The sequence below is a fragment of the Salmo salar genome, chromosome 10 (assembly GCF_965601325.2).
Source record: "Salmo salar chromosome 10, fSalSal1, whole genome shotgun sequence".
NCBI lineage: Eukaryota > Metazoa > Chordata > Actinopteri > Salmoniformes > Salmonidae > Salmo > Salmo salar.
The window spans coordinates 25,331,550-25,403,110 of NC_138300.1; the positions used below are offsets into that span (position 1 = coordinate 25,331,550).

The window sequence follows — 71,561 nt, forward strand, 5'->3', positions numbered from 1 at the left end:
AAGATCTCAGTAGCCATTGTGTTGTCACTCTCAACGGTTCATTAGAAATAGGGAGTCGTTGAAAGTCATTGCTATTGCAAAGCTCTTATTATTAAAGATGTAGTTTATGTATAACTCTGACTGGTGTGTGAAGTTTGTCTCTCCTCATTTGGTAATACAGAAATTAACCACCACAACCGGCAGGATAGAACAGCGGCGTCTGGTAAGACAAGGGGCGGAGGACTATGTATTTTTGTTAATAACAGCTGGTGCACGATATCTAAGGAAGTCTCGAGCTATTGCTCGCCTGAGGTAGATTATCTCATGATAAGCTGTAGACCACACTATCTACCTAGAGAGTTTTCATCTGTATTTTTTGTAGCTGTTTACATAGCACCACAATCAGAGGCTGGCACTAAGACAGCGTTGAATGAGCTGTTTTCCGCCATAAGCAAACAAGAAAACGCTCACCTAGAGGCGGCGTTCCTAGTGGCCGGGGACTTTAATGCAGGGAAACTTAAATCCATTTTACCAAATTTCTATCAGCATGTTAAATGTGCAACCAGAGGGAAAAAAACTCTGGACCACCTTTACTCCCCACACAGACACACATACAAAGCTCTCCCTCGCCCTCCATTTGGCAAATCTGACCATAATTCTAACCTCCTGATTCCTGCTTACAAGCAAAAATTAAAGCAGGAAGCACCAGTGACCAGATCAATAAAAAAAAGTGGTCAGATGAAGCAGATGTTAAACTACAGGACTGTTTTCTAGCACAGACTGGAATATGTTCCGGGATTCCTCCGATGGCATTGAGGGGTACACCACATCAGTCATTGGCTTCATCAATAAGTGCATCGATGAAGTCATCTCCACAGTGACCGTACGTACATACCCCTACCAGAAGCTATGGATTACAGGCAACATCCACACTGAGCTAAGGGCTAGAGCTGCCGCTTTCAAGGAGCGGGACTCTAACCCGGAAACTTATAAGAAATCCTGCTATGCCCTGCGATGAACCATCAATCAGGCAAAGCGTCAATACAGGACTAAGATCGAATCGTACTACACCGGCTCTGACACTCGTTGGATGTGTCAGGGCTTGCAAACCATTACAGACTACAAAGGGAAGCACAGCCGCGAGCTGCCCAGTGACAAGAGCCTACCAGACGAGCTAAACTACTTCTATAATCGCTTCGAGGCAAATAACACTGAAACATGCATGAGAGCACCAGCTGTTCCGAAAGACTGTGTGATCACACTCTCCACTGCCGATGTGAGTAAGACCTTTAAACAGGTCAACATTCACAAGGCCACAAGGCCAGACGGATTACCAGGACGTGTACTGCGAGCACGCGCTGACCACCTGGCAAGTGTCTTCACTGACGTTTTCAACCTCTCCCTGTCCGAGTCTGTAATACCAACATGTTTTAAGCAGACCACCATAGTGCCTGTGCCCAAGAACACTAAGGTAACCTGCCTAAATGACTACCGACCCGTAGCACACATGTCTGTAGCCATGAAGTGCTTTGAAAGGCTGGTCATGGCTCACATCAACAGCATTATCCCAGAAACCCTAGATCCACTCCAATTTGCATACCGCCCCAACAGATTCACAGATGATGCAATCTCTATTGCACTCCACACTGCCCTTTCCCACCTGGACAAAAGGAACGCCTATGTGAGAATGCTATTCATTAACTACAGCTCAGCGTTCAACACCATGGTGCCCTCAAAGCTTATCAATAAGCTAAGGACCCTGGGACTAAACACCTCCCTCTACAACTGGATCCTGGACTTCCTGACGGGCTGCCCCCAGGTGGTAAGGATATGTAACAACACATCCGCCACGCTGATCCTCAACACAGGGGCATCTCAGGGGCGCGTGCTCAGTCCTGCTCCTGTACTCCCTATTCACTCATGACTGCACGGCCAGGCACGACACCAACACCATCATTAAGTTTGCCGATGACACAACAGTGGTAGGCCTGATCACCGACAACGACCTGACAGCCAATTGGGAGGAGGTCAGAGACCTGGCTGAGTGGTGCCAGGACAACAACCTCTCCCTCAACGTTATCAAGACAAAGGAGATGATTGTGGACTACAGGAAAAAGAGGACCGAGCATGCCCCCATTCTCATCGACAGGGCTGCAGTGGAGCAGGTTGAGAACTTCAAGTTCCTTGGTGTCCACATCACCAACAAACTGACATGGCCCAAGCACACCAAGACAGTCAAGAAGAGGGCACGACAAAACCTATTCCCCCTCAGGAGACTGAAAATATTTGGCATGGGTCCTCAGATCCTCAAAAGGTACAGCGGCACCATCGAGAGCATCCTGGCTGGTTGCATCACTGCCTGGTATGGCAAGAATGTGCAAAGCTGTCATGAAGGCAAATGGTGGTTACTTTGAAGAATCCCAAGTATAAAATATATTTTGTTTAAACTACATGATTCCATATGTGTTATTTCATAGATTTGATGTCTTCACTATTATTCTACAATGTAGAAAATAGTAAAAATAAAGAAAAACCCTTGAATGACTAGGTGTGCCCAAACTTTTGACTGGTACTGTACGCATTACCATACCCGGTCTCAGGGATGGCTAACTCTGGAAATTCATTTGGTCTCTCCTGAGTTAGGTAAATCAGCTTTTAGTTTTCTTGCACCTTATTTGTGGAACAAACTGTTCTTAAATTTGGTGCCTCTAAGCAAATTCAGAAAGCTGATTGAGGACCCTATTACTGATGAATGTGTTTGTTTTTCATGACTGTTTTTCTTTCTGCTTGCGTTTTGTATTTATATTTTGACGTGTGTATTTTCTGTAATTTAGGTAATTCAGTGCTCATCTGTAAAAGAGACCTTGGTCTCAGTATGACTCCCTGATAAAAAAGGTTAAATAAAACCTGGCTCTTTGGCTCTTCACTGACAAGTAGAGATTCCCAGTGTTACTGTAAGTGCAGTGGGCCTCGGATCAGCACAGTGTAATCACGAGTATAGAGTATACTGCTGAGAGATGTGGGGCTCCTTGTCTTCAATAGCCTCCTCATTCTGGGTGAACATCAGCATACCCAGGAAGGCCCCAAGTTAAGCTCTGCTATGATGCAGGGCCTGAAATGTGTCAGTGGTGATGACTCATGCCAGGCCTCAGTAACCATCTGCAGATTTCCCCCAATCAGGAAGAGCCTAAAGCAGACATATCACAACCTCACCGAGGAAACACTAGTGTCATTATTTTCCATGACATCTATGAGATACAGAAACAGATGGATGATCATTTGATGATCTAGCTTTCTGTCTGGGCCAGGGGTTTCCAGAGGGAGAGAGGGTAAAGCACACAATGCTCAATGCATTTATTAACAATGCGCCATATTTATTCACTTTAATATGTTAATTTCAATGGTTGTACATGGGGAACGGGGGAATGTTTCTGTAGTAATTAAAGCACAGTACATGTCTGTAACAATAAGCATCTGAAAACAACAAACAATATTGTCCCTAACATTTGATAAAATGGTTTGCCTCTGAGGTCACACCATGACCAAAATGGTTCAAAATAGAAAATAGAAAATGTTGTTTACATATTTAGACCGTCAAATAAGACAGTATGTTTTATTAAAACAGTTTTGTTATGGTTTTTGTGAGATAGTAAATTATCAGTCAGTGTGCTGACACCCAGTTTTATAAGAGACTGAATGTTTGGTAACTTATGGCTCTGTCCCATACTGAGTTACTGTAGGCAAGGAAATAAAGGGTTAACTTCTCCTCCTCTTCTCACAAACTGACATAGCACTATTTCTTTAGCACCAACCTCAACAAAAGCACTTTATATTCAACAGAATGACAACAAATAACCACAATAATTAGCTAAGAAATAGCACCATTCCAAAGCACCATCAGGAGAGTAATAACAACCTAGTTACTCCAATAGAAATCAGAGCGGACATATTGCAACGGCTGGTTCTGGGTGTGAGCTCAGTAGATGGATGGATGTGTAAAAAGGCCTTCACTGTACATGCAGCATATTAAAAACCGAAGTGAACTGGTTGACCATTAAAGGCGCAGCAGGGCCATGCTATCAGACAGAAGGACCACTTAAGACCAGAGGACATGTGAGGGTCTCTGTTCCGATCGAATCGGTTGTTGGAAGTGGTTCACTCAGTGATGGACACTTTTCCACTCACTGTATATGTGACTAGTACAGAGACCCATGTAGCATTTTTCACATTGATGAGGCAACGGTGCATTTGCCTGTATCTAAATGTGTACAGTAAGGGCTACAGTATGAGAGATGTGTTGAGGTTAGCTGCTAGACGTGAACTGAACCGACCATTGACCAGCCCTTGCTGGGTCCCATAAAATGACAAGACAGTGGTGAGTAAACGGTTATGAACATAGACCGGACCGTGGATGGAGAACCTTAGTGTTAAGTAGAGTCGTCGAGACAAGTCCCAAATAACTAAACTAAACAACAGTATCCTTATGACTAGCCATACTTTGTGCAAATCAACCCCTTTTCAAAAAGCATAATATTAATAAGAATTCATAAAGATTTAGTTCTGAGACAAAGCATTGACAAGATAACATAGAAGACCACAGGAGTTGACAACAGCCACCAGATAACTAACATTTACATTTGGTAAGTGATAAAGTATCAGGTCAATTTCATTTGTACAGTGTAGATTGTGTACACATAGAACAACGTCTGTAAATATACAAGTAAAGGTCCGTATGGACAGTGTCTCAGGGTAAGATTGGGCCACTTAATAAAAAACAGAGAAACGTAACTAAGCTGAACAGAGTACTTTGGCCAGTCCTGTGGCCAGCATGGCAATGGTAGTAGCACCAAACACTAATAAGGATATAAGGACATAGAAACAGAGGTATCCCAGCAGCCCATCTGGTCTTCACAGCAGTGCCCCCACAGCTGGTATCAGTTAGGGCAATTTCAGAGTGGGGGATAAAAGCACAGTTCGCTCTCTCACCCTCCCCTGATGTCAGAGAGGCTGCTCTGCGGTGCGATGGCTTGTCAGTCCCTCCCCCTGTGGAATGTTGAGCTCAGGCGGTCTGGTCTGGTCCCGCTGGGGATGACTCTGAGTATGGGTCTGGTTCTCACTCACTGGATCAGGGGTCAGTGTCCTTGGCAGGTCTTACAGCACATCTGTCTAAAGTAGGGGCGGCTGCAGAACTTAAACCTGAGCACTAGGGGGCAGTACGCCACTGTGTTCACATCTTTACACTCTGGAAGGGAAAAAAATATATAAAAACATCTTAAATGGATATTAAGCTGGCAGGAAAATATACTGAGAAGGTAATTAATACAGAGTTGAACTTTGACCTTCAGGGTCACCCTCAGGGATGTCCATGGGTAGGCTGCTGAGGTCACATTTGCTCTTGCACTGCTGCATGGCTGCCGGGCGCAGGAGGTCTGGGCACTCATTGGACGGCTGGCCGGTGTGTACAAGACACTGCACAGAGCGCATCTCCTGACCCAGACCACAATTGGCTGAGCACTGACATAGAACAGAGAGAGGGAGAGAGAGAGAGAGAGAGACAGGTCACAAAACTAGGAGGACGTAGTAAAGACGGACAATAGAGCACTTACATTTATTTATTTATTACCCCTTTTTCTCCCCAATTTCGTGGTATCCAATTGGTAGTTACAGTCTTGTCCCATCGCTGCAACTCCCGTACAGACTTGGGAGAGGCGAAAGTCGAGAGCCTTGCGTCCCCCGAAACACAAACCAGCCAAGCCACACTGCTTCTTGACATAATGCCTGCTTAACCCAGCCACACCAACTTGTCGGAGAAAACATGGTACACCTGGCGACCATGTCAGCGTGCATTGCACTCGACCCACCACGTGATGGGACAAGTACATCCCTGCCGTCCAAACCCTCCCCTAACCCGGATGACACTGGGCCAATTGTGCGTCGCCCCATGGGTCTCCTAGTCGCAAACCAGGATCTCTAGCGTCACAGCTAGCACTGTGATGCAGTGCCTTAGACCACGGCGCCACTCAGGAGGTCTACTATACAAATCTAAACAGGAAAGATTAACATTGTCTCGTATTTCCTCTTCACTTCAATACATCAATCAGTCAAGGACCTACATAGACTACATGGCCAAAGGTATGTGGACACATGCATGTCGAACATCTCATTCCAAAATCATGGGCATTAATATGGAGTCGGTCCCCCCTTTGCTGCTATATCAGCCTCCACTCTTCCGGGAAGGCTTTCCACTAGATGTTGGAACATTGCTGTGGGGACTTGCTTCCATTCAGCCACAAGAGCGTTAGTGAGGTCGGGCACTGATGTTGGCAATTAGGCCTGGGTCACAGTCGGCGTTCCAATTCATCCAAAGGTGTTCAATGCTGTTGAGGTCAGGGCTCTGTGCAGGCCAGTCAAGTTCTTCCACACCAATCTCAGCAAACCATTTCCATATGGACCTCGCTTTGTGCACAGGGGCATTGTCATGCTGAAACAGGAAAGGGCCTTTCCCAAACTGTTGCCACAAAGTTGGAAGCACAGAATCGTATAGAATGTCATTGTATGCTGTAGCATTAAGATTTCTCTTCCCTGGAACTAAGGGGCCTAGCCCGAACCATGAAAAACAGCCCCAGACCATTATTCCTCCTCCACCAAACATTACAGTTGGCACTATGCATTAGGGCTGGTAGCAGTCTCCTGGTTTCCGCCAAATCCAGATTCGTCCAGTCGGACTACCAGATGGTGAAGCGTGAATCATCACTCCAGAGAATGCGTTTCCACTGCTCCAGAGTCCAATAGTGGCGAGCTTTACACCACTCCAACCGACGCTTGGCATTGCGCATGGTGATCTTAGGCTTGTGTGTAACAGCTTGGCCATGGAAACCCATTTCATGAAGCTCCCGACAAACAATTATTGTGCTGACGTTGCTTTCAAAAGGAAGTTTGGAACTCGGTAGTGAGTGTTGCAACCGAGGACAGACAATTTTTATGCGCTGTGCGCTTCAGCACTCAGCAGTCCCAATCTGTGAGCTTTTGTGGCCTACCACTTTGTGGCTGAGCCGTTGTTGGTCATAGACGTTCCCACTTCACAATAACAGTACTTACAGTTGACCAGGGCAGCTCTAGCAGGGCAGAAATTTGATGAACTGACTTGTTGGAAAGGTGGCATCCTATGACGGCGCCACTTTGAATGTCACTGAGCTCTTCAGTAAGGCCACTCTACTGCCAATGTCTATGTGCTCAACTTTATGCACCTGTGTGGCTGAAATAGCCGAATCCACAGTTATCTTTCTCTCTCGCTCGCTCAAATGTTAAAGCACCAGACATAATACATTTCCTACTACAGTCGGTCCTACTACTGCGACATTCAAATGTTAAAAAATGTATCTGAAATGCAGCCATACACATCAACAACCGTTGTTTCATATACAGTTGAAGTTGGAAGTTTATATACACTTATGTTGGAGTCATTAAAACTTGTTTTTCAACCACTCCACAAATTTCTTGTTAACAAACTATAGTTTTGGCAAGTCGGTTAGGACATCTACTTTGTGCATGACACAAGTCATTTTTCCAACAATTGTTTACAGACAGATTATTTCACTTATAATTCGCTGTATCACAAATCCAGTGGTTCAGAAGTTTACATACACAAAGTTGACTGTGCCTGGATACAGCTTGGAAAATTCCAGAAAATGATGTCATGGCTTTAGAAGCTTCTGATAGGCTAATTGACATAATTTGAGTCAATTGGCGGTGTACCTGTGGATGTATTTCAAGGCCTACATTCAAACTCAGTGCCTCATTGCTTGACATCATGGGAAAATGAAAAGAAATTAGCCAAGACCTCAGCAAAAAAATAGTAGACCTCCACAAGTCTTGTTCATCCTTGGGAGCAATTTCCAAACGCCTGAAGGTACCACGTTAATCTGTACAAACAATAGTACGCAAGTATAAACACCATGGGACCATGCAGCCGTCATACCGCTCAGGAAGGAGACGCGTTCTGTCTCCTAGAGATGAATGTACTTTGGTGCGAAAAGTGCGAATCAATCCCAGAACAACAGCAAAGGACCTTGTGAAGATGCTGGAGGAAACTGGTACAAAAGTATCTATATCCACAGTTAAACGAGTCCTATATCGACATAACCTGAAAGGCCGCTCAGCAAGGAAAAAGCCACTGCTCCAAAACCGCCATAAAAAAAGCCAGACTATGGTTTGCAACTGCACATGGGGACAAAAGGTCGTACTTTTTGGAGAAATGTCCTCTGGTCTGATGAAACAAAAATAGAACTGTTTGGCCATAATGACCATCATTATGTTTGGAGGAAAAAGGGGAAGACTTGCAAGCCGAAGAACACCATCCCAACCGTGAAGCACGGGGGTGGCAGCATCATGTTGTGGGGGTGCTTTTCTGCAGGAGGGACTGGGGGACTTCACAAAATAGATGGCATCATGAAGGAGGAAAATTGTGGATATATTGAAGCAACATCTCAAGACATTAGTCAGGAAGTTAAAGCTTGGTCGCAAATGGGTCTTCCAAATGGACAATGGCCCCAAGCATACTTCCAAACTTGTGGCAAAATGGCTTAAGGACAACAAAGTCAAGGTATTGGAGTGGCCATCATAAAGCCCTGACCTCAATCCTATAGAAAATGTGTGGGCAGAACTGAAAAAGCGTGTGCGAGCAAGGAGGCCTACATACCTGACTCAGTTACACCAGCTCTGTCAGGAGGAATGGGCCAAAATTCACCTAACTTATTGTGGGAAGCTTGTGGAAGGCTACCCAAAATGTTTGACCGAAGTTAAACAATTTAAAGGCAATGCTACCAAATACTAATTGAGTATATGTAAACTTCTGACCCACTGGGAATGTGATGAAAGAAATAAAAGCTGAAAGGAATAATTCTCTCTACTATTATCTCTACTATTCTGACATTTCACATTCTTAAAATAAAGTGGTGATCCTAAAACATTTTTACTTGGATTAAATGTCAGGAATTGTGAAAAACGGAGTTTAAATGTATTTGGCTAAGGTGTATGTAAACTTCTGACTTCAACTGTAGCTTAATAACACAAGATAGATATTGGTCTCCACTACGACATACAAGTGTATCCAAAATGCAGCCTCAGGCTACACCTAAACTATAGCCTACTGTAGTCTATCAAAACTAATTTCCTGTTAGAAATTATTACTTTTTTAATAACTAAATCCTGCTGCTAAAGGATTATTTTACTCCTGAGACAAAACTGGTGAAATTAATATCCTACACCTGTAAAAGGTCTAGTTGAATGAGAGCAGAGTTCAATACAGAGCAGAGCCCATGTTAACCCCAGCCTTACCTCTCCCCAGGGCCCTGTGACCCACATGGGGGGTGGGCAGCGCTGCAGGTTACAGCGCACCCTGGTGGTGGGACGTCCATACTTGGGACACTGGGACTCTGGCAGTGTGTCTCCACTCTCCCCCCTCTTACACAGAAGGACACGGTGCCTGAACCCTGGACCACAGCTGGGATTACACTGGTGGAGAGAGAGGGATGAGAGTGAGAGAGATGAGGGAGAGGTTATTCAAATCAGAGCTCCAGCCTCTATAGCCCCAGAGTACACCAGAGACCAGTACATAATCCAACCAGCAGGTGGCATTGGTTACACACAGAAATGTTGCATAGGTACAGAAAGTGTCGAGGTAAGCAACTTCTCTCTGTTTCTAAAAATCTCTAGATTCTGCTTGTTAGTTTAAAAAAAAGTTGGATAGGCTTATGGGGGTATTTTGGGTGTACCTCTGACCAGTTCAGGGCCAGCCACTCTGGGGGGCAGGTGTGGTTTTTGCAGGGCTCAGTGAGGGGTGGTCGTGGGGGGGTACAGGCGCCGTCGTCCTGCACCTTCTCCTCTGTAGGAGAGATCTTCCTCTTACAAAGCACCTCTCTGGTCCTCAGGCCCCCGTTACAGCTACGACTACACTCAGACCACTCCCCAGACCACCAGCTGTGGGAGACACAGACAGACAGGGCTTAGTTCAGCAGGATCTCATACTCTCACACTCCCACACACATGTGCATACACACATACACACATGATAGGTAAACACTTATTCTGCATATATAGTCATAAGGGCCCAATCAGAGGAGCTCCACACACGCAGTGGGACAGATACATTGACACTCACCTTGGGGAGCATGGCTCAGAGTTGCAGCCTCGCTTCTTGTCTTTGGGTTTGCTCTTCTTGTCACAGAAGTGGTTGTAGACCACAGAGTGATCAGCTTGCTTCTTACACACTACCTGCTGGATCTGAGCACCTGACAGAGAGAGAGAGAGAAACACATTATAAAACAGCGAAAACTCCTTTGATCATTCATCTGATGCAGCTCACGCTGTGTGGCTCAGGTAGTAGAGCACGGTGCTTGCAACGCCAAGGTTGTGGGTTCAAATCCCACAGTGGACCAGTATGAAAATGTATGCTTTCTACTGGATAAGAATGTCTGCTAAATTGTGTAGAACTTGTACAAGCACTTCTCCTCTCGCTTGTTTTGCTGACATTAGGGTCAAGGAAATGTGCTTTTAAGCAAAGTAAATGAGTTTATATCAAGCTAGTTACTTTGGATAATTTACCCGCAACAGAAAGAAAGCAAAAGAAAGAGTGTGTGTAACTTGAAAGTTGGCTTCAGCACGAACTCCTGCAGTTCCACAGTACCTCTGTTCATAAACATCCCATTCCCATGTTTCCCCAGGGTCAGTGTTACGTTAGGTTTCACCAACCCCACAGTACCTCTGTTCATAAACATCCCATTCCCATGTTTCCCCAGGGTCAGTGTTACGTTAGGTTTCACCAACCCCACAGTACCTCTGTTCATAAACATCCCATTCCCATGTTTCCCCAGGGTCAGTGTTACGTTAGGTTTCACCAACCCCACAGTACCTCTGTTCATAAACATCCCATTCCCATGTTTCCCCAGGGTCAGTGTTACGTTAGGTTTCACCAACCCCACAGTACCTCTGTTCATAAACATCCCATTCCCATGTTTCCCCAGGGTCAGTGTTACGTTAGGAAAACTCTCAAGCCAACAGGGGATATGCACTGTGAGTTTTTTATGTACCAGCGTGTGTTTGTGTGTGTGAGAGCGGGAATATGAGAAAGCCGTTGAGAAAGTGAGGGTATGCACTGTGTAAGTTTACTAGAGAGGTCAATAGACTGTCTATATAGAGGACCCAGCCCTGCCCAGCAGCTAAATGGATCAATAGTAAAACACAATGGGTGTGTCATGACGATCATGATGCTATTTTTAGCCTCAATAATATGAAATGAACATAGGATAAGAGATTGAACTACATGAATAAAAGGCTCTGTGTACATTTCTGAATCAAATAATATCAATCAATCAATCAATAAATCAATCAATCAATCAATGAGCAGTGATAGAGCCAGAGAAGAGTACAGTACAGAGTTATAGAGCCAGTAGTGGTGGTACCCCCAGCGCAGAGTGCAGAGCAGCGGGACCAGGATGTGTAGTGCCAGGCGTATCCAGTCAGAGGGTCTCTGTTGACTGGAGGGTTGAAGCGGTAGTGGATCCCTGGGTTCTCGTCCCTCACCAGCACCTACACACACACCAACACATACGTATGTCACGTATGGTGTTCCATAGAATAATTACTGTTACACACACAATAACACACACAGCTAGGCCATTACCATGACGATGAGGGTCATGTTGGTGGGCCCCAGGGCCTCCAGGGTCTCAGGCTCATCAGTGGGTCGGCGGTAGTGGAAGGTGGTCCCTGCGATGTCGAACCTACGAGGGGTGTCGATGGTCAGCTTCCCATTGATGAAGTACTGGTCCCCTTTACTCTTCAGCACTAGAGCAGAGAAGGAACGAGAGGATGTCTGACTGAAAACGTGTTATATGTTCTAATAGTTCTAATAACAGCATTACTGATGTGCCGATGCACTTACATTTTCATTTCAGTTTGAGTGTGAATGTACACTATAGAATCCAGCATGACAGAATAACACATTGTGTGAGACAGAAGAGACATGAACTCTCACCTAGGTAGTTGAGGGAGACGTTGAGCTCCTGAATATGAATGAAGGTAGATCCTTTGGGGATTCTGACCACCTCTTCATAACCTGGGATCACACACACACACACACACACACACACACACACACACACACACACACACACACACACACACACACACACACACACACACACACACACACACACACACACACACACACACACACACACACACACACACACACACACACACACACACACAGAGAGAAAGAAAGAAAGAAGAGAAAGGCAATGTGGAAGTTTTATTTACTGACATACTGGAGGGAGAATGATGTATAAATAGTGTTTTACTCTGTGGGACTTCAATGGAATAAACAGAGCCTTCGGATTCCAACCAAATTCCTGGGCAGCGTTCAGTAACCATGTTTGAAGCCAGGCTATGCTGTCCAGCCAGCCACCACAGCCCTGTAAATAACTTCAGTCTCACAAAAAAAATAATAATTTAATAATCCATTCCAATGGTGCGACCGCTGAGGAAAGGAGAGGCTTGACTTTTGACCTCTCTCTGGTGCAGCAGTCAGTGCAGTGAGTAAATTCAGTAACCCGGGTCTGTACTTGCGGTTCCTGGCAGCTGGAGAGGGAGAGGTTTTTCTGTTAATAATCAGGGGCCTATGTGGTAAAGAGAGAGCCAAAGAGCAATAAACCCCTGGCCCTCAACCCCTGAGTAACCCTCCACCACAGACAGACAAGACAGACAGACAGACAGACAGACAGACAGACAGACAGACAGACAGACAGACAGACAGACAGACAGACAGACAGACAGACAGACAGACAGACAGACAGACAGACAGACAGACAGACAGACAGACAGACAGACAGACAGACAGACAGACAGACAGACAGACAGACAATGAAAGAAAGAGGATAGACTCAACAGATGAAGAGAGGAGAAAAAGAGAGAACCTAGAAAGATAGATGAGAAAGCATCTCAGACCTCAGATGGGAGTAGTAAGGTTGCAGAGGCAGGGGAGAATATGGCACCATCATGACTCTTAGGTGTGAATCTCTAGATAGAACAACATGCTCAAAACACCAGCCCATCTGCTGTACTGCTTGGTTAGTGAATGACAACAAACCCCATTTAAACCCTCCTGGGAGTGAGGATTGGTCTGCACCTCAGAGACATAAAAAACCCTGTAGACATGACTGCTCTGTGGGTCGTAAATCAGCCAGGAGCCAGAGTGTAGGCCCAGGCTAAGGCTGTTGCTGAGCCGGCCAGTGTGGTCCCAGCCACCGAGCTGCGGCCACCCCAGGAGGGTGTGTCCACTCTGAGGGTTCCAGAAGGGGGAGGTAAAGGGGTGGAGGGAGAGGGCTTAGAATAAACCTGTCCGGCTTTGTAGGCATACCACTCACACAACCCACACCTAAAACTGCCTGCCACGTGCCCCCAAACGGGCACAAGAGAAACCCCTCACACTCCTTCCTCCCCACAGCCTTCCTCCCCACAGCCTTCCTCCCCACAGCCTTCCTCCCCACAGCCTTCCTCCCCACAGCCTTCCTCCCCACAGCCTTCCTCCCCACAGCCTTCCTCCCCACAGCCTTCCCGCCAGTGGAAAAGAAAGTCCAAGGTCTCCATATTGTGGTGGCAGAATTTCAAGGGAGCTGTTGTAACTTCTCAAGGGATATGTTCAGTGTTGGAATGTGATGTTATGCCTTCCATAGACTCCTGGAATGTCTGCACCCTGACACAGGGCAACTGTTCTGGAACTGTTGATGTGTTGAAAGAACTGTTGTTCAAACAATATGATAGTATGATCACCTTCCACTAAATAAGGGTGGACATGAAAATATTTATTCCTTGAGTTCTTCCTTGTGAAATCAGAGGTGGATCTCCCCTGTAGCTGCTTGTATTAAATGGTTTTCTATAATATCATTGAATAGTCTCTGCCTTAATCTTTGGATGGAATTTTCCACAACATTTGGTGCTGTGACCCGGATGAGAGTGACCTGACTTTTTGATCCGGTTCGCTCGGCTTGGACTCAAGACTTCCCTCTGGCCACAAAAATTAGTAAGAGACCTTATTTAAAAATCTCTGAGGGATTTTCCAGCCGAGCCTTAATGGTAAAAGATCTCGTCCTCCTCATCCACAAAATTTAGGGGTTCAATTTGGCAGAACTATTTTCCTATAGTAATGAATCTCACCGGTGGTAGGTAGAACCTAAGGAAACTGGTTCAGGGATCTAAGGAAATTGATCCATTGTATTACAATCACATGTAGAATCTATGGAAATTGGTTCAGTTGATCTAAGGAAACTTATCCATGGTTAATATTGATCAATAGTGGGTATTCGGAGTTTGACCGCACTTTAAAGTATTCTGAGTTTGACTATCCTTTAAAGCCCACATAATCACACGATAGCCTACAGGAAAAGTATTCGGAGTTTGACTGTACTTAAAAAGAAACAATATTATTCAAGTGTTTTGAGAAGGAATTAGGGTTAGTGCAGTATCATGTACCTGCAGGGTGACGTTACCCACGGCTCTCTAATAGGACAGAGGACCACAAGCCTTCCAACTGTCACTATGATGGAATGATGGAACCGAGACCTCTGGAGTGTCTATAGGCTGAGCCTACCACAAGCCCTCGACAACAGCTTGGTTTTCTTGGAGATGGTGATGGCTAATTCTTGTGCCTGGCGTCATCTGTAAGCCTGGCTGGGCTGTATCAGTTTTCCCCTGACATGTTTCCACAGAATTAATCACAAACCATTAATCAGGGCCAAAGTGTTTAGACTGAAATAGGTACTGAAATAAAAGGTCATTATGCACCTACAGGAGGGAGAGAGGGAGGGAGAGGGGTTGGCAGGGCAAGATGTTCACCAGTAACTCTATATGATTAACTGGTACAGTATGCAGATCATGCAACTAGAAAGCTTGCATGTGAACAGATAATTATACATTACTTTCAAAATGTCTGAGGTCCCCTAACTCACATTGCAAGGCAGTAGTCCAACACATATTTAGCTCTTGTCAGAATCCAAATGCATGCACACATTGTTTGAATTTCCATAAAACAATTTGGTTGCATAATCTCTCTCGATGGATGTCTCGAACTTAACTAAATCTCATTCTCAGAACGTTGCTGGAGCTCCCTGGTCCAAAACACAGGCCCTTTCTTCTTTCACATTTTATTTGTGTTTTTCTTTTTTATTCCCAAGGCTAATTGAGAGGTATGTGTTATTGGCCTGTTCTAGAAGTGGTGTTGGAGGGAGCAGAGAGTTTGAGGACAGAGAAACGCAGCAATCAGGGTCTTTTAAAGAGAGAGACATGTCCTGTTGCCAAGTCTTGGAACAGAACAGTCCCCCCAGTGTCTGTCTGTCCACGCCTGCCCGGCCTGAGAGAGGGGCCCACTGCCACCCTAACTGTAGAGACCATCATTGTGCAGTAAGCATCAAAGAATGGGGTTAAGATTCCTTCCTAGCAGTATTGTGGTGAATAGACTCCTGCTCTGTATACTAAACTGTACCTCCTTCAGGCAAGGAGTCATTGAAGACGCCCTCTATGGCCTCACAGTTGCTCCCGTCACCCCCGCAGATACGGCAGCGGTCCTCCCGCACATCCGAGCCCAGGATCCGGTCACAGCCCACGTGCTGCAGGGAGACAAGGGCCACAGATCAAAGGGTGCAGGCAGAGGCACACAGACACAGACACTAGCCTCTATGGAGAGCAAAGCAGAACGCACACTGTCCTTTCAGCAACAGAAGTGAGGCTGATTGAAATGTTTCCCAGGTGCCTAATGAAAATACTGACACCACAGGATGTCAACAACATACCCTCTCTACCTACAGGAAACATTCCTAAGACACAACCTGTACTAAGCTGTGACATACACACGTACCGCACCAGACATGCCACCAGGGGTCTTTTCACAGTTGCCAAATCCAGAACAAGCGTACAGTATTATATAGAGCCATTATTGCATGGAACTCCCTTCCATCTCATATTGCTCAAATGAACAGCAAACCTGGTTTGCCTCTCCCCTATTTGACCTAGATAGTTTGTGTGTATGTATTCATATGTAGGCTACGTGTGCCTTTTTAAAATTGATGTAGTTTTGTCCTTGAGCTGTTCAGGAAGAGTAGCTGCTGCTTCGGTAACAGCTAATGGGGATCCTAATAAAATACAGAAAATACCAAATAGCAACAGAAGGTTCAAGCCAACACAAATGTTGGTCTAAATTAACTCCTGCCCTGTACAGTAACTCTAACATGTGAATGGATGGATGGAGCAACCCTGGGGCACTTTAAACCCTGTTGACCCAGGCAAGTCCAGGTTCCATTAACTATCAATGTGGAAGCTATTTCCCCTTAGTAATAGCAGGACTTGTTCCAGGCCGGGCCCTGGCCCTTCAGTTCAGACTGGGCTCTGAGCCGTGTCCCCTGGTGAGCCTGGGCCAGGCCAGGCAGCCTGCTGCAGCCTGCGCATGTGTTTCCAAGCACACACACATCTTGCTCTCTGCTCCCGCTCTCTCTCCACTCACTCTCCCTCGCTCGCTTCAAATCAATCCCTTACTCTCTGGATCCTAACCACCATGAGGCTGCAAACAATACTTACATTTTTCTCCTCACTGTTTTCGCCTTTTTATATGCACCATAAATATAAGAGAGAGACTGGAGACGGGAGGAATGGGAAAGAACCTGGGAGATAGAAACTGTGAGAAATAATGAGAGAAGGAGAGTATGATAGGGAAAGAAACAGCGAGTTCTAGAAATTAAGAGATAAAGAGAGGGATGAGAAGGAAGAATGCCAGAATATGATAGACCGAGAGAGAGAAAGAGAGAGAGAAAGAGAGTGAGTAAGAAACAGAGAGTGAGTGGGAGAGGGGCTGAAGTGAATATGTTTAGCAGCCAGCAGTGCAGCCAGCTGAGCTGGAGGGTCACTGAGTTCCTGCTACACAGAACAGAACCAAGGAAGAGAGGAAAGGAGAATAGTTGATAAACAGGCTCCTCTCTCAGTCTGGACGAGCCCAGAGACTTCCACTCACAACCCCCTTCATGTGCCCAGGCCCTGAGACAGCTCCAAACAAAGCCCAAGAGAGGAGAGAGGGATGGCCGTTCAACTGCCTAATGAAATCTAGCTCTGCTCCACATAGCTGCAGGAAACCACAAAACAACAATTCAGATGTTTTGTGGTTTGGTGTCATTCAGCGAGAGTATTTCATTTTTCCCTCCTCCCCTCCCAGTCCAAAGCCACTCTGCTTCTTGACAGGCTCTGAAGCCATCCAAAAACAACAGAATGGGGGAACAGTCGGTATCGTTTGTGTGAGCAGTGAGCCACACCATCTGAAAGGCAATACTACTTTAAGAAGACAACCAGGAGGAGAGTTAAATGAGAGGAGAGGATAGAAAGGACGGAGCAGTCTCACCTTGCACTCTCCATTCACACAGACATCCAGAGAGTCGTCCCGACATGGGGTCCCGTCCACCACAGCCGGAGCACGCTCTGTGTAGAAGTTATATCCCTCCGCCAGGCAGTTCAGAGAGCAGGACTTCACTCCACCTGGACAACAGAGCAGCACAGAGAAGAGGAACATGAGACAATAGTTCAATACAAACACAAATAGATCCCGGATTAGGTTCTGCAGCAAATTTGGGGTGGGGGGGGGTAACCTAGAAGTACTTAAACCCACAATCCTACGTCTCTTGGTCTACACGTCTCTTGGTCTACACGTCTCTAGGTCTACACGTCTCTTGGTCTACAAGTCTCTAGGTCTACACGTCTCTAGGTCTACACGTCTCTAGGTCTACACGTCTCTAGGTCTACACGTCTCTTGGTCTACACGTCTCTAGGTCTACACGTCTCTTGGTCTACACGTCTCTAGGTCTACACGTCTCTTGGTCTACACGTCTCTTGGTCTACACGTCTCTAGGTCTACACGTCTCTAGGTCTACACGTCTCTTGGTCTACACGTCTCTTGGTCTACACGTCTCTAGGTCTACACGTCTCTTGGTCTACACGTCTCTAGGTCTACACGTCTCTTGGTCTACACATCTCTAGGTCTACACGTACGCCATTATACAAAGAGGTCTTGACTAGATCGCTGGTGTTTTGGCAAGGATCTGACAATATCATCATGTCAGTTTTTAAGGCTGGGTTTACACAGGCAGTCCAATTCTGATATTTTCCACTAATTGGTCTTTTGACCAATCAGATCAGCTCTTTTTCCAATAACTGGGCAAAAGATCAGAATTGGGCTGCCTGTGTAAACGCAAGCTAAGAGCTGTTGGTTTCACAAGTTGTTACCTAATACTCTTGGGTAAACAACAAATACCCAGACTTGACAATACCATCATGTCAGAGGTTTAGAAGGGCTGTGCATTGTTATTTTCATTCATTGTTTGTGATTCTCTTGGGTAAACAACAATATACACTCACCGGATAGGTACACCACCCCGTTCACGAAAATGGATCGCTCCTACAGACAGTGAGTCACGTGGCTTGTTATATAAAGCAGACAGACATCAAGGCATTCAGTTACTGTTCGATTGAACGTTAGAATGGGCAAAACGAGTGACCTAAGCAACTTTGAGTGTGGTATGATCGTCGGTGCCAGGCGCGCCGGATCCAGTATCTCAGAAACGACCACCCTCCAGGGATTTTCACGCACGACAGTGTCTATGATTTACCGACAATGGTGTGACAAACAGAAAACATCCAGTCAGCGGCAGTCCTGTGGGCAAAAACAGCTTGTTGATGAGAGAGGTCGAAGGAGAACGGAAAGAATTGTGCAAGCTAACAGGCGGGCCGCAAACAGGCAAATAACTACGCAGTACAAGGCGCAGTACAACAGTGGTGTGTAGAACGGCATCTCGGAACGCACAACTTGTCGGTCCTTGTCACGGATGGGCTACTGCAGCAGACGACCACACCGGCTTCTACTCCTATCAGCTAAAAACAAGAAGAAGTAGCTCCAGTGGGCATGCGATCACCAACACTGGACAATTGAGGAGTGGAAGAACATTGCCTGGTCTGACAAATCCTTGTTCCTGTTGCGTCATGCTGATGGCAGAGTCAGGATTTGGCTTAAGCAACATGAGTCCATGGAACCATCCTGTCTGGTATCAACAGTAAAGGCTGGTGGTGAGAGGAGCAGCTGTGAAGGTCCTCGATAGGATCCCATAGATGGCTGGTGTTTTGGCAAGGACATGACAATACCATCAGAAATAAGTCAGAGGTTATTGAGAGCTGTATGTTTCATTAGGTGGGTGTCATGTAATACTTTTGGTAAACAACACACACAGTAGCATGATTAAGAGCTAGATTGAGTTGACCAGAGAAGCAGCTGGTCCTCTATAGCAGGGGTGGGAAATTCCAGTCCTCGAGGGCCTGATTGGTGTCACAGTTTTGCCCCAGCTAACACACCTGACTCCAATCATGATCTTCAGTTTAGAATGCCATTTCAAATCAAATCAAAGTTTATTTGTCACGTGAGCCGAATACAACAGGTGTAGACCTTACAGTGAAATGCTTACTGACAGGCTCTAACCAATAGTGCAAAAAAAGGTATTAGGTGAACAATAGGTAGGTAAAGAAATAAAACAACAGAAAAAAGACAGGCTATATAGAGTAGCGAGGCTATAAAAGTAGCGAGGCTACATACAGACACCGGTTAGTCAGGCTGGTTGAGGTAGTATGTACATGTAGATATGGTTAAAGTGACTATGCATATATGATGAACAGAGAGTAGCAGTAGCGTGTAGCCGTAGTGTAAAAGAGGGGTTGGCGGGTGGCGGGACACAATGCAGATAGCCCGGTTAGATAGCCCAGATAGCGGGGCCACTGGTTGGTCGGGCCAATTGAGGTAGTATGTACATGAATGTATAGTTAAAGTGACTATGCATATATGATAAACAGAGAAGCAGAATTTGGTAAACAGATTAACAGAATTTGATTAATCAGCTGTGTTTGCTAGGGATGGAGAAAAAGTGTGACACCAGTCAGGTCCTGGAGGACTGGAGTTTCCCAGCCCTGGAGGACTGGAGTTTCCCAGCCCTGGAGGACTGGAGTTTCCCAGCCCTGGAGGACTGGTGTTTCCCAGCCCTGGAGGACTGGTGTTTCCCAGCCCTGGAGGACTGGAGTTTCCCAGCCCTGGAGGACTGGTGTTTCCCAGCCCTGGAGGACTGGAGTTACTCAGCCCTGGAGGACTGGTGTTTCCCAGCCCTGGAGGACTGGAGTTTCCCAGCCCTGGAGGACTGGTGTTTCCCAGCCCTGGAGGACTGGAGTTACCCAGCCCTGGAGGACTGGTGTTTCCCAGCCCTGGAGGACTGGAGTTTCCCAGCCCTGGAGGACTGGTGTTTCCCAGCCCTGGAGGACTGGAGTTACCCAGCCCTGGAGGACTGGTGTTTCCCAGCCCTGGAGGACTGGTGTTTCCCAGCCCTGGAGGACTGGAGTTACCCAGCCCTGGAGGACTGGTGTTTCCCAGCCCTGGAGGACTGGAGTTACCCAGCCCTGGAGGACTGGTGTTTCCCAGCCCTGGAGGACTGGAGTTTCCCAGCCCTGGAGGACTGGTGTTTCCCAGCCCTGGAGGACTGGAGTTTCCCAGCCCTGGAGGACTGAAGTTTCCCAGCCCTGGAGGACTGAAGTTTCCCAGCCCTGGAGGACTGGAGTTACCCAGCTGGAGGACTGGAGTTACCCAGCCCTGGAGGACTGGAGTTACCCAGCCCTGGAGGACTGGAGTTTCCCAGCCCTGGAGGACTGGAGTTACCCAGCCCTGGAGGACTGGAGTTTCCCAGCCCTGGAGGACTGGAGTTACCCAGCCCTGGAGGACTGGTGTTTCCCAGCCCTGGAGGACTGGAGTTTCCCAGCCCTGGAGGACTGGTGTTTCCCAGCCCTGGAGGACTGGAGTTTCCCAGCCCTGGAGGACTGGAGTTTCCCAGCCCTGGAGGACTGGAGTTTCCCAGCCCTGGAGGACTGGAGTTTCCCAGCCCTGGAGGACTGGTGTTTCCCAGCACTGGAGGACTGGTGTTTCCCAGCCCTGGAGGACTGGAGTTACCCAGCCCTGGAGGACTGGAGTTTCCCAGCCCTGGAGGACTGGAGTTTCCCAGCACTGGAGGACGGGAGTTTCCCAGCCCTGGAGGACTGGAGTTTCCCAGCCCTGGAGGACTGGAGTTTCCCAGCCCTGGAGGACTGGTGTTTCCCAGCCCTGGAGGACTGGTGTTTCCCAGCCCTGGAGGACTGGTGTTTCCCAGCCCTGGAGGACTGGAGTTTCCCAGCCCTGGAGGACTGGAGTTTCCCAGCCCTGGAGGACTGGAGTTTCCCAGCCCTGGAGGACTGGTGTTTCCCAGCCCTGGAGGACTGGTGTTTCCCAGCCCTGGAGGACTGGAGTTTCCCAGCCCTGGAGGACTGGTGTTTCCCAGCCCTGGAGGACTGGAGTTACTCAGCCCTGGAGGACTGGTGTTTCCCAGCCCTGGAGGACTGGAGTTTCCCAGCACTGGAGGACTGGAGTTTCCCAGCCCTGGAGGACTGGAGTTTCCCAGCCCTGGAGGACTGGAGTTACCCAGCCCTGGAGGACTGGAGTTACTCAGCCCTGGAGGACTGGAGTTTCCCAGCCCTGGAGGACTGGTGTTTCCCAGCCCTGGAGGACTGGTGTTTCCCAGCCCTGGAGGACTGGAGTTACCCAGCCCTGGAGGACTGGTGTTTCCCAGCCCTGGAGGACTGGTGTTTCCCAGCCCTGGAGGACTGGTGTTTCCCAGCCCTGGAGGACTGGAGTTTCCCAGCCCTGGAGGACTGGTGTTTCCCAGCCCTGGTCTATAGGATCCCATCTGCAGCAGCAAGCAGAGACAACACCACCAGATTCAGTCTTTTATATGGCATACACGCTGGCTTTCACACCATTTCATTGCTCAAACACATTTACGCAACGCGATTTTGAGCTGCTCTGCTGCTGTGTCGAGTTAACCACATTACACAACGTTATCACAAACACGAAAACAAATCGCTTCCACTTCGCTCTTTATTAGCACTTTCAGCCGTGAGGCCTCTTGTTGGGTGAAGACACAACACAATTACTCCAGCCATTCCCCTCCATTACTGAGAAAACCCCGGGCTGCTCTAACGTGTCTGATGTCCAGGCATGGTATTTTAATGGGCTTTTGGGTTTTAGGTTCGACACAGTTAGTTTGTTCTCCCACAGCTGTAAGGACTCGGGTGCCAAAGACATAGAGGAGAGTGGGGAGGTGGAGGGGCTATAGAGGGGAGAGAGCACAGTTTGGATTACTAACATCAAGAGAACAAGCAGCTGATTGTGATTAAGTCCCCCCTTCAATCCCTCTATCCACACACAGACACACAACCCTTTTGTCCCCTCGGCCCCCTCTTTGTCTGTGCCACCCCTCTACCACCTAAGGTCTGGGACTGATCAGGGCTGTGGGTTCTGAGGCTTTTGGTTTCGCTAACAGCATGGTGGGGTCAAACGCTCACAACAACAAAAACGAGAGGGCGCTAACAGAAACAGTGCAACTCTCAGCAAATTCCCTGGGAAACTGGAATGTGGAAATCCTGCAGACTTGCACAAAAACGGACAGGGGGAGAGGAAAGAGAGGGGGAGAGAGAGGGAGGGGAGAGAGGGAGGGGAGAGAGGGGGGAGGGTGTTATTTGTGCACTGACAGGTGCTCTCATTTATTCCATATTACTGAGCATGCCAGCGACCACACTGAGCTCTCTTACTGGCTGACAAGGCCAATCAATGTCTCAGCACAGAAACGCCAGCACATCTGCTCTATGGGCCGACCCAACACACAACACAAACACGTACACACAATGCAACACACATACAACACAACACAGCCATTGTCTCACTTTACTTACCACCACCCTCTGGTCAACCCAGTTTCCATGCTTTATAACCGGGCCAGGCTCGGTTCACGTGAGAGTTGAAATAAGTGTTAATTGGGCAAAATTCAGGACCAGGCAGGCAGCACAGTGGAACCAGCTGACAGTCAGGACCAGACAGGCAACACAGTGGAACCAGCTGACAGTCAGGACCAGGCAGGCAGCACAGTGGTACCAGCTGACAGTCAGGACCAGGCAGGCAGCACAGTAGAACCAGCTGACAGTCAGAACCAGGCAGGCAGCACAGTGGAACCAGCTGACAGTCAGGACCAGGCAGGCAGCACAGTAGAACCAGCTGACAGTCAGAACCAGGCAGGCAGCACAGTGGAACCAGCTGACAGTCAGGACCAGGCAGGCAGCACAGTAGAACCAGCTGACAGTCAGAACCAGGCAGGCAGCACAGTGGAACCAGCTGACAGTCAGAACCAGGCAGGCAGCACAGCGGAACCAGCTGACAGTCAGAACCAGACAGGCAGCACAGTGGAACCAGCTGACAGTCAGAACCAGACAGGCAGCACAGCGGAACCAGCTGACAGTCAGGACCAGACAGGCAACACAGTGGAACCAGCTGACAGTCAGGACCAGGCAGGCAGCAGAGTGACTTTCCACTGGCCTCCCGTGAAGCCTCTCTCTTAGCCAGGGTGCTCTGGCATCACAGCCCACAACCCCCCAGGCTGTTACCCCCCTGCGAGCTGGGAGAGCAGCCCATAGTCTAACATATCACTTTATGAGCTGTGACAAGTAATCTAATACTGCCACGGCTGTGTACAAGCCAAGTATACCCATTTCCAGGTAGTTCCACTGTTTGAAAAGTTGTTGAAACCCCTTTTGGGCTCTGTTTGTGCTGGCACCGCTGAACCAGGTACAGTATGTGCTGCCTGTGAGGCTTGCAGGTGACAAAGCTGTGGGATAATGGAAAACTCTAACTCCCATGGTGCTGTGCTTTGGCAGGCCTGCCTCCAGTCTGAAGCTAAGCAGGTTTGTAGGCTGGATGGATGGATGGGTGCTGACTGACTTGGGGGGCTTGCTGGAGGAAGGCAGCCTGCAAAAGTTGTTGGACCAAGTGCAACAATGTGGATGGCTTATGCCTCAGAAATGTTTTTATATGACTGCTAAAACACTTTTTTTAATGAACTATCCTTGGCTGTCTGAGCCGAGCCCGATGGTCTGCTAGAGGTGTCCGACTACAGGACAGACAGACAGAGAGAGAGAGAGGCAGCAGAGAGGAAAGAGCAAGAGAGAGGGGGAAAGAAAGCAGGATAGAGAGGGAGAAATAGGGAGGAATGTAGAAGGAGAGTGAAGAAGTGAGTGAGTGAGGGGAGAGAAGGGGGCTGGGATGTGTGATATGGCCCTAACGCAGGGCAGACTGTGGCACAGCTCGTATTTTAACAGCTGCAAGGGATTTCCATTGTAAAATCAGCTGACTTGATGAAAGGAGCACTTGTTGCCTGGAGTTGGAGAGGGCCCCTCTGTAAGGCATTATGTTATTGGACTGGTAGATTAAAGGCAGCTATGTCGTCGAAAGTATTTATATTTCGCATCCAGCGCAGCGCTCATCAAGCACAGGAATTCTAGCCAGACAGGAGATTGTCTGCAGCTTTCCCCTCGCCTTCTCTCTCCCCTTCTCCTCTCCTCTCTTCTTTTCTGCTCTCCCCTCTTCTCTTTCTGGGCCCACAGTCTGGCAGCACTCTCCTGCTCAGCCCTCCCCATGTGCTGCTGCACTATTCTCTCTCGGTGAACTCACAGGCAGATGTGTCAGCTTTCTCCATATCTGCAGACTGTCTACAGACGTTTTCAGCCTGAAATGACCACCGAGCAGACAGAGTGCAGTTCTCTAATGATGTATCCCAGTCTGCTGTGGAGGAGGGTGGGACACACACACTTACTGTACGCACCTCCTCTGTAGGGTTGCCAGGTGTAGAATTTCCCCCGGAAAGGAACGTTGTCAAAATCGGAGCACTGAATCTCCCGGAAATCCTGAGAGCCTGCAGGGCACTCCTGAGACAGACACACAGAGGAGCAGAGATCAGCTCTGTGTCAGTCAAATCTCAGGCTTCTCGACATCAGACATCCACTTTATCCCCTCCCCTGTCTCTTGTCCTCCCAGCAGTCATTTAAAGTAAGACTGAACTCATAGTAGCCTCTACACTCCACCAAACGCACACACGGACACACACATCCACACACACACACACACACACACACACACTGAGGGACTTAGTTCTGGGCTGGGCAGGCTGCTGTTAATTAGGTCAGTCTGAGAGCTGTAGAGTTGGGCCGGGCCAGGATGAGTATGGTGATGGTACTGTAGGCCTCTCAGAGGGAGCTACTTCTCCACTCTGCTCTGCTCCCCCACTCACATCAATATTGCACGATCTGAAGCGCTTCCTCTCTCCCAGACAATACTTTCCACCAATCGTTGGCCTGGAACCAGAAAAGCAGAGGCAAAACACATCTGAGTGCAATTGAACAATAACTCCCCAATCACACTGGGTTCTATTCTCCTCCTGCCTGGCTGGCCTCGCTCTACCACCCTGTTTCAATCTCTGACAGTCTGTCTTTTTATTACTCAGCTATCCAAGTCAATTAGACTAACTCCTCAGTAGAAACACCAGAGAAAAGTCAGTTTGCCACTGTCTATGTTGATATCCTTTAATACGGCTGTCATTGTTGCACGTGGGTGATTATAGTGGGATGTTAAAATGATTGGTGGTAGACTGGCATCTATCATCCTCCACAAACAAGTTAGGAAGAGCCAGCCAGATACAACCCAATGGCTTTACAGTTCTATGGTGGCTGTGAATTTACTGCCTACTGTCCATCCTATGGCCAGAGTTGAGATCCACATCCCCATCCATCTGCAGCACCACTCACCTGGGGCTGTCACAGTGGCGGATAGAGGAGGACACTCCTCCCCCACAGGTACGGCTGCACTCCTCCCAGGGGGTCCAGAGACCCCACCCGCCGTCCACCCCCTCTGGCCGGGTCCCGTAGGCCACACACACCCTCTTATAGCACCACTGTAACACACACAGAAGACTAATGAAATAAAAACTACCCCCCCCCCCCCATTTCTGTTGATCATGGAACATTCCAGTGCTTACCCCTTTCTCTATGGTATTGGTTTGACAGATGGTTCCTTCCGCAGCGGGTATACTGCTGGTGATGCAGCGGTTGCTCTTGCTCATGCACCACAGCTCACTGCAGACTTCCTGCAGACACAGGGAGAGCTGTCAGAGTCTGTCAATTTCAGACCATATAGAGACAACAGGCCCTGATGTGCCCAGCCAAGAGGGCCCACTGACCCGGAGCAGACGGCACCAGCGGTTGGTTCAACTACTTCTGGGCTCTGTGGTGCTAATGTATTTAAGGCTTTTACAATGGCAATAACATATGGCACTGTATTTTATTGTACTGACTGCATAGTATCAATGATAATGACACTATAAAGTACTATTTTGTGCCAGATGTCTGTTCACTCAGCTGTCGGGCCAATAAAATAGACATCTAATAAAAAGATGTTATACAATAAAGGTAGCACAAGACTTGTTCAACATGGGGCCAGAAACCAACGGGACTGGTTAAAAAGAACATGTCAACTCTAGCTAGGAGACAAATAAATAGCAGTAGTGGCCAGAGATATGCCAGAGAGGAGAGGAGACTGGCCTACAAACGGTGGAGAGGAGAAACGCATGTCTGCTCTGGAATAGGGGAAGGCGGGAGAGGACATACGGCGCACATGGTACTGATGGATCAGAAGATTTGTGTCAGTATAATTTCTACATGGTCACACACATAGTACTGAATGGATCTGTCAGCTAAAAATGACCATCCAGCCTTATCAGGTGAGTTAGAAGAGGAGGTGAGTAGGTACCCCGTATTTACACTGCCGAGACTTCACTCCGTACTGGAAGCGGCACTGCTCGTCTGCATCGTAGGCCTGGCCGGGGGCCGTGGTGGGGTACACAAACTCCTGCTTCGGGGGGACGTTGTTGAGGCATGAACCCATACCTGAGCTGTAGGGAAACAAACAGGAGAAGAGAATGAAAACGGGCCCAACAAACATGGACCTCACCCACAATGTACCTAGCTAGTTAATCTATCCACTGTCCACACATAACAAACCCTGCAACTCCCTTTAATATCCTGTGTATTGGAGGTGAGTGTCAGACTCACTCCAGGAAGTTGGTGATGTAGTCTCGGCTGCAGGCGGACCAGACGAAGGGGTTGGTCTTCATGGTGATGTGTGCAGCCATCAGCTTGGCTGTGTCCTGACTGCGGGAGCCACAGGCGTTGCCCACTCCGTCATGGTTCATCCCAAACCTGCAGGGAGAGACAGATGGTACTGCGTTGATATATCTCCTGGGTGACTGAGCATGAGTGAAACAGTTATTGGGGGTATTGGTGATGTATCGAGTAAAAGGACATTTTTTGCTCAAACATCCTCTCCCTGATAAAATCATATTAACACCATGAGTGCGGAACTGGGCCTGTGCAGATTTAACAGACAGCAAAGTGTCTCGGTGCTCTGTTCTCTCTGACACAGACTTCCATGTGCACTGTAAAAGACAAGGCCCACCGTCTAGACAGCCCCAGGGTACAAGCACCCCATCCAGTTCAAAGGTACCTGGACTAGCCATTAGGGGGGAGCACCAATGGGTTTGCCACCTGTGAAAATACCTCTGAGGCCTGTGTCCACACGTAGGTGAACGGCACACTCAATTACTTAGCAAAAATAGTGGACTTTCAAAAATGATACCAAGTCATTGCTTTTGAAAGTAAAATATCAGAGTAAATTTAACAGAATCCTCTTTCATGGCAGGGTATGAAGAGGTTTGGAAATGACAAGCATGTCCAGTGGAGCATGTCCGATGTTACTCAGGCATACGCCTAGATAAATATGTATGCATGAGTAAGTGAGGCAGATCGGCTGGTATGCCAGGCCAGCAAGTAAAACAAAGTGTCTTGGAGGGAAGGCACAAAGACATGCCTACTGCCAGGCCCGGAGGTAGGTCCAGAATGATCTACGGTACCAGCCACACTCGTAACTTGTTCCACTTGTTATAAATATGACAAAGAAAATATAAAGCTATTAACAAGTTGTGTATTGATGGAAATGACTCATGGAGGTAGTTTTGTTAGTTCTCCCTCTGGTACAGCTCTAATCTAACAGCAATCTCACACTGAGGCGGGGCCAGTTTAGCCCAGGTCAGCGCAGGGGTGGGGGGTCTGGGCGAGTTGGGTGAGAGGCAGGGGCAGAAGCCAGGATAGGGGCAGGGTTTCCTATGAGGGGTCACAGGTAACACCAATGAAAGAGTGGTTTATTGAAACAGCCTAGGTCCATAAAGCAGAAGCTGAGCCTAAAGACCAAAGGGTTTGTCAAAGGTGATGAAGGCTAAAACGGTTACTGGGGTCCTGATTGTGTTCCTGGTCAGGGACAACTCAGTGATGAGGGACATTAGGGTGATATCGGTGACGTGGGTGAGCGTCTTACGTGTGTCCTATCTCGTGGGCGATGGTGAAGGCTGTGGCCAGCCCGATATCCTCATTGATACTGCAGCTCCTCTCTGGCTCACACATCCCCCCCACGGGAGCTAGACCTGGGAAAGAGAGACACACAATACTGTCTCTAACATAGCCATACATGTCAATTCACATTCATGCATGCTGAAGCACATACAGAGGTGATACAAGTAAAAATACATACAGTTACATGCTTAACTAAAACCTACAATTCTGCATCTACGTGTCATTTTAAGACTGTGCTAGTCAGTCATGCTGGTCAGTCAGCTGCAGCAGAGATATGGTAGGTAGGTACTTAATAGTGAGGGAGTGCAAAGTCAAAATGAGGGCAGTTTCCTGAGTCACATCCCTCCCCTGGCTGCTCTAGATTATATACAGTCTGACACTGAAGCTCAGTGCTTCCCAACAAGCGGCCTGTGTGTGTGCAGTGTGTGCCCAGGGTTAGCCCTCTCCTGGGCTGTGCAGGCAGGTTTAACCAAAGGTCCTACCTAGGGTTCCACATGGCTTGTTCTTGTAGATGCAGATGTCGTACCTGGGAACAGGAAGGAAAATAAACTGTTTACTAAAATGAATACTCTGGCAGTCAGTGCGTCCACACCCTGACACACACTCACACTGAAACATACACTCAGCAAAAAGCACTCAAACATGTCATCACACACACGAAGACTCTCACACATATACACACTCTCCTCTCTCGCTGTCGCTTTCTCCCTCCCCCCGCTCTCTCTCCCCTTCTCTCTCTCTCAGTGACACTAAGCCCTATGGACACATAGCAGACCTGATAAGTAACTGATACGGTCTGAACAATGGCAGGAAATAAAAGGACGGTTACTAAAAGGATGGTTACTTAATTTTCCATCCCTCTTTGATAAAAGTCTTCATATAAAGAACCTGTTCTCACAGACCAAACATCCCAAGATACTCCAAGCTACTAGGAACAGGGGCCCATGCATGGGCAGAGGAGTGTTTTTCAGTGAGTAGTGCTCAGTTGTATCTCTCTGCATGCAGTATTGTGTTTCCACTGCTGTTTCCCCCCTAAATAGAGTGCCTCACTAAACTGCACTTTGCTTCCTTGGCCCGGCTCAGGGCTGTCAGATTCAAGGCAGCTGTGCTCTGATTCCTTCTCTCTCTCTCTCTCTCTCTCTCGTTCTGTCTCCCTCTCTACATCGCTCTCTCTCCAGATGCTCAGTTGAGCATAACAGCCTAGGTTTCGTCACTCCAGACAGGACCAGACACTAACGCACACTTGGCGAAAATGACAGGCCATGAGGCAAGGAAGGTGTCAGTGAACTCAGAGGCATCTACAGGGCAGAATATGGAGTCAGTTCTTACTAAAACCGTAATCCAAATAAGAATTTGAGCACAATATATTCTGTTTGTCCAATAGACTCAGTGGTGGATCATTAAGGAATTAGGCTAAAGAAGTTTCATTATGTGCATTGTTATCCTCCACATACAACACCCGTTCCTCCAGTCACACTCTGTTAAAGGGACCCAATCCACACACACATCCCTGGGTCGCTCCTCTTTTCAATTCGCTGCAGCTAGTGACTGGAACGAGCTGCAACAAACACTCAAACTGGACAATCTACTCATTCAAAGACTCATGTACACTCTTACTGACAGTTGTGGCTGCTTTGCGTGATGTATTGTTGTCTCTACCTTCTTTCCTTTTGTTCTGTTGTCTGTGCCCAATAATGTTTGTACCCTGTTTTGTGCTGCTACCATGTTGTGCTGCTGCCATGTTGTGTTGCTACCATGTTGTTGTCATGTCGTGTTGCTGCCATGCAGTGTTGTCATGTGTTGCTGCCATGCTATGTTGTGATCTTAGGTCTCTCTTATGTAGTGTTGTGTTGTCTCTCTTGTTGTGATGTGTGTTTTGTCCTATATTATAATTTAATTTATTTTTATTTTTAATCCCAGCCCCTGTCCGTGTCCCTGCAGAGGGTGCCTTTCAGTACTTAGATCAGTATTCTGTCTTGAGATCTGTGCACTTGTCTCAAATTTTCACAAAATTTTCCCATTGGCCTCAATTAATGCTTTACGCGAAAGTCAAGAGTTGTGAACACTGAATCACTGAGAATGTTCCGGTGCTTCGAGTGCTGACCTGGTGATGAGCACGGCAGTGTCGTGGTGAGCAATGCCGTTGTCTGGGATGGCGTTCCCATTGCCATTCCGGTTCTGGATGGATTTCTGCCACTTACAGAAGCTGTCCAGGGACTTCCCTGCATGGTGGTTGATCTCTAGAGTTGGCTGACAGACAGAGAGGGAATACTGAAATCAACATACTCAGGAACAGAGTACAGTGAAATAATCAAATTACTGTACAATCACTTTTAGGTTTTCATAGATATGCCACTTGTACTATCTGCCACCACCTGACAATCATTTCTAAGCCAGAGGGAGTAATGAGACAGACATTCCCCAGGTGGTCCAATAATGAATTTCCCCTACATAAACAGAATTTATCAGTACAACCATAGCTGTGCAATGAGCCTAGTATTAGGCAGCCCAGCCCTCTGCCACGAGGCTATTGAACTGGACTGATGAGGACAGGAACTTCTACTGCTTTGCTCTCCCTCTGCCATTAGCCGCCCTGGCAGGGGGAGGGAATACTCTCCTGGCTACAGCTGAGTATGCTCGTAACACAGGAATGCACATGGTGATGACATAACTAGTAATTGTCACATCCCACAATCCATCTCTGGGCTCAGTGGGCTGGCTGGCCTGTTTTGTTTTCCAGGGGCAGTTTTCAGCTGGAGGTCTCTGCTCTGGGAGACAACTTTTGGTCTTACCCCAACCTCAACAGACCGAAAGGCAAGAATAATACTAATACTACTGATAATAATCATAACATTTATTTATTTGTCAAATGACATACTGTATGCCCGGGGCAAATTTCAGGGGCTTATTTGCAGCTATCTGGTATGAATCATACAGGTTGTTAACCCCTTAAACTTGTGGAAATGGGCCTAATAGGGCCTAATTGAAATGTTTCTTACAGAAGAAATATTAAAACCATATGCATGACCATGGTAGCAATTGGTGAAATTATCAGACCAAAAGGTGAGGACACAACAGTTCACCTGACAAGACTGAATCCAAACATTACACTGTTGATTTGATGTGCCTTTTACATTTACTGTACTTTTCACAGCATTTGTCAATAATGAAATCTGAAAATACTCTGGAAACATTCAGTAAACATAATAAGAATATTAATATACATTTTGTACTAGGTAAGAAAAAACAATTACCAGGGTTTGAGTGAGAGGTCTCACTGGTGTCTCCACGTGGACACACACCTCTCCAAACTGCACAGTTCCTAAGTCATTCCATTGCACTTTTATGGCTCAAGGAAAGAGCCTTCCACTATATGGCTCTTTATTTTTAGCTCTCCTAGCTTTACTATTGAGGAACTAAAGCAAGCACACTTATAGATTTTTGTTTGGAACACAGACCTGCGTCCCCACCATCACTCAATTATTGTTGTTTACACAATCCAAACATTTTCATTATACTATAAATCGCAGTCTGGGTCAGGTGGGCATCATTTGAAAGCTTATTCTATTACCAACGTGGCTATCTGAGTAATAAAATACAACCTTACAGTGTTAGGCTTTCAAAAGGCACTTCAGACAAACAGATTGTAATTCTGGTGCGCATAGAAAGGAGTCATGAGTGCATTTAGGTGTGTGTTCCGCCTCAAATTTTCTTCACAATACGACAAAAACAAACTTTTATACAACAGGTGGTTCTAATCCTGAATGCTGATTGGTTAAATGCGCATTCCAGCCGGTGTCTATTCCACAAGTTACCACCACTATGATGTTAAAATGCCTATTTACTCTGTTCCATCTGGCTGTGCAATCCACTGTCTCATCAGCCCAGCCAGGCAATTTATAAACTTGATCTCCACTATAAAAAGCATCTAGACATTATCTCACATTTCTTTTCAGTGGAGATTTGTATAAACCTTGCTGTCAGTCTCGCCGACATTTGCAACATTGTTTCAATATTCAAATTCGATCTCCTCTCCCATAGTAATGAATGCGTAGGGGTCAGGGTTCGGGAAGAGACAGAAAGGCAGGCAGCGTTTCTCAGCCAGTTGAAATCATGAATCAGCTGGCATCATTTTTATGGATATATACAAAGAAATGTCAATTGAAAAAAATGTACAATGAAACGCAGTGCAGCTAGTTTGCAGTGTTTCCAGCTTCAGTTTGAAAAGATTGTGTTAGATGTGTTGTTGGCTTGCTCCTCTGAACAACAGTATGACGAGAGAACACATTTTCTATGCCAGGCGAAATCGTGCCTCATTACCTCATTGTTATGGATGTGTCAGCTTAAACAAATGCAGCTACTGTTGTTATTCTGGCTGCACTGTTTGACGTGACTGTAAATTAGCCATAGTTGGCTGGTTAGCTAGCATGCAAGGGATAAGAACGTTGCCAGCCAGTATTTATTATTTAACTAGGCAAGTCAGTTAAGAACAAATTCTTATTTACAATGACAGCCAACAATGGCCAAACTCAGAGACGCTGGGCCAATTGTGTGCTGCCCTATGGGACTCCCAATCACAGCCGGTTGTGATACAGTCTGGATTTGAACCAGGTTGTCTGTAGTGATGCCTCTAGCTGAGATGCAGTACCTTAGACCACTGTGCCACTTGGGAGCCCAAATGGTAATGGAACGGTTTGCCGGCCCTCGACCTTGTCTCGGGGCTAACAACACCCGTACCAGCAGTTCCCCCAAAAAATTTACTAAATAAACTAAAGTAAAAAAATATATAAAATACATCTCTGTGAAGCGGAGAAACTGAGCTCTGAACACAGCCACTGTGTTCCAATTAAGGTGCTAATCAATGACTAAATCTATCAATTTCAACCTGGGCATATACGGGATGACAGGAGCTGTCAACCTGGGCATATACGGGATGACAGGAGCTGTCAACCTGGGCATATACGGGATGACAGGGCCTGTCAACCTGGGCATATACGGGATGACAGGTGATGTCAACCTGGGCATATACGGGATGACAGGGGGTGTCAACCGGGGCATATACGGGATGACAGGAGCTGTCAACCTGGGCATATACGGGATGACAGGCGGTGTCAACCTGGGCATATACGGGATGACAAGGGGCTGTGAGTTGGAAAAGGGTTATTAGACTGCCACAGTACCTTCACTGCAAACCCACTAGTAATACCCTTTCTAATACCCTTTGAAGCTTATAATGTCCACATTACGCCAGAGAGTGTAACCCTGTCCTGGCACTCAGTCTGACCGCGTGCCGTTAACAGCACAGTGCCGTGGCTTGGCTGGCTGGCCTGCTGGACTGGACAGGGACCAAGAACATGACGTGACATTCATGTCAATCACCAGGCAGCAGGTGGACAGAACACTAGGCCACAGTGACGCCCGCCTGCATCGGCTTCATATTTAGCTTTTTATATGCACTTTTCTAGGGCACTAATGTACGTCATAGCAACAGCCCGAGAGGTCACCAGCAACAACAAGTGCAGTCATGGCTGGACTTGCCTGGCAGGTTGCTCTCTCTCCACCACCGCAAATGGCTCCACTTACAAGACATTTTCTGCTGGGAGCAGGGGAGGAAGGACACTTAAGCCAATAATTTGACACAAACAAGGAGCTCATAGATGCTGGCCTAGACAACAGTCTGGACTGGACTAGGAGTGAGATGCAGAGAGGAGGCAGGGTGGATGGATGCAGACCCCATTGAAAGGCGGAGGTTTTTCCGGGATGGGTCTAGAAGAGAATACCTGGTCCTCCATGAGCAGGATGAGGCGGGTCACCACGATGTTCACTGCGTTCCCCAGGCTAGAATCCTGGAACAGTTTGGCAACCTGACCTCCAGGGAAACAAGAAAAGACCAGTCTTAAAAAGAGCTGACATCATTCATCACTACTACTTACAACCTAGAAACTAGTGTAATTTGGGTTACTTTACAGTACACTCCTGTAGTTTAATTCTTCTGTTGGGGATTTTGTGACAGGATGGATGCAACCTGGTGTGGAACAGTAAAATAAGGCCAACCATTCATTAAATACATTCCATTCATGAGTTTATGCTTAGCCATCTGATGGACAGGGTGTGAAGTGATATCCTGTGAAGGAATACTACTACACATTACGACCTCGACTACACTATCTGTAGAACCATTCAATACAGTAACAACAATCCTAGACTCAATCCTAAACACAGACAAAGTGGATAGGACAAGTATTTTCCAAGTTTTCCACCCTGCCAGTTGTAGTGATCTGACTCGATGTGAAACTTACAATATTCATGACAGCCAGGATGTACTGCTCGATGTCCCGGCGGCCGTGGTACCCCACCATCATCTTGTCGGCCACCACCAGTGTTTCTACGTAGCGCTCTCTGCTCACAGACCTCTTCAGGGGCAGCTGGCCTCGGCCGATGGGGTTGGGAGGTGTCTTCAGAGTCCTCTGCCACCAGGCCATGCCTTTCCCTGGCTTCTCATCTGAGGAACAGTCACAAAGAGGGGTTAATGGCATTGAGAGAGGAGAGGGTACACTACCTGATAAGAGTGGCATTAATGTGCATGTATTAAAACCAGGTTATTATGTCCTGTAAACTGAGACTGCTGTACAGCAGATATCATAAACGACTGTTTGCTGATCTAATCGTAACCTGTGAAACATGAGAGTTTAAAGGGGCATGTTGTACCCAGAACACAGCTCTACCTACCAATGACCCCACAGGATTGGTCCATGTACTGATGGCGAAGAGATGACCTCTTGTAGACCACATGGGGGCGGCTCTCCCCTCTCTCCGCCCTCGTGAGGTTTTCGGCCGGGGTCAGAGGCTCGATGATATACTCCTCACCCCCTGCCACGATCACCCCCTGCTGGAAAAGTCAGGGAAGCAGAGGTGAGCCAGGGTCCCTCTGAAGGCTGGTGGTGACAGGACAAGGACTGACATCTCTGGTGCCCGTCAGGCCCATTACAGTAGCATACTGGAGGTCTCTGTCTGTCTACAGCCAGTCTCTAACATCTCCCCTCCCCTCAGTGGATACAGTACAGTACATAACTATCCCTGGCCTGGATGATAATCATATCAGTCTCTCATCAACCTGGGCCTAAACAAGTACAGGCCCTCACCTCTCCCAGACATGTCTGGAGGTCAGATACATAGGGAGAGTGATCCTATCTGAGTCTTTCCACAGAGAGGAGACAGGGAGACACTTCCCCTGATTAGATCTCTTGGCTGCAGCCTCTGAGGTCACAGTGAGTGTTTCCCCCCTGGCCCTCTCTAGTCGCTACAATAGCAGCGCACTTTCACAGTGCACCTAATCCTGTAATGTGTTTAGTGATGCTCTCGTGGACACACAGCGGATTCCCTGCTGAATTAAGTTATGCTAGTCTGACCACAAGTAATTATGTGTAGGGCTTATTAACACTTTGTGAGCAGATTTAATCCTTGGTTGCATTTAGCCCTGTTATTATGGGCCCAATTAGTTATTAGCTGTAAAGGGATCACAATAATAGATGGATAAGGAGAATGCTTTCATGTGTCAAAAGGCAGATTGGAATTGTGTCATTTGACTGATTTTATTATTTCAAAAGGGTCTGCTGTGGGTGGAGGTGCTAGCTGGTTACTGAATGGTCTGGACGTCCAGCTGTGAACATGCCTTAGTGACGTTATGAGTTGTGACCAGCAGGGGAAGTCTGGTGATAACAATGGGCTTTGGTAATCCCTTGTTTACACAGGTGCATTACTGCTCCAGAATAGCATGTGGTCCAGACAGGTGCCCTGGTCTAGTCCAGGATCCAGGATCAGAGCTATCCTAGTACACAGAATCATAATGTTACACTCAGAGGGAGAGGATTCCTCTGGAGCTCCATTAGCCCTGGGTCCTCTGAGGCCAAGGACAGCAGAACTAGCCAACAGGGCAACAAGACAACAGGACAACAGGCCAATAGGACAACAGGACAATAGGACAACAGGACAACAGGCCAATAGGACAACAGGCCAATAGGACAACAGGCCAATAGGACAACAGGACAACAGGCCAATAGGACAACAGGCCAATAGGACAACAGGCCAATAGGACAACAGGACAACAGGCCAATAGGACAACAGGCCAATAGGACAACAGGCCAATAGGACAACAGGACAATAGGACAACAGGACAATAGGCCAATAGGACAACAGGCCAATAGGACAACAGGCCAATAGGACAACAGGACAATAGGACAACAGGACAATAGGACAACAGGCCAATAGGACAACAGGCCAATAGGACAACAGGACAATAGGACAACAGGACAACAGGCCAATAGGACAACAGGACAACAGGACAATAGGACAACAGGACAATAGGACAACAGGCCAATAGGACAACAGGACAACAGGCCAATAGGACAACAGGACAACAGGCCAATAGGACAACAGGCCAGTGGTGCTAGCAGTACTAGATGGGTCAGGTTCTTACCAGGCCATTACAGTTGCTGAGAGCCACCTTGCTAGAGTGGGGCTGATCCTGCAGATGGCCTACATAGAGACACTGAAGTGCGTAAGGGTGGCTCCAGGCCAGACGCCCCCTCCTCCAGTACTCTACACGGAACTGACGGGACAGTAGACCCCCCTGCAGGGTCAGGTTGAGGAGAAAGTTGGTTGTGGGGGTAGAGAGCTGGTAGTACAGCTGGGACAGGTCCTGTTGTTGCTGGTCCTCAGCACTGCGGCGGCTCCGCCGATGGTGGTTGGGGCTGTCTGCACCCCCATCCTCTGTGTGCAGGGTCTCGCCCTGCGGCCCCACGCGAACCGGGATGGCAATCTCATACTGGCCCAGGCTAGACAGGAACGTAGCTGGAGAGAGACAGAGAGAGGAGACAGAGCACAAACACTCACAGTCAATGACATTTCAAATAAACTTTGGTAGAATATACAGTATGTGCATTATCGTCACGGCTTAAAGCTGATGAGGACAGGCCTTAGTCAGTAGTGACTAGTGGGATTCTTGAGGACTTCTCAGTCCACGCTATCCCTCCCAAGGCTGTCTCCATAGCAATCCTGAAATCCTATACTTCCTGTCTCTGGCTGCGGCCCCGGAGATTTATTGTCCAAACACGGCGCTCCAAACACTGCACTAACAGGGGAAAGGTCAACAGAAATTAGCCCAGTTTTCATCAAGGCCTTTTGCCTTGTTTTGTGGAGAAACAGCCCTCCCCACTGAGAGTAAACAGGCAGGGATTAGTGTCTGTAGCGTGAGTCCGGACCCAGCCTCTCTGTTTATGTGGCCAGGCCAGCTTAAATAAACAGCAAGCACCATTAGAGGCCCCCAGCCCCCTCCAAACCCCTCCAACCCCATTTCACATCCTTCAGCACATTCTGCAACAGTCAGTTATATGAGCTTTGAATTCCTCTACTACAACATTTCAGACAATTGCCCCACATAAAAAGTGGTATTTTCATGGTATTTTCACAGGGTCAAAAGTATCTGGCCCAGGAAAGCCTCCCGGAGGACTGGAGGGGACCCGGAGGGCAGCGGTCAGATAAAGTAGACCAGTCAAATATTTGGAAGGACTTAATGAGGCATAGTTTCAAAAGTGTACTGTACCCCTACTCTCCCCTCCTCCATCCCTCCGTGGTTCCACAGCTATACAGCTGCTCCTCGTGCCCTCCCTGCTCTGGGCAATAGCTCTCTCTCTCTGCAGCGCAGCAGTAATCTGTCCAGCAACCTGATAAGCCTGTCTAATTAATGAGTGAGGCAGCTAGTGGCCTGACTGGGCTCCACCACTGCTTTCATAAGGCTACCATTCTGCTGCCAGCCCCCTCCCAACGCACTGTGCCCACATGTACAGGGTACTTCAAAGGGGAAATATGGCTGGTACAATGGAAAATAGGGGAGCGAAGTTGGCTAAATAGAGTATAAGCGTACAGTAGGTCCTAGTCTGGTCTGAAGGGTCGCGTGGCGTCTGATCCTCTCCCAGGTCCCCTACAACTGATGGAAAGCTGCTCCCAGCTCTGTAGCACCACAGGGCGAACCACTTCTCCAATTCTTTTGATCTATTATCTAATCACTAGGAGGAGGAGGAAACTATTATTACTCACCAATAAACCCAAGTGGTAACAGAGAGAGGCCCATAAAAGAATAAAGGTCTGCAGAGTGCTCACCTTTTGTAAAATAAACTGTCATAAAGCACTACCCAGGGTTCGGTTTATTTTAGCTTTCAGAAGAAAGGAACCTTTAATTAGCCTCTTTAAAAAAAGAGAAGGAAATGAGAACAGTGGCCTTTTTACTGTAGCGTTCCCAGAGAGGAGCTTCTCTCTCTCTCATCCATGCCTGGCTGAAAAAGCCAATCTCTGCCTCCGTCACCATAGGGCCCTGTCAGCAGTTCCTCTGCTCATAACTCTGCTCTCAGCTCTGCCTGCCTGTCTTTCTCTCTCCCTGTCTCCCTGTCGGCCTGTCTGTGTCTCCCTCCATGTCTCTCTCATTGTCTCTCTCCCTGTCGGCCTATCTCCCTTCCTGTCTCCCTCCATGTCTCCCTCCATGTCACCCTGTCTGACTGTCTGTCTGTCTATCCCTCCTCTATGTCTCCCTCTCTATTGCCCTGTCTGTCTCCCACCATGTCTACCTTCCTGTCTGTCTGCATGTCTGTCTGTCAGCCTGTCTGTCTGTCTATATGCCTGTCGGTGACGCCTCTGCCTGGGACAGTTGACTGGCTGAGTTATGAGGTCGCGTTGCGGAGCCTCAGTCTCAGTCTGAGAGAAAGGTTATATATACACTCCATGCAATGGTTTAATAACACTAAACTAAATGACTTAATGCCACTACCACGATGGCTTACCTCATTATTCGCTTATTTCAAAGAAATAGGGAAATAACTTTTTTTCTGAAAAAGCCCAACTCTCCAACTACGCCATGTCTGCATATTTGTCCTCTCCTTCTTTTAAATAAACACAAAGACTAGCCAAATATACTCTGCAGCTTGTCATGAAGTGCAGCAGCAAATACAGACAGATTTCGTGCCCCCCATTTTCAAATGTTCTGTTTTCGTTTAAGGTTTTAATCTAGAATGACTTAAAGGGGTGACCATTCTCAGTTAGATAACAACTAACTCTTGACCAGAAGTCAATATCCATTGTAGGAGAAGTGACTAGCGTGGAGGACTCTAATAGTGGTGCTGAAATGTATAACACCAGACATACTGTACTCAACAGCCTGTCCTGTTTGAATTTCACAGCCTTAACAAATTAAGCATTGACCTACTTGTTGCATTTTCTAGTAAATACTTGTGACAAATGATAACTCATAAAAGTGATTACTGTCCATCATCAATGGAACTGGTTTCAGTTTTGGGTTAGAAAGGTGTTCTTCTAGAGCTTTGTTTAAACAGAGGAGATGAATGAATGGTCCTGTGGTGGTTATCAAGGAAGCAGTGTAGCAGACTATTGGAAACAGATGACTTGCAGGGTGCAGAGGTTAAGCATAAGAAATACACAATCAGTGCCTTGTTCTGTAATGGACACTCTGGGTATTTATGTCCGAGCCTAAAGGGGATTGGTCTGGCTGAGGAGAGGTGAGGGGGGCGCGTGGCTCTCCATCTCTGGAGTTGATTTGTGAGAGCAGGGTTCAAGTTCAGCAGGGCCACTGCCCTGGAGTGTTGCTCAGCTCAGAGGAGGCCCTCAACACTGTATGGAAGACTTCACTGAACAGGTCCGTTACCTCTGTTCAACTGTCTAGGTGATTGGAAATGTTGAACCACTTTCACAGTCCAAAAAAGGGAATAATACCAATTCCCCAATGAATATGACAGTAATAATAACATAATCATACTGTGTATTCATGACAAACATTGACACAGTTAAACATTTCCATTTATGTCAAACAAAAGAGAAGAAAGTAGTCGGCCCGATCTCTGCTCACCGTGTGACTGGGTGAACTTTTCAGCAGTCTGACTTTCTGCGACCTCGGTGGCAACCATGACGATGATGACAACAATGCAGGCCAAGTTCCTCCATACCGTGTCCATGGTTACTACAGCAAGCTTCAGTGCAGTCCCCAGGCCTCTGTCCCAACATGTCTTCTGCCCTCTGATGCCCCTCGCTCACCAGTGGGACGCAGCGAACTCACGGGCCATAGCAGCAGGATAGACCTCTAGAGACTGGACTGGAGATCTCTGGACACACAGCCTCTCTGCTTCTCTCTCTGGTAGGACCAAAGTCAAAGGAAGATGGAGAGACTGCCTCTGAGTGTAGCAGCAGCAACAGCAGAGTCTATAATGTACTGTGGCCTCCCTGTGGAAGAGAAACAGGTTAGTATGAGGGGAGATTGGGGGAAGGAGAGAGAGAGAGAGAGAGAGAGAGCATGAGATCTCCCTGACCCAAATGGTCCCCATCTGACAACACAAACATATCTAGTCTTTAGTCAGTGCCTCACGAACAGCCACCTCTCGCTGCGTCTTCAGTTGATCAATCACTCCAGGAAAACACTGGCTGACAATCTGAGGACCAGTGTAAACAAGTCTCGACCTGGGTGCCTTGTGTCTCTTTTAGTCGTCTGCTCACAGGAAAGAGAAAGGAAGGCATTGATCTTTTAAAACGCTGTGCTTAGGCTGAGAGGAGCTGGAAGTGGGTGTTATGTCAGTGGCTGTGGGGGAAAATTACCCAATTTGAGACAAGCAGTGGGTTACTTCCACACTCACTGTTGGCCTCATGTGGCCTGGCCACATCACAGGGAAGAGGCAGTCACACACAGCGAGAATAGGCCATTAGCCATAGATCAGGCTTTTTTGGGAGATCAAAACTAGCCTTTAAAAAAGCAACATTGGTTATTATTACATCACAACACTAAAGATGTCCCATCCCCCATCACACTTTGAAGTGTACAGAGGAGTTAAAAGCCTGGATGAGGAGTCCTATTTACAGTAACATTGTGACTTTTGTTCCTAAGCCTTTTTGGCACTGTCATTGAGAGGCCCAAACCCAATCTTTGATAACCTTTCCTTAAGCCACACTGCCTACCCTGCTCCCTGCCTCTATCATTCTTTCAGTGTGTCTGGGCAGAGAACAGAGAAGATGCCACACTGGCCCAGATGGCTGGCGGCAAACCAACTGCAGGCAAAGGTAACCGGAAGCAGATGGGAAACGATTTGGCGACGAAAGTGAGGAAACAAGTTGCCTCCTGACAAAACAAATATGAAAAAGGGAGTGCAAAGCTCAAGGGGCTGTAAGAGAGACGGAGAGAGCTGGGATAGCCATTCTTAAATACTACGTGTGTGTGGAGAGACAGAGAGAGAGAGCGAGAGAGAGAGATAGATAGAAGCAGAAATAAACAAGAATCTTTGCACCTTCTTAAAAAATGTAAGCTTTCCCTGTGCCTGGATTAAGGTTCACCTCTCTCTGACTGCTTTCTGAGTTCTGTCGATCATTGCACATATCCAGTTCCAGAGACAGCCTGGCCTGAATCTTTACCATGTTGTGTCTTCCTACACCATATATTCATTCATCTAGCTAATGAACAATGATCCATTTGTTCAAGCACAAGTGAGACACAACTGACCCGGCCCATTTGAAAATGAGCAGCTGAAGCATTTCACACTTATAGTCTGCTCATAATCAGATAATGCTGACTACCATACAATCTACACACGTAGCTGACAGAGAGAGGTGAGTGGGATAGAAGGAGGCTTAATGTGCCTCTGGTTTCCCTGCAGTGCAGCGGTTCACAGTACAGTACCGTACGGAATGGGGTCCTAAAACAGTGAGGCGGCTTTGTGTTCCCACTTCCCTTAAATGTGGAGCAACTGTAAGCCCCTCTCCTCTCCATCTCCACAGCCCTCACGCTTTTTGCCCTTTCTGCCCCCTCCCTCAAGGCTTTTTTCAGTAATTTCCTGCTCGGCCAAACTCTCCTATATTTTCATTACTTCTTGTTGGAGTCTCATTTTATTGTGGGGTTATTAGACTTGCAGCAAGATATCAAATGTTTTCATTAAAACTCTTCTTCATCTTGTTTATTTAAATAAAGCCCACATAATCGGCCCCCCTATCATTGCCTTTGTGTTTTTAAGGCTGCTTAAAAGCATTACTGACTGTCTTCAAGTTCTCTCTACACTCATTAAATCATTGTACACTCACTAAATCATTGCTCAATTAAGAAACATGACAAAAATCTGGTAATTTGTGAATTTGTACTATCTCTTGAAAGGGATTTTGTCATTTGTCTTTGTGGGTCTATTTTGTAACAGTTTTCCTTTGGGAAAAAACTCATGTGTTTGTTATTCGGCCAATACAACCATAATCCTGTAAGTACTGTTGGCATTTTATAATATACATGTAATATATTCCACTTAGCAGACGCTTTTATCATGTCCTTAGATGAGTACCTCTGATCAATTTGAATGCCTAATTGTGGCAATAGTGAGTTCAGAAATTGGAATGGGCTGTATACAGCTCAATTATAATGTGGTCAAAGTGCTTTTTAAAAGCAAGACAAGGAGGTATTTGTGGATAACAGTAGAAGAGACATTAGACAGGGGATTGTAAATTGCAATTTCAGGGTGGGCCAAAGTCATAATGTAGTCTGGACCATAAGCTTATCTACTGGATTGGAGAAGGCAGTAAAAAGTATGTTTTTACAGACTATGTATAGTGACCCTGCCAGGAACTGTACAGACAGGCAGAATAGACCACACTAATCAAACCCATATGACTCGCTCAATGTAAAGGCTCTCTCTAGGAAATGCTGTTCAGTCCCCTGCTCAGCTCCTAACACCACCCTCTTTGCGCTCCTCTGAAGAAACCACAATGATTGTCTACTCTTCCTGTCACTCCTCTCTGATATTAGACTTACTCTTTTGATGTCTCATTTGTCATTCCTATTTGAGTAGGGGAGTGTGGCCTCTTTACTGTACTGTAAACACATCAGCACTAAGTGAAAGCTGGGAACTCATGCAGCACATGGCTAGATACTTGTATCCCCCGGACAGCAGTCACTCCCTCAGAAGTGGCGTAGAAAAGAAAGCTCAACTTACATGACTCCCCCATGTTAAGCCTTGCACAACAAACAAGAGATGAGGTGATACAAATAATATGGAGAATAAAGGGAGGGATCTCCGTCTAAACATTCTGTCTTTGGTGGAGAGGCATTCCTCTTTCAGTTTCTCCCAAAGAGATGAAAAGTGGTAACATAAACAACTAGGCTTGTCAGACAGCCAAGGATGCGCACTCTGAAAATTAGCTTTAGTCGAAGACAATATTTTGTGAGAGCTGGCTTGGACTCGCTGAGTCAGCCAGCAACTCTAAAGAGTGTACAAAATAACATAGGCAGTTTAAGTCTTGAGTTTCACATTTCTCATACGACACACACACAAACAACGACAGACCACAGATTTGTCCATTCGCCTCAGCCAGTTTAGAGACCTAGGAACCTCACATGCTGATCAAACACTGCCCAGCCCTACCATGGTGAAACTATTGGATATGAAGGGCATTCACAATATGAACAAAACGTCAATCATTTTAGTGACAGATTCATACGTTTTTTGAATTAACCCAGCAATACCAACATTTGAGTTTTGTTACAAAAGAGATCACTAGCCTAATCAGCAACAGGTCACTTCTGGGTCAGTGTCATAAATCTGTTTATTGGTTGAGGAAGAGGAAGTGTTGGGCACTGATCTGCAAGGGAAAAGTACAGTATGGACTACTGTACCAGATATACAGGAAACACCAACATTAAGTATCTTAATAGAGCAATGGGCCGCCATGAACCAGAACAGCCTCAATCCACCTTGGCATAGATTCTACAAGTATCTGGAACTCTACTGGAGGGATGCGACACCATTCTTCCACCAGAAATTCCATCATTGGTGTTTTGTTGATGGTGGTGGAGAACGCTGTCTCAGTCGCTGATCCAGAATCTCCTATAAGTGTTCAATTGGGTTGAGGTCCGGTGACTGAGATGGCCGTGGGCATATGGTTGACATTGTTTTCATGCTCATCAAACCATTCAGTGACCACTCGTGCCCTGTGGGAGCATAGCCATGATAGCCAAAATAATGGCCTGCCCAGCATGGTGTGTGATGGAGAGAGAGAGAGACAGACAGACAGACAGACAGACAGACAGATACACATCACCCAAGCACACAAATATTATTCAAACACTGAGAGTGCAGTGGTTTGCTTATGTCCTGAAGAATCCCCTTCTGCCTATTCATTGCCCAACTTTTGCTGGAGCAATGCTTTCTCCCCACCCAGCAAAAACCCTCAGAACTATGGGGATTAACTGCTGCTGCTGCCTAGAATCAACCAAGCAAGATCCCTCATCGCCCACATGGGTTCAGCTTAACAAATAACGGTCCTCACTTCACTTCACTTAACTGAATCTAACAAATGGGGGAAAATATCTGGATCCTTGACAGTTTCTTCATTATAACCTCAATGCAATTAAACAAGGAAATATCCCCCAACAATGTTGTAAATTCTAAAGTTTTACTTTACTGAGAAATCAACACCATGACAAAATGCCATGGTCTGACTACCTGATAATTCCATGCAAATGTTCGAGTTGTGCAAAATTACATTAAATAGCTGGAAAATCGATATGTAAAACTTCGAATGAAGACGTCAACCATTTTTACGTAATCGACTGTACTCTCATAACATAGACAAAAGTGCACACTAGGTTTATGAAATATGAGTTAAAACGAAGTTTCAAATTAGGGTCCAGTACCTTTTCCTTCTCCCTGTCCAAATTCACTATGGTCAGCTTTCAGGGTTTGCGGTGTCTTTCTCTTGGTTTACTTCAAGACGTGTCAGTTACCTTGAAAAGATATGTCTGTATTGAGCGGATGATCGTACAGTGAGCGGACCTCTCTTGCTCCCAGGGTCTCACTGCCACAGATACGCTCTGGATGCTTGCGCGCTCGCTCTCACTGCTGCGTACTAAACCAGGAAGTAAAAATGGTAATAGGAGCGTCTGTACGCTACGCACAGAGGAGCTACACCAAAGATTTTTGCCTATACTGTGCTTCAGCAAACGAAGGGCCCCAAGAAGGGGATGTTTTAAAACACAACTATAACCAAGTTCTGCAACAACATATACATACATTAATTTTATTCTTAATGGTCGACTTATTTTACAATATACCAGTTCGATTAAAAAGTTTAGGCTACATGCTTTCTTCTCAAGAAATGCGACTTCCCTAATAGTAATAGCCTAATAACGAAGTTTACAGCTGGCTCTTAGATGGGACTCTAATCAAAATAAACGTTCTATAACAGCGACCATGTTATTTTTTGAGGACTGCCAATTGATTAGGAGTTCGGTAATGAAAAAGTTAGTAAAACCTAAATAGTATTTCAAATATGCATAGCTAGCATATAGTTGAAGTCAGAAGTTTACATACACCTTAGCCAAATACATTTAAACTCCGTTTTTTCCACAATTCCTGACATTTAATCCTAGTAAAAATTCCTTGTCTTAGGTCAGTTAGGATCACCACTTTATTTTAAGAATGTGAAATGTCAGAATAATTGTAGAGAGAATGATTTATTTCAGCTTTTATTTCTTTCATCACATTCCCAGTGGGTCAGAAGTTTACATACACTCAATTAGTATTTGGTAGCATTGCCTTTAAATTGTTTAACTTTGGTCAAACGTTTCGGGTAGCCTTCCACAAGCTACCCACAAAAAGTTGGGTGAATTTTGCCCATTCCTCCTGACAGAGCTGGTGTAACTGAGTCAGGTTTGTAGGCCTCCTTGCTCGCACACACTTTTTGAGTTCTGCCCACAAATTTTCTATGGGATTGAGGTCAGGGCTTTGTGATGGCCACTCCAATACTTCAATACCTTGACTTTGTTTTGCCACAACTTTGGAAGTATGCTTGGGGTCATTGTCCATTTGGAAGACCCATTTGCGACCAAGCTTTAACTTCCTGACTGATGTCTAGAGATGTTGCTTCAATATATCCACATCATTTTCTTTCTTCATGATGCCATCTATTTTGTGAAGTGCACCAGTCCCTCCTGCAGCAAAGCACCCCCACAACAGGATGCTGCTACCCCCGTGCTTCACGGTTGGGATGGTGTTCTTCGGCTTGCAAGCCTCCCCTTTTTCCTCCTATCATAATGATGGTCATTATAGCCAAACAGTTCTATTTTTGTTTCATCAGACCAGAGGACATTTCTCCAAAAACTACGATCTTTGTCCCCATGTGCAGTTCAAACTGTAGTCTGGCTTTTTTATGGCGGTTTTGGAGTGGCTTCTTCCTTGCTGAGTGCCCTTTCAGGTTATGTCGATATAGTTTACTGTGGATATATATACTTTTGTACCTGTTTCCTCCAGCATCTTCACAAGGTCCTTTGCTGTTGTTCTGGGATTGATTTGCACTTTTTGCACCAAAGTACGTTCATCTCTAGGAGACAGAACACGTCTCCTTCCTGAGCGGTATGACCGCTGCATGGTCCCATGGTGTTTATACTTGCATAATATTGTTTGTACAGATGAACGTGGTACCTTCAGGCATTTGGAAATTGCTCCCAAGGATAAACCAGACTTGTGGAGGTCTACAATTTCTTTTTCTGGGGTCTTGGCCAGTTTTCTTTTGATTTTCCCATGATGTCAAGCAAAGAGGCACCAAGTCTGAAGGTAGGCCTTGAAATACATCCACAGGTACACATCCAATTGACTCAAATGATGTCAATTAGCCTATCAGAAGCTTCTAAAGCCATGACCCACTGGAATTGTGATAGTGAATTATAAGTGAAATAATCTATCTGTAAACAATTGTTGGAAAAATTACTTGTGTCATGCACAAAGTAGATGTCCTAACCGACTTGCCAAAACTATAGTTTGTTAACAAGAAATTTGTGGAGTGGTTGAAAAACAAGTTTTAATGACTCCAATCTAAGTGTATGTAAACTTCCGACTTCAACTGTATGTGTCTGAAAGTGGGCTTTGCGAAATAGGTAGGTGTATGGAAATCTATAACAGCTAATTGGGCAGATTGGTTGCCACTCAAGACCGTTTTAGAAGTGGCTGCTTGCTGCTTCCTTATAGCATTTTACCTAACCCTAACTAACCTTTTTCCTAACCTTAACTGCATTGTCCTAACCTGCTAGGTTAGTTCTCCTAACCTGCCATGTTAATTATCTTAACCTGCTACGCTAACCTGCTACGTTAGTCCTAACCTGCCCCGTTAATTCTCCTAACCTGCCCAATTAATTCTCCTAACCTGCCACATTACTTATCCTAACCGTCCACATTAATTCTCCTAACCTGCCTAACTGGCTTAGCTAAGAGCCAATTTATGCTTGATCTGAAAATGTGGTCAGAGACTCCTTATGGAGGGTGTTGATGCAATTGCGGAGACTCCAGAGGCACGCAGAGGCCAAATTGAGCTCTGCACCGCATCGCTTTGCGCCTCCCAAATTTTTTAACAATGCGGAGGGCTCCGTATAGCTCCGCATTAACATGATTGTTTGACGGTAGGTGGGGGCGGGAGGTCCTGTATAAACACAAACTCACTTCCTTGATAAATTCCTTCACAACAGCTCTGCTCAACAGCGCTGCGCTGCTCAGCAATGCCCTGACTCCTGCAGAGGCCCTGACTCCTGCAGAGGCCCTGACTCCTGCAGAGGCCCTGACTTCTGCAGAGGCCCTGACTTCTGCAGAGGCCGTATCACCATAAATGCTGCACGGCCAATGCAGACAACGGATTGACCATGCAGCGCCTTTAAGATGTTAAGCAGTACTCCCTAAAACACCCCACTTCGATACAGCTATGACTTTTCTTAGCAGGTTTGGCATATGATTAAGGTTAGCGAAAATGTTCTCCAAACATGCTAGGAAAAGTCAATTGTATCGAAGTGGCCTGTTTTTAGGGAGTCCTGATGTTAAAGCAGCATGTCCTATTAATTTGAAAGATAATGAAATAAATAAGTATTTTAATCGGAGTATTCATCGATTATGACCTTACTCCGATTAAGATAATCAGAGTAAGGTGTTTACATTACTAATACCATACATGTAAACCTTGAATGTGGTTGAAACGCACTGCCTAGGTTCGGCTGCCTAATGTAGGCCTGGTGGGGATATTCTTATTCTTCAGATTAGATGCTGTCTGGTGGTGATGGTTGCTGTAGGTGCTAATATGGCCTATTAGTAACATGCTTCATAAACAACAGGTGTAGATTAACAGTGAAATGCTGACTTACGGGCCCTTCCCAGCACAGAAAGAAATAATAGAAAAGTAAAACACGTAATAATATATACCCTGTGTATCAGTACAGAGTCGATATGCAGGGGTACGAGGTAAATGAGGTAGATATGTACATATAACTATAAATAAAGTGATAATGAACAGTAGCATCAGTGTATGTGATGAGTCAAAAAGTTAGTCCAAAAAGGGTTAATGCAGATAGTCCAGGTAGCAATTTTATTAACTATTTAACTAACTATTTAGCAGTCTTGTACGGGGCAGAACGCATTACCCTTTGTAGCGCCTCGCGGTAGAGTGCCAAGCAGTCATCATACCTAGCGGGGATGCAGCAAGTCAAGATGCTCTCAATAGTGCAGCTGTAGAACTTTTTGAAGAAATTAGGTCCATGACAAATCTTTTCAGCCTCCTGAGAGGGAAGAGGCATTGTCATGCCCTGTTTACGACTGTGTTGGTTTGTTTGGACCATGATAGATCCTTAGTCATGTGGACACTGAGGAACCCGCTCCACTACAGCCCTGTTAATGTGAATGGGGACCTGCTTGGCCCTCCGTTTCCTGTAATCTACCATCAGCTCCTTTGTCTTGCTGACGTTGAGGGAGAGGTTGTTGTCCTGGCACCATACTGCAAGGTCTCTGACCTCCTCCCTATAGGCTGTCTCATCGTCGTCGGTGATAAGGCTTACCACCGTCGTGTCGTCGGCACGCAGTCGTGGGTGAAGAGGGAGTACAGGAGGGGACTAAGCACGCACCCCTGAGGGGCCCCTGTGTCGAGGATCAGCGTGGTGGGTGGCCCGTCAAGAAGTCCAGGATCCAGTTGCAGAGGGAGATGTTCAGTCCCAGGGTCCTTACCTTAGTGATGAGCTAGCTTTGTGGGCACTATGGTGTTGAACGCTGAGCTGTAGTAAATGAACAGCATTCTCACATAAGTGTTTGTCTTGTCCAGGTGGGAAAGGGCCATGAGGGATGCAATAGAACTTGCGTCATCTTTGGATCTGTTGGGGAGGTATGTGAATTGGAGTGGGCTGTCTCATTGGTAGTGTAGTAAGATCACGCTGACAGATATGGCAGTTATGCTTCTAGCTCCTTAGCAACTTTGCAGTATTTCTTTTGTTGTTGTATTATTTCTTACATTATTAGCCCAGAACATTTTTTGTGTTTTACGTACAGCCGGAAATAATTTTGGGATATCAGAGCGGCACAAGCATTTCACTACACCCGCAATAACATATGCTAAATATGTGTATGTGACCAATTCAATCTTATTTTATTTGATGTGAGCCATGACCAGCTTTTCAAAGTTGTGTATTTATACCTGTGTTCTCTGTCTGTCTGTTGCCAGTTCGTCTTGGTTGTCACGCTTACCAGCGTTTTGTCCTGTCAGCACCTGTCTTTTCCCAGCCTCTCTTTTTCTCGCCCTCCTGGTTTTTGACCCTTGCCCATCCTGACCCTAAATCGCCCACCTGACTGCTCTGCCTGCCCCTGAGCCTGCCTACTGTCCGGTACCTCTGCCCCTATCTGGATTTCTGACCTCTGCCTGACCTGACCCTGAGCCCGCCTGCCGCCCTGTACCTTTACCTCTGTTTGCTGCAATAAACATTGTTACTTCGACACGGTCTGGACTTGGGTCTTACCTGATTCCTGCATCGAAGCGAGCACAGAAGACATTTAGTAGACAACTGTAGCGGTAACAGCAACGTGCCAGCGTTATTATCCTACTTAATTCCTTTATTAAGTATTCCATTGTACTGTGTACATCATGTGTATCCTATGCATATTACACATACACTTAACTTGTTATTAGTGGTAGTAGTTAGGTCTACCTGAATAGTTAATCCAGACCGCCCTCTGTAGGTGATTTTGAGGGCCTGCACTAGCCCTGTTCTGACATGTGGCCTCCAACAAAGAGATATCTGAAATGGAATGCTGTTCCATGTAACCATTAAAACCTCCACCATAGCCTCGCTGCTGGAGGGCTGTGGTCGACAGTTGGAAACAGAAGACTGGGTCAGCTGTGTCAGATGGTTGTAAATATTGAAATTGTGCTATTTTATTTTCTGCCTTTTCATGAAACAAAAGGTAGTATAGTAGAAAGGGTTTCATGTAGCTGAGGTGAGGAAGTAGCTTAGTGAAGATTCCAGGGCTGTATCAATCAACCCACATAGTTTTCCTGAACCCTCACTCGTGCCCTCACTCAGCAGTGCTGATGCATATTTTCTGTCACCTATACAGATCGACAGACTCAGCAGCTCTCTGTCTCTGAGGCCAATCTACTAAGATCGCTGACTTCTTTCCTCAGTTCCAGTGAAATAGTGTATGGTGAGTCCATCTAATTTAAAAAGCCAGTTCTGTCTTTTTATTCACTTATTTTCAGTTGAGGAATTAGGATGAATCTCTTTTAACCAAATCAAGGATTTTGTTCTGGCTGTATGGAAAAAAAGGGGATGGAAAAAAAGATCAAGTTGAAAGTCTATTACTTTGATGTACTTTGAAGTATACAATACAATATTTTAGACTGCATTTATATCAATAATATATGTAAAAGATTGTTCTTGAAATGTTCCTTTTCTATGACTTGTTTCCTTATAACCAGCGTCTTAAACAGATTTAAAACTGTTAATATGTTTCTATTAGAAGAGTTTTTGCTGTAACACAGGAAAAATGGGTTCACCACAGTGCGCAAAGACATTCTAGCTGTGGCTTCAAAAGTAAAGATTATATTTATAAATAGTTGCTTTCATTGTGTATATGAATAGAAAACCAAAAGGGGTAAGATTTTCAAGTAGACACACCCGTGTTTTATGTGTGTCGTTACTGCTTGTAATTTTCTTTAGAATTATACTGTAGATTATATTTTGAGACTTGTTGGCACTTGTAATCAGACAAATATTACAAAAGAGGTTACTGTGCTTTGTATGAAAATAAGGGGCTGTATTTTTATGACGTTTTAAACAGAGACTCATTTTCAACTAGACGACAGACTAACCTTCATACTTCTTTGAAATATTCTGAACATAATGCAATCCAGTAATGGGTTCTATAAGAATCTATAAGAAACAACTTGATTGGCCTGTTGGGATAGAGCCCTGGTTTAAACCTGACTGGCTAAACTGTGCCCTGACGATGTGTGGCTGACTTGGGCAATTGAATTCTATATATTGGCTAACTCATTACAGAGGTGCCACAACCCAGATCACTAAGACTGATGTGTTGTCGTTCCAGGGAGAGTTAGAGAGTTAGGGGTCACAAAATACTTGATTATCCTCTTGGGTTTGGTCTTAAGCTCGACTGGCTAAATATGGCTGGGTGAGGGGCCATTGTCAGCTACCCAGCAAGTCAAGCATTTTGCAAGCTGCATGAAACAATAGCAGAACAAGAAATTCCAAAAGCTTGATTTGAAATCAGCAATTGTCTTCTACGTTTAGGAAAAATATGCGCATTAAGTCCCTTATTGATTTTCCATTGAAGTAAGCAATCTCTAAATAGTATTTGTTTTCTAGGTAGCAGTCTCAGCCACATACTTTAAATGAACTACTTATTAGAGCCTTCCACCATTTTAATGTATGTTTGATGTTTGTAGGCCTATTTTTGTAGGCCTATTTGTAGGCCTAGGTGTTATTAAGCAACATTGTGTGGTCTCTTTGTTCTCTAAAGGCCTACACCACTATATAAAAAACATTGCCGCATTGAACACATTTATATTTAGTAGTAGCCAAAGCAATCCCTAAAAATAGCTAGGTATTGGGTATCTAATGATTTAGGAATGTTTTTGTTAGTATAACTTACAGAACAGATAATGTTTCTGATATAACGTTTCTTTTTAATCATCTTTTGAACACTGTAATGGCAAAACATGATGGGCTATTATTTATATGACTATGATTACATATGAAATACATGGCAAATATGTATTATTGTTACAGATCATGGCCATGAGCCAACGACTGAATTTAGCAAAGCTGAGTTTACTTCTTATAGTTGATTAATGTAATGTCTTATAGCTAAACCAAGGGCCCTCTATCATGTTATCCTCTGTGGTTCAGTGGACAAGGCATTTCTATTGTAGACCTCACAGTCACAAGTATTTGCACGGAAAAGGTTCTGCGTCAGAACACAGTTCTGCTATCTCTCCGCTCTTTAAATCTATGGCCTTCAGCCTGCCGAGAGGGCCTGGGACTCCTCTAAGGGTCGGCCGGTTCAGCCGTCCAACCTGCTGGTACCGTATGCCCTATATTGGCTCAGCTGTAAACCCCAACCAACCTCCGGGCAAAGCACTACTGAGAATGCAGGGTCTACCAGGGGAGAATATAGGCCTACAGCTGGTTTTGATGTGAGTTTAATGTCTTGTGGGAAAAAAGTAATTTTGTTGGAATGTAACGTTTGAATATTAACAGCATGGGTAATGTTTGTAGAAGTGTATTGGAAAAAGTGCTGATGCAGTTAAATATCCATCACACTGTCAGTCTCTGTTTTGTAAAGTAACATCTGGGTTGCTCTATATATTGTTAGGGAAATTTGTCTTGGTTGGTTTGTTTTCCTTATGAAGCAGTATAACATTCAAAAATAGTTTTATTAAGCAATAAGGTCTGAGGAGGTGTGGTATATGGCCAACATATCACGGCTAAGGGCTGTTCTTGCACACGACGCAACGCGGAGTGCCTGGACACAGCCCTTAGCCGTGGTATATTGGCCATATATAAAAGAGATTATAAACTGGGTGGTTCGAGCCCTGAATGCTGATTGGCTGAAAGCCGTGGTATATCAGACTGTATACCATGGGTATGACAAAACATTTATTTTAACTGCTCTAATTATGTTGGTAACCAATTTATAATAGCAATAAGGAACCTTGGGTGTTTGTGATATATGGCCAATATACCACGGCTAAGGGCTGTGTCCAGGCACTCCGCTTTGCGTTGTGCATAAGAACAGCTCTTAGCCGTGGTATATTGGCCATAAACCACACCCCCTCGGGCCTTATTGCTTAAATATATAGTGTATTCCCTTATCAGAAGTTGATCTCCGTTTAGGTTGTCTGTCCTGGACTGGAAGGAAAGCAACATCAGGGAAGAGAATTGGGGTGGTCAAAAGCAAACAGCATATTTATGCTCCGATTACTGAGCTAGTGGTGAGACATTTATGGTTTTCTCTATGTGTTCACTCATAAATTCAGGGAACTAGAAAAGAAAATGTGGACATTTACTCGTCAACAACTCTATTTTTGACAATACATCTTCTTCTCTGACAGATTGGTTTTTATGCTCAACATCTTTCCATTTGCATGGGAACTGACTTTTATGGCTATTCTCAAGTACTTTATTCTGTCATTCAGACTTTTAGATGATTCAGCTCATAAAATACAAGGATAAAAAAACAGGAAATAAAACTAAACACAAGTCAGTTTTAGCCATTCACATCAATAGAATTTCAGAAATGTAAACAAGTGCATACTAAAGGCACAGTTTTCACAGTACAACATGTCTTTGTACCACTGTCCCTTTACTGTGGTGAGTGGGGGTTTGAAGCTCTCAGGCCATGGTGGAGTTTATGTATGCTGTGGCACATTGCGTCTCTCTGTGGCTCTGTGTCTGTGTGTCCGGCGTGGATGTGAGCATACTGTCACAGGTACTGTACGTCCAGGAAACTGTGGTTGAATCACAACACGGTTTTAAAAGCATAAACACAAACATAGACACACATAGACAAAGGTGATTCAGTCTTTACCTTCACCCTCCTTTTGACATACCTCACCTCATAGAATCCTTTCACAAAGCACAGGACTTCAGATCTCTGAAACAATACATCAAATATTGGCCATGGGCCATAAGTTTGCACTTTTTTACAAGAAGAATAGGAATGGAGAGTTCCCATAAGGAGCTACTAGTATATTGTGTATCACGTAATAAACTGAAGTTTGATTTTAGCAGTTGATTGAAACTACAAACCAAACCAAGGAAAACCACCCTGACCTATGACTCACACCAACAGATTACATCTTTTTTTGCTAAAGCTTCCATTTTCCAAAATGAGGCTGTCAAATTAAACGGAAAAGAGGAAGTTATATGAAAACCGCAAATAGAAAACTCAATACATCACTATGCTAACTGATTCAACTGTCTATTTTGCCTACTAGAATCCTTTTATTTCGGCTTCTGTGCGTGAATATCATGTCATCTTGATAGTTGTCTGGTGTGCGTTTAAAAAGTTATGATACTCATCTGTGTCTTACCCACCAACAGGCATTTTCCACTTGTTATCACATAAAGATACCTCACAGCAGAGCAGACACTAGATGCTTTGATGGTAATTGCACAGCCTGCAGTCTACACTTCTTTTACATTTTCCTGATAGTCAGAAAAAAGCGCTAATTAGTTTAAACAAATACTGATGGGGCTACATCTGAAATATTTTGTTTCTGTATTTTCATTTGTCTAAAAATGACATTTGTTTTCATAGTCTTCATTGAAATGTGCAGCTAGTGTGTTGAACAGCTCAGGGAAAATTTGAGAAACAGCAGCACCTGTTCAACGTAAGAGTGAGAAACTGAAGAGTTGGAGAAGGAGGACGGGGGCGGGTGCCGTTTCCTGTTGTGGCTGTGCTTAACACCAGTCTGTGCCGGTGTAGAGAAACACGCATAGCCTACTATTTATCTCACATACTGCACCCAGAACAGCCCAACCACACAAATACCCCAGATACTCCTCTGGATCCCTGAGATGGAGTTTCTGATGAAGACTGTAGACTGTCATCAACAACCTCAATTAGAGAAAAACAACGATCTGGAAAACATACTGTAGTTAGCATTGCTTGTGGTAATTTGAATATTGTGAAAATAATAATGCATTATTATTTTCCATTCTCTCTCTGTATAGATCTTTAATCAGGAGCCTCCAGACATCTCCAACCCTTCCAACTGAGGAGTCTTCCCTTGTACTTCCTGAGGAGACTCAGACATGGCAACAGACCCTGCGACAGAACTGCCATTCTTCTACGGCAGCATCAGTCGCTCGGAGGCTGAGGAGCACCTGAAGCTGGCAGGCATGGCAGACGGGCTGTTCTTGCTGCGCCAGTGTCTGCGGAGCCTGGGCGGCTACGTGATCTCCCTGGTGTGGGACCTGGACTTCCACCACTACTCTGTGGAGAAACAACTCAATGGCACCTACTGTATTGCGGGTGGCAAGCCCCACTGTGGGCCAGCGGAGCTCTGTGAGTTCTACAGTAAGGACTCAGATGGCCTGGTGTGCAATCTGAAGAAGCCCTGTCTGCGCTCACCAGACAACCCCATTAGAGCAGGCGTCTTTGATAACCTGAGGGACAACATGCTGAGGGAGTATGTACGACAGACATGGAACCTGGAGGTAAGGGTTGGCTGAAGAATAGGCAGCAGGGTCACACCAACAGCATCTCTGATGCCCTGTAGAACCTTGGCACGAGTAGGTTAACTGTAGTTAGTCTGCTGGCCCTGTTGGAACCTTGGCACGAGTAGGTTTACTGTTGTTAGTCTGCTGGCCCTGCTGGCCCTGTGTAGGCTCAGGTTGACTAACTGTCTATCTGTTCAGGGGGAGGCCATGGAGCAGGCCATCATCAGCCAGGCCCCACAGCTGGAGAAGCTGATCGCCACCACTGCCCATGAGAGGATGCCCTGGTACCACGGCAAGATCCCTCGCCAGGAGGGGGAGAGGCGACTCTATTCCAGGGCACAGCCAGACGGAAAGTTCCTGTGAGTCATTTAATATTTTTTAGTCCAATTCCATCCGAAAGTCCCTGTCGTGGTAATTCTTACACAGGGACACTCAAAGTAAATCTTAAATTAATCATTATTTACAATCAGCGCACTGGAGAGGTTCCAACAAACTTGATGCACCACAGGGAATGTCTGTCAGGAGCTCTAACGGGGCAGTCCCATTAGTTCCCTTATCTACTGACAAGTTATATTTGCATGATTTAGCTTATTCATCATTCATAATTAATGTTTGCTTCATTCGTGTGACGACCAATACTGGGTCATACATGTGACAGACCAATACCTCACGAGGCTTATTCTCTCTAAGCTGAGATCTTGAAACTGAGATATCCCTTTCTCTTAACAAGGTTTTGGGCGTACTGCCAAATTGCAGATACTGATAGTGAGGATTCGTTCAATCAGTCATTGCATGAAAACAGAAATTGGTTCATAGAAAAGCACAAACATAACAATTTCCATCACATCCCAAAACACTCACAACAATGATTATAGTGTTTTTTTCTCATCAGAGTCAGAGACAGGGAAGAGTCCGGCACCTTTGCCCTTTCTTTGGTGTACGGGAAAACGGCCTACCATTACCAGATCCTACATGACAAATCAGGGAAGTACTCCATGCCAGAGGGAACCAAATTTGACACAGTGTGGCAGGTAGATTGTTCTCTCTTCTTCAACAAATTGGTTCAAATTTATTGTCTGCTACCTCATGTTTAAGTTTGCCCCACTCTCCCTCCCTTCTACATTGCAGCTGGTTGAGTATCTTAAGATGAAGCCTGATGGGCTAGTGACAGTTCTGAGGGAACCATGTGTGAACCGCAACAATGCCAAACGTACTGAACCAACATTTTGTTCTCAAATGAATCAAAATCATCACATTCTTCTTATCCCTTCACAAAATGTGTACCCTATGCAATTTAATTAATTGTCTTATTTTTCAAATCCATTTTCAGAGACTCCGGTTGTGCCCTTAGGGGTGAGTGTGAAGAACATTTTATAATTTCTCCATGGTAGATGCAGTACTTTCCAACTTCATTCACACAGATCTACTGAATACAGTACACTTCTTTCAGAGGCGGTCCAGAACAAATGCATACACACCGCCACCTGGAGGTAGGTCATTAACATTACAACAGACACACATGGCCTTTCCACCAAAATACACAGAAAAAAATCATTGAATGTGTCTTTAAGTCATTTACCTTTGGTTTGGCCATTTCTTACAGTACCTCTGGGGGGCTCCACGGAAGTCAACACTTCGCCCCCCACAGACCGTCAGATGCTGCCCATGGACTGCAGTGAATTTGTCAACCCTTACCATGACCCCAATGACCTGAAGAAGTTCTTCATCAATAGGGAGCAGCTGATGATCGACGAGGTGGAGCTCGGCTCAGGCAACTTTGGCTGTGTCAAGAAAGGAGTCTTCAAGACAAATAAGTGAGGGGGGTGGGGGGTGCTGCTTCTTGGATGAATCAAAACATCAGAACCTGAGTTATGAACCAATAACATTTACATTTTAGTCATTTAGCAGATGCTCTTATCCAGAGCGACTTACAGTAGTGAATGCATACATTTCATTTCATGCATTCACTACTGTGAATGCTGGCGTTGCAAACACCATGCTCTACCAACTGAGCCACAGGGAAGGCCCAATAACCTCATGCCTAGAGCCACTTATAACAACTGATAACTACGTTTTATGTCACAGAGGTTTATAATTATTTTTACTGAGAAAGTGAGCTGATCAGGAAAAACTCTGAACCCTAGTTAGAGGCTAACATTTAGAAAAACATGGGGCCCTATTGATAACACATCACAAATTCTTGTGTGGTTCCAGGGGCCACACTGATGTGGCCATCAAGGTGCTGAAGAATGAGAATGAGAAGCTGGTGAAAGATGAGCTGATGAGGGAGGCAGAGATCATGCACCAACTGAGTAACCCTTACATCGTCCGTATGCTGGGGCTCTGCCAGGCTGAGTGCCTGATGCTGGTGATGGAGATGGCTTCTGCTGGGCCACTCAACAAGTTCCTCTCCACCAATAAGTAAGGCCAATTATTTCACACGTGTAGTGTAGTACAGTATATCATAAGGCATGTTTTTCTCTTAATAGTGACATTGATCATAGAGAGTTATGGAAATGCAATTAATGATAGCCTTGTTATTACTCAAACAGTGATGATGAGCTCAGCAAAGTGAAGCTAAATACCATGAGAATTCCCCTAAAGCTTTATTTGAGTTCCCTTTCTGTCTCTCTACCTCTCAGGGATAAGGTCACAGTGGAGAACATTGTGGGGCTGATGCACCAGGTGTCTATGGGAATGAAGTACCTGGAGGAGAAGAACTTTGTGCACAGAGACCTGGCAGCTCGCAACGTCCTGCTGGTCAACCAACAGTTTGCCAAGATCAGTGACTTTGGTCTGTCCAAGGCTTTGGGTGCTGATGACAACTATTACAAGGTAGAAGTCTCTTGCACGTGTCATGTGCTATAATGTTAAGTTGGTCTGTTTTATATAGTTAAATGATGCAGTTCTTTATATGTACATTATTCATGTGGTATGGTAAGCATGTGTGTGCGTGGGTACATAGGCACGCACAGCAGGAAAATGGCCGCTGAAGTGGTATGCTCCAGAATGCATGAATTTCCACAAATTCTCCAGCAAGAGTGATGTCTGGAGCTTCGGTGTCACCATGTGGGAAGCCTTTTCTTTTGGAGGGAAACCATACAAGGTACTATCTGTACAGCAGCAGCAAGATCTATATACAACAAACATTTAAAGATGTATACTGTTGCCTAGTAGTTAGAGCATTGGGCCAGTTACCGAAAGGTCGCTAGATCAAATCCCCGAGCTGACAAGGTAAAAATCTGTTGTTCTGCCCCTGAACAAGGCAGTTAACCCACTGTTCCTAGGCTGTCATTGTAAATACGAATTTGTTCTTAACTGACTTGCCTAGTTAAATAAAGGTTAAATAATAATAGCCTCCAACAAAGGAGCTGTTGAGATTATCTTCATCTGTCTTTTTACCACATGTGATCAGAAAATGAAAGGTCCTGAGGTGATCGGTTTCATTGCCAGTGGGAGCCGCATGGAATGTCCATCTGGATGTCCAGATAAAATGTATGCTCTGATGAAGGACTGCTGGACATACAAGTAAGTGAGAAACCAGAGACCTATTCACTTTCCCACCACATGCTACTAGACCACACTGCTGCCCAAAGGAGATCCATCGCGTCTAAAGTGTCTGATCTTTCTCTTCTCAGACACGAGGACCGGCCAGGCTTTGTGAAGGTGGAGGAGCACATGCGAGGCTTTTATTACTCTATATCCAACAAACCTCTGCCTGAGGGGACCACAGATGCTGCTGAGCCTCTCAAATAGTCCAGGGACAAGATACACTCTGTCCCCGCGCCACACAATGCATTCTTTGAGATAGACAATGAGCCTCTTATGAACTGGGAACAAGCTGACGGCTTCAGAAACAGACAGCAACAGTAAACAGCTAAATAAGCCTTATTGATGCAAATGTGAGTCTGTAATGAAAGTAATTCATATTAGAACAGCCTTTTTTAGTAGCTCAGGACTGCATCCTTTGTTGGTTTGAATGTTTTGGAAGAAACCCCCCAAAAAATGGTGCATGTTAGAATTGTAAAACTGCATATTGAAAGTGTAATTCCCTGAGATATAATTAAGTCTAGCGTGAATTCTGTTTCTATTTAAGTGCTTCAGCTCTCTATACATTTGTTAACACGTCATGATGAATAAAACATGTCACAGAATATGGTGTATGTATATTAAGTAATTGTGGAAATTATTTTTGAATAAATTATGAAACAGACTTTAAGATCAGAAATATGGGATTCATTTCGTTTTTGAGTTGTGAAATTGTCTACATATTCATAATGTCGGTTACCAAGTTTGTCACTTCCACGACAGATTAACATTTTCACAACACTTTAAAATCGAATACTATGATGAAGCAATTAAACCCATAGCTATATCATCGACACAAGAGTCTTGCTTGGATTAATATGATGTGAAACAATTCACTTTGTTTGAATTATCAAGATACTTGTAGGCATATCATTAGGCTACTAGCCTAATGATAGAGTTGTGCAGGCCTCATTGAGGTGCGCCACTCTGTCCTCGGGCGGTGTACAGTGACGTCTGATCAAAGGAAGTGGGGGTTTTTGTTGGTAGGGAGGGGCTTATTTTTGTTTCCTAATAAAGTATAGACTTAGCGCTATGAGCCGAACTCTTATACATTAATCATAATGTAGCTTTTGTTATACATTTGAAAACGATTAGCAAAGTTTGTTTTATTCAAGGGAACATCGGTAAAGAAGGCTCAATAAAGCGGAACAAGTAAGTGGTATCTCTCTAAGTTCGGGGAAAGTGGTTGGGATACGAATTTCGTCACCGTCAGCTCGGTAGCAATTTACGCCGTTATTTTTACGTGAAATGTAATAATGAGAACTCTTTTGATGAGAAGATTATGCTTAGCTTTATTATGCGAAAAGCAACAAGTGCGATTGATGTCTTTCTTTTCACGTCATGAATAAACTTCGTAGCCTCGTCACGCGCCCTCGTCGTTCAAGAAGCCAACATTAGCATCAGCGCGCAGGCGGCCGCAAGGCTACATCATGTACTAACTAGCGAGATTTAGTTTGTTTCACTTTTGCCTCCGACCACTTTATACTTCTTATGTCGGCTGTCTCGATATAGGCCTATAAGTAACTTCGATATATGAAATGGCCTTATTGTCTGAGGTCACTTCATAATGTCGTGCAAGGTTGTCCATGCTGACTCGCTTGGCTGAACCAGGCCGTAAAGTAAATGTGACAAATAGGAAATGACTCGTATAGCTTGCAACATTGTAACCACATTCTAATTAAAAACCTCTCCCTGCAGCATGGTAACTATCTAGTGGTAACTATCTAGTCTACTCTGTAACAACACTCACTTTTGTAACATTGTAACTGGTTGGTGTTATTCTTCTCTAAGTTGATGTGGAGGACAGACTTCCATGAACCTACTACTCTTATGACAGCAGTCATGGATGTGTATTTTTATGGTTTGGTAGTTAAATATGGTTTAATAATTTGATTAAGTGATTATTAATCAATGCTTAAACATTATTTATGATTTGTTTTTTTCATTAGTTAATTGGAGCTCAGAAATGGACAGACACCACAAATGCTTACAGTATTATTAATTCATACCAAACAACAGAACTAATGGTGATTGTTTTTACAAAGTATCAGTCAACAATTTGGACACACCTACTCATTCAAGGGTTTTTCTGTATTTTTTATTATTCTCTACGTTGTAGAATAATAGTGAAGACATCAAAACTATGAAATTTACATTTTAGTCATTTAGCAGACGCTCTTATCCAGAGCGACTTACAGTAGTGAATGAAATGACACACATGGAATGATGTAGTAACCAAAAAGGTGTTAAACAAATCCAAATATTTTATATTTGAGATTCTTCAAAGTAGCCACCCTTAGCCTCTGATGGCTTTGCACACTCTTGGCATTCTCTCAACCAGCTTCATGAGGTAGTCACCTGGAATGTATTTCAATTAACAGGTGTGCCTTGTTCAAAGTTAATGTCCTGGAAGGTAGGAGTGTTGGGCCAGTAACAGAAAGGTTGCTGGATCGAATCCCCGAGCTGACAAGGTAAAACAAAATCTGTTGTTCTGCCCCTGAACAAGGCAGTTAACCCACTGTTCCTCGGGCGCCGAAGCCATGGATGTTGCACCTCTCTGATTCAGAGGAGTTGGGTTAAATGCGGGAAACACAACAGACTAGGTATCCCCTTTCCCAATCCGGAAAATGTTAAGAACTTTGAAAGTACCTTCAAGTGCAGTCGCACTTGAACTGGCTTTCAGGAGGACCGCCACAGGAAAGGAAGACCTCTGCTGCAGAGGATAAGTTCATTAGAGTTACCAGCCTCAGAAATTGCAGCCCAAATAAATGCTTCAGAGTTCAAGTAACAGACATCTCAACATCAACTGTTCAGAGGAGACTGCGTGAATCAGGCCTTCATGGTCGAATTGCTGGAAAGAAACCACTACTAAAGGACACCAATAAGAAGAAAAGACTTGCTTTGGCCAAGGAACGAGCAATGGACATTAGACCGGTAGAAATCTGTCCTTTTGGTCTGAGTCCAAATTTGAGATTTTTGGTTCCAATCGGCGTGTCTTTGTGAGACAGAGTAGGTGAACGGATGATCTCCACATGTGTGGTTCCCACCGTGAAGCTTGGGGGAGAAGGTGTGATGGCTTGGGGGTGCTTTGCTGGTGACACTATTTAGAATTCAAGGCACACTTAACCAGCATGGCTACAACAGCATTCTGCAGCGATACGCCATCCCATCTGGTTTGCACTTAGTGGGACTATCATTTGTTTTTCAACAGGACAACTTACCTCCAGGCTGTGTAAGGGCTATTTGGCCAAGAAGGAGAGTGATTGAGTGCTGCATCAGATGACCTGGCCTCCACAATCACCCTACCTCAACCCAATTGAGATGAGTTGGACCACAGAGTGAAGGAAAAGCAGCCAACAAGTGCTCAGCATATGTGGGAACTCCTTCAAGACTGTTGGAAAATCATTCCAGGTGAAGCTGGTTGAGAGAATGCCAAGAGTGTGCAAAGCTGTCATCAAGACAAAGGGTGGCTACTTTGAAGAATCTCAAATATAAAATATATTTTGATTTGTTTATAATACTTTGTGGTTACTACATGATTCCATATGTGTTATTTCATAGTTTTGATGTCTTCACTATTATTCTACAATGTAGAAAATAGTAAAAATAAAGAAACTCTTAAATGAGTAGGTGTGTCCAAACTTTTGACTGGCACTGTAATATTAAAAATGTAAGAAATAAATTGTGGGCCTTGTTAGTATAGCCGCACCAGATGGAATATTGCATGTTAATGCTGAATTTGACAATATGGCATCTATGTGAATCTGACACTGACAATTATTCTTTCTACCCCTCTCAGATTTGACCCTTGAACAGCCTCAGGACTAAAATCAGCTGTGAGGAAAAATAAAACCAGTGTGTAACATCTCCACTGTTGTTTATATCTCCTTCATCTAACCAGTAAATAATTCAATAAGACATAAACAAACTGCCACATGCAACAATGTCCATGGCCCTGAAGCAAGTCTTCAACAAGGACAGGACATTCCGGCCGAAGCGTAAGTTTGAGCCCGGGACACAGCGCTTCGAGCTGCACAAGAAGGCCCAGGCGTCTCTGAATGCAGGCCTGGACCTGAAGCAGGCAGTAGCACTGCCCCATGGAGAGGACCTGAATGACTGGGTGGCCGTGCACGTGGTGGACTTCTTCAACCGCATCAACCTCATCTACGGCACCATCAGCGACTCCTGCACCGACCAGACCTGCCCCGTCATGTCCGGAGGGCCCAAGTACGAGTACCGCTGGCAGGACGAGCACAAGTACAAGAAGCCCACAGCCGTTCCAGCCCCAAAGTACATGAGCCTGCTGATGGACTGGATTGAGGTACAGATCAACAACGAACACATCTTCCCCACCAACGTCGGTATGTACAAATAATGATAACTAGGTGCATGGGCTGGAATCAGCATTGTGATAAATGGGTTTAATGTTTTGGCAGAGTTACAAAAGAGCATCTTGCTAGGCTGAATTACTTGCAACAGCTGTATTCTTTCATCTACAAAGATCCAGAAATTCTTAACCTTCCATTCTTCACGTCCTCCCACCACACAACTTGGTATCTGACTAGCTGTAGAAACATCCAAGCAATGGCATTAGAAATGGGTCACAGAATCCACAGTAGGGTATAAATAGGCATGGCATGTGCACATGTCCCTGGAAATGCATTGTTAAAATGCTATTAGAATAGTGTAAACGGATGGACTTCATCTATTGCAGACCTGCCAACATGTACCAACTACGCAATTCTCTGTCCATGAAAGCAGGTACGAGATCCGAGTTAAAAGTATGCAGAAAAGAATAGGTCCTTTTTTATTTTATTTTTTTTATACATTTTATTAAAATGTATCTACTGAGTAAATCTAACATCCCGATTCTCGAGCTGCAACACACAGACATGTACGGAGTTTGTCAACGGACATAGAGATTAATACATCATCATTATTGGACGTAGCTACCCCGTGTCTGCCCCTCCTGTTTGTTGTGATGCTGAGTTTGCCGACTGTCAGCTGTACGTAAACACATGGACAAATCCATTATCGACTCCGTGTGTTGTGGAAAGGTAAACACTAACTGTTTCAAGCTAACCTTAGCGAACATAAGATGGACATTCAGCACCAGCCGTTGACACGCATTTGCTAGTGCAATAAATACAATTTAAATACGAAAAATAACTGGTCGCATTTGTGCAATTAGTTGTATTTTCCACGTAACATTACGAGGATCACACAACCTGATATACTGTAACTGTAATTATGATCCACGGCACAAAAAGTATAATTAAACATACATTGGCATTAAATGGAGTCGGGAGTTTAGAAGACTGCGCGATGAAGGATTGAGTGTCCGGTTTTAGCTATAGAGGCAATGCTTCTAAAATGCCTTTGCACTAGATCTGAGATTTTATAAACTTCGAAAATAATGTATGCGCTGCAAAGAAATACAATAGGCACCTTTTACATAGGCTGAAACACCGGACTCTACTAGCGAACAGCGTTTAGATTCCCTTTGCGGTAGCCTAAGCTTTGTGTAGCCATTTTGCGGTCTGTGTCGATGCGATCATTTAGTTTTTGTGTTTTCAAAATTATTTTGCTTTTAGTGTTGATTAGGAACCATGTCTAAAAAAGCATCAGACTCACAAACAGCGCGTGCTGGGGGGGGAGTAAACTCAAATTTGCCGCGCGCGTCTGGTGGACAGGGTTGGCAGGTCTGCTATTGGATGGATGAAGGAAAATATGAATCCTCTGTCCTGTGGTCATTTAAAGGCTCACATATCTCCTTCAAGTGATACAAGCATGATCCTGTGATACACAAAAAGTTGAGAATTAATCTGACAAGTAGACTGATTCAAACACATATGGTTGAGAGCATGACTACTTTTGTTTACTTTACATGTTTCAGGAGGACATATCTTCATATTTTTTTGTCATCTTTTGTTTGGTTTTTGAAGGTACTCCCTTCCCCAAGACCTTCATGCAGGTAGCTAAGAAGATTTTGTCTCGCTTGTTCCGTGTGTTTGTCCACGTCTACATCCACCACTTTGATCGTGTGAGCCAGATGGGTGCAGAGGCCCACGTCAACACCTGTTACAAGCACTTCTACTACTTTGTAACAGAGTTCAACCTCACAGACCATAAGGAGCTCGAGCCACTGGTGAGTGAGAAAAAAATAATTGAATTGTCTATCTTGTTGGTATGTGAGCTGATAAACAATTGCACAAGCTTATAAAGGCAAGGATACATTTTAATTTCCATATCATTTCTTTGACATTACATGGCTTTTGTGTAAAGGAAGCTGCCTGAAGTTATGTCTGTATTGCACCCTAGAATTATGATCTTTACGAGCACGTTTTTGTGCTTTTGCTATAATAATGTTGCTAAACTACAACTCCTGTCTCCTACAGAAAGAGATGACATCACAGATGTGCCACTAAGGGAGCGCCACTGACCACTTTACACATTCCCCCTTGAAGACTAGTTCCGTCCATGTAGAAGAATGAAACAGGAAACGTAAACCAAATCTAAAAGAGTCTTTATTTTTATAAACAAGTACTGTAATCTATTTTAACCATGTAGGTCTTTTTAACCAGGATCCTTGTAAGGCATTCTGTTCCTTTTAATGTTTTGAGCATTTTATCAGAGCACAGTATTATGAGATCTTTCTTTTTTAATTTGAAGCAGAATCATTCCTGTCATTTAGTTGTTCTCATATCTTAAAATAATATATGTATGTTTGTACATATCTAAGATTGTAGTATGTGGTGACATTAAACATACTCACTCTATGTTCCTACTCTAAACTGTGTCTTATGTTTAATTATAGACTGGGTAGTTTGGATCCTGGATGCTGATTGGATGAGCAGCGTTTGAAGCCGTGTTGTGTTACCATTTTTATTTTTCCAGAATATACACTCAAACTAGTATATTGTTTGTTAATTAAATCTATGACATTGTTTTATAAAAGAACTGAGAACAAGGCCTGTTGAGCAACACCAACTAACATAATAAACCCGTTGTGCAGGTCTTAAGTTGGTCCACAAGGTGGCATAAAGAGCACACAAATATGGCTGGTGTAAGGGTTGTGGAGTTAATATGTAGCTGGAAGCACATTCAGTCTAATATATGCCATAAACCTAAAATCCTAGACTTATAGATCCAATGAAGGGGAAATGTAGCGCTTGTGACATGATTCGGGTTAATTATCTGATTTAAGACGGTTATGCAAGAAACAGTATGGACCGAACTGTTTTAATAAGGAAGACGGCAACTTTGTAAATGTTTTCTTCTGTCCTCCATAATTGCTCAAACTAAGAAGGAACACTACTTGGCCTTTGCCAGATAGGCTTGGGCACAGTGATCTGGGGTGGATTTACAGGCCATGATATTTCATAATGAACAGTATTATGTCACAGCCAGTGAGAGTTAAAGGAAAGAATGATTTTCATTCATAACCTGTCCTATTCCTTTTCGATGGGGACAGGTAATTATTGGACACGCATCAAATTAAACGCGTATCAATGTAACCATGACCTGAACCCGCTTGACTTGAGCTAAATGAATCCAAGGACATCACATGAAATTCACTTTATTGGATGAGTAGGCTCCTCAAAGGTAGGTCTATCGGTTGTCAATCTGGTCTCAGAGCATTTTGTATTCTGTATGTAAATCCGAGACACTCCATTTAGTATGATATGTTCTGTTTCGTATGATTACGTAAGACCAGGGTTGGAAAAAGTACCCAATATTCATACTTGAGTAAAAGTAAAGATGCCTTAATAGAAAATTACCTAAGTGATAGCCACCCAGTAAAATCCTACTTGAGTGAAAGTCTAAAAGTATTTGGTTTTAAATATACTTAAGTATCAAAAGTAAATGTAATTGCTAATATATATATACTTAAGTATCAAAAGTAAAAGTATAAATCATTTCAAATTCCTTGTATTAAGCAAACCAGATGGCGCCAAACCACAGCATGATTTTATTGTTTTTTAAATGTACTGATCGCCAACACTCAGACATTTACAAACAAAGTATTTTTGTGTTTAGTGAGTCCGCCAGATCAGATGCACTAGGGATGAACAGGGATGTTCTCTTTAAGTGCGTGAATTAGACCATTTTCCTGTCCTGCTAAGCATTCAAAATGTAACGAGTACTTTTGGGTGTCAGGGAAAATGTATGGAGTAGTAAGTACATTATTTTCTTTAGGAATGTAGTGGAGTAAAAGTAAAAATATGTAAGTAAAGTACAGATGCCTAAAAAAAAAAAAACGACTTAAGTACTACTGTTAAAGCATTTTTACTTAAGTAATGTGCACCACTGCATAAGCTGGATGATTATGTCTAGCGAATGTCTAGCAACCCAAAAGTTGCGAGTTCAAATCTTATCACTGCCAACTTGACCATTTTAGCTAATTACCAACTTTTCAACTACTTAAATGTTAGCTAACCCTTTTAGCTAACCCTTCCCATAACCCTTTGACCTAACTCCTAAAAGTAACCCTAACACCTAGCCTAGCTAACATTAGCCATCTAGCTAGATTTTGTGACAATTCATACGGTTTGCAAATTCTTAACATATAATACAAATTGTAATTTGTAACATACAGTATCATACACAATGGGTGATTGGCAACCACAAATGAATACATACCATATGAAATGTCTTGGATTTCCGTACAGAATAATACAAAATGCTCTGAGACCAGGTTGCAACACCTGGAAACCACCTTTATTTCAGGCTGTGTGCCAAGATTACCCACTGGCCATGTTACAGGAGTACATGACCACTAGCAGTGAGTGGAAGAGGATTATTTCTATCTACCCTCGGTCAACAATAGGTTCTATTGGTTCAAAAGGTTCTAATCAAATATTCTCTCTGCATCTGCTTGACTATGTAGTCTCAGTGCCAACTCAGAAGAGTCATTTCCTCTCATTCTCCCCTACAGCCACCCTGTGACTGGTCTCGTTACGTGAGCTACCGGAGATGATTTGACTCATCTCAACCTGCTTGTTTTTTCTTTAATGAAATGTGTTAGACCAGACTGCTCCACTCGACATTTGGAGAATTGGCATGAAAGGCGGAGTTTCAACTGGATCAGGGCGGGATCAAATTAAAGAATTTCAGTAGCACCAATCAAACGTAAACTTACTCAACTCTGAGTTGTTGCAATGACGATGTGATTGTACTGTTTTGAATGGAAATGTGATTGTTAACACGGTGGATTATGTGACTCAGCAAATATTAGGCTGTGAGTGCACACCCTAACGGTTTCATGACTTGCAGGTCAGTTTGCCTCATGTATTGTCTTCTGTATTATCTCGCAGACTGAGTGTCAGTTCAAATGGTCTTATTCCAATTAGAATGAAGTTCTATTTGAAATAGGATCTTATTTCTGTTACATAGTAGGATATTTCAATAAAACATGTGCTTGGGATGTCTGTAATATTTAGGACTTTATGATGAAATATTCTCAAATGTACACAGAAAGGGACCAAAAGTGTCAATTTGGGTTAAAGTAGAATTAGGTAGTTACAGTACACAGTACTTCATTGTAAATATGTCATACTGTTTAGACGGTTAGCTGGCAACGTCACGAAAACAATGTGCATGCTTCAATGGGCCAGAAGTCAGTATGTTGTTGTGATTCTGGATGGCCAGATAACTAGCAACAATGACAAGAAGCTGCCATGTAGGGAATCGTAACTTGCTCGTTTCAGCTAGTTTTATCTTGTTCTTGATACCATGTCTTGTTTTGAGGTGTTTTAACTGATATCACGTCTATGTTAATATGGCAAAAATTCACTAGCTAGCTAACCAACAACTGTAACAATATATTTGTGAGACAAGTGCTCATCATTGTGCAAATGTATTTTACAGTATGTTTTCAATAGCCTAAAATCGGAGACAAAATATAGTTTACGTTGTCAACAATCTATGCCAACCCAGTCTGTTTTTCCCATAGTAGCGAATGCGTCGTTTTTGTTGCTAAACAACCGTCCCGTCGATCTATGCTACTCGTTAAACAATTTCCTTCACAAGTTGTGGTTCTACTTCAATTTGAAGCCCCTAAATATATATGTTTACTAGATAAGTACAATGATAGGTACAGTATAACTACAGTGTAGGAACATATTATTAGGCCAACATAGTCATTACTAAAGTTGCCCGACATGTAAGATAACGCATATAGAAAATGTACCTGCCTACCTGAGTACCATGAAAATACAGTTTTAGGGACAACGCAGGGAATTATTTCAGTTTAGGTTGTCTGTTGGTTGAGCGGTTGGTCTGGACTAGTCCAACATTTAAGTGAGATCTTCTTCAAATAATATACAAAATGCCAAACACTGTAGTCCTAAAGTGAACTGGATATATATTAATTTCACAGCACATTTGAGCAATTTTTCATGTCCTTAGTGGGAATATCTTGGAGAGTATGGGGCGGGCTGTATCATGTGTGGTCTCTGGAACCTATAACTTAGTCATATGTGTACTTTTGGTGCTATTATGTCTTTATCCTAAACTAAAGTGTCATTGGGACTTGTAAAGGTGCGATTTGGATAACATGTATTGCTATAATAGTATTTTATTTTGCTTGAAAGTTGTAGTGTTTCCTTTCCTTTAAAGGTGGTCATGTTTTCAAATGTTCTAGGAACCTCATCCTAAGAACAAGTGTGTGTAAATCTTCACCATGTGACCTTGATCGCTGACTCCTTGGAAAAACCCAGCAGCCAAGATGAAACAGAAGAGGACTGCTAACTGCAGCACACTCATCTCTCTTGTGGAGAGTAATAAGCATTTGTGCACACATCCACACACCTACGATACATACACACGTATTTGTATACATCACAGACACACGTGACGTGCATAACTGGACATGTTGACCCCCCTGAACAAAACATTTTTGGGGGGTTTTAAATTCCTCTACAGTACTTAGTGTAGTTGTAGGCCTAATGTATGTACATACTTGTTAATACTTACTGTAAGTATGTTGTTTAAATCAATGAACCTGTTATGTATGTTCTCTTGAGCTACTACACATAAAACAAAACTCCAGCTATTTTACTTTTCCTGTTGAAAATATCCCAAGTATCCCAAGTATAAATACATTAATGTACACACATTTAAATTCAAGGAGTTGGCCATTCAAGAAGTTTGCAGAGGTTGGTAGTTAATGTATTGTGCACGTTCTGATGCATGTCAGTCATACATCACTCAGGTGGTTGCTACACACTGGTGGTGAATGAGTAACTCATACTTATGACTGTATAAATGCAATCCATTATTGTTATCATCCTCTCAGCCACACCTCCTGATCTCAGCCAATCCGTGAGCAGGCAGAAATATCCCCTCTCTGAAAGACTACCCCCCTGGGATGTTGTTATTGGAATGAGGTTGCCACTTGAAGCCTTTTACTATGCCCCTGCTACTGTTACCCCATAGTGCCCCTCCTCAGCCCCATGGTTTGTTTTCCAACCTAACCTTGGATTGCATCATGTGGTCCTGGCCCTACTGAGTAGCAGCCAATCCCTTTACATAATGTTTGCTGCAGTTTAAGGCCCAAGTATATGGGCCAAAATACACTGAGGGCCCGGGGAGAGGGAAGGAGAGAGAACACAGTCACAAGATGTTCCTGTTCTCATAAACAAGTCCTACAAGGAAACTAGCACATACAGTAGCAAGTGTTTCATGGCCACATAGTAATAATAGGTAAACAACCAAAAGAACATGGTCTACAGGTTTGGGTCATAGCAATAATTCAACATATTTTGCACAACCATTAAATAAACAGATCAATTATTTTGGGTGTGGCATAGGCTACAGTGCCTTCAGAAAGTTTTCATCCCCCTTTACTTTCCCCACATTTTATTGTCTTACAGCCTGAATTTAAAATTGATTTTGTGTCACTGATCTACATACAATACCGCATCATGTAAAAGTGGAATTTGAAATGTCTTGAGTCAATGAGTATTCAACCCCTTTGTTATGGCGTGCCTAAATA

The 71,561-nt window shown here is 44.9% G+C and overlaps 3 protein-coding genes across 5 annotated transcripts; 2 read left to right on the forward strand and 1 right to left on the reverse strand.

Annotated features, from left to right (window-relative positions):
• Positions 1-3,332: 3,332 nt before the first annotated feature.
• LOC106613844 (A disintegrin and metalloproteinase with thrombospondin motifs 10) lies at positions 3,333-45,328 on the reverse strand. Of its 2 annotated transcripts, none has more exons than XM_014216511.3 (25): positions 45,128-45,328; positions 40,322-40,692; positions 36,887-37,260; positions 35,140-35,299; positions 34,710-34,912; positions 34,191-34,274; positions 30,515-30,660; positions 28,893-28,936; positions 28,376-28,481; positions 27,058-27,204; positions 26,756-26,897; positions 25,986-26,093; positions 25,756-25,901; positions 25,242-25,305; positions 24,777-24,879; positions 17,417-17,550; positions 15,518-15,641; positions 12,014-12,094; positions 11,660-11,823; positions 11,439-11,565; positions 10,139-10,268; positions 9,753-9,957; positions 9,316-9,492; positions 5,319-5,493; positions 3,333-5,221 (listed from the first exon to the last, which is right to left on the reverse strand). In XM_014216511.3, the coding sequence occupies exons 2-25, from the start codon at positions 40,425-40,427 to the stop codon at positions 5,112-5,114; spliced, it is 3,360 nt and encodes a 1,119-aa protein (XP_014071986.1). In that variant the 5' UTR covers positions 40,428-40,692; positions 45,128-45,328; the 3' UTR covers positions 3,333-5,111. The 2 variants fall into 2 exon arrangements, with proteins under 2 accessions (XP_014071986.1, XP_014071985.1); XM_014216510.3 differs by having other exon boundaries at positions 24,768-24,879.
• Positions 45,329-50,505: 5,177 nt separating this feature from the next.
• Positions 50,506-60,194, forward strand: LOC106613845 (tyrosine-protein kinase ZAP-70). Of its 2 annotated transcripts, XM_014216514.2 has the most exons (14): positions 50,506-50,638; positions 50,847-50,933; positions 55,487-55,972; positions 56,174-56,334; positions 56,868-57,006; positions 57,104-57,185; positions 57,306-57,328; positions 57,426-57,465; positions 57,579-57,789; positions 58,190-58,396; positions 58,618-58,810; positions 58,941-59,081; positions 59,391-59,503; positions 59,614-60,194. In XM_014216514.2, exons 3-14 carry the CDS (start codon positions 55,568-55,570, stop codon positions 59,729-59,731), a joined length of 1,833 nt encoding a protein of 610 aa, XP_014071989.1. In that variant the 5' UTR covers positions 50,506-50,638; positions 50,847-50,933; positions 55,487-55,567; the 3' UTR covers positions 59,732-60,194. The 2 variants fall into 2 exon arrangements, with proteins under 2 accessions (XP_014071989.1, XP_082812958.1); XM_082956832.1 differs by lacking the exon at positions 50,506-50,638 and having other exon boundaries at positions 50,796-50,933.
• A 300-nt stretch (positions 60,195-60,494) lies between these two features.
• On the forward strand, positions 60,495-66,342 carry LOC106613847 (MOB kinase activator 3A). Its single transcript, XM_014216519.3, has 4 exons — positions 60,495-60,715; positions 63,363-63,924; positions 65,509-65,711; positions 65,962-66,342. The coding sequence occupies exons 2-4, from the start codon at positions 63,507-63,509 to the stop codon at positions 65,989-65,991; spliced, it is 651 nt and encodes a 216-aa protein (XP_014071994.1). The 5' UTR covers positions 60,495-60,715; positions 63,363-63,506; the 3' UTR covers positions 65,992-66,342.
• Positions 66,343-71,561: the final 5,219 nt, after the last annotated feature.

Coding starts and splice junctions, on each gene's coding strand:
- LOC106613844 (XM_014216510.3), bottom strand. CDS start 40,427: ATGGACACGGTATGGAGGAACTTGGCCTGCATTGTTGTCATCATCGTC. Junction 37,261..40,321: donor AAAGTTCACCCAGTCACACG/GTGAGCAGAGAT, acceptor GTCTCTCTCCAG/CTACGTTCCTGTCTAGCCTG. Junction 35,300..36,886: donor TCAGCAACTGTAATGGCCTG/GTAAGAACCTGA, acceptor TGACTTTTCCAG/CAGGGGGTGATCGTGGCAGG.
- LOC106613845 (XM_014216514.2), top strand. CDS start 55,568: ATGGCAACAGACCCTGCGACAGAACTGCCATTCTTCTACGGCAGCATC. Junction 57,007..57,103: donor AATTTGACACAGTGTGGCAG/GTAGATTGTTCT, acceptor TCTACATTGCAG/CTGGTTGAGTATCTTAAGAT. Junction 59,082..59,390: donor TTGGAGGGAAACCATACAAG/GTACTATCTGTA, acceptor ACATGTGATCAG/AAAATGAAAGGTCCTGAGGT.
- LOC106613847 (XM_014216519.3), top strand. CDS start 63,507: ATGTCCATGGCCCTGAAGCAAGTCTTCAACAAGGACAGGACATTCCGG. Junction 63,925..65,508: donor CATCTTCCCCACCAACGTCG/GTATGTACAAAT, acceptor TGGTTTTTGAAG/GTACTCCCTTCCCCAAGACC. Junction 65,712..65,961: donor ATAAGGAGCTCGAGCCACTG/GTGAGTGAGAAA, acceptor TGTCTCCTACAG/AAAGAGATGACATCACAGAT.